The sequence below is a fragment of the Hydra viridissima genome, unplaced genomic scaffold (assembly GCF_058129835.1).
Source record: "Hydra viridissima isolate aposymbiotic clone 2 unplaced genomic scaffold, HvirCarnegie_v1 scaffold_16, whole genome shotgun sequence".
Lineage (NCBI taxonomy): Eukaryota > Metazoa > Cnidaria > Hydrozoa > Anthoathecata > Hydridae > Hydra > Hydra viridissima.
The window spans coordinates 1,358,550-1,430,638 of NW_028324315.1; the positions used below are offsets into that span (position 1 = coordinate 1,358,550).

The following is a 72,089-nucleotide window of genomic DNA, read 5'->3' on the forward strand; positions in this document are numbered from 1 at the left end:
TCCTGCTCGTAGACGCACGACTGAGGCGAGACCTTTGCCTGCTCCGCGTCCTGCGATTGCACCAAGACCTGTTGTTGTAAAGCCGCCAATTGCTCCAAAGCCGCCGATCATTCCACCTGTCGTGCAAAAGCCTGTCATTGCTCCTAAACCAGCTCATTTGCAAAAACCGGAGCCTGCTGCTGCAGCAAAAGATGGCTGGTTTTCAAGGTTTAAGGCAACTGCTATTAATGCGCTTACTGATGGCTTAAACAAAATAAATGCTCTCGTTGATCCTTTCATTCCAACCACGGTAAAAAATGCAGTGAACAGCGTAAAAAGCGGAGTGGAAAAAACGATCAAGTCAATCAAAGACGTTGCATTTGCTGCTCCAAGTCCTGTTGTAAAACCTCCTAAACCGCGTGAAAAATCATACACCATAAAGTTTGATATGACTAAGCATTCGGCAGAGCGCTCCACCAGAGTATTTTCTTACGAGCCGTCTTCTCAACATCAAGATATTGTTTCTTTCTTAAACTTGGTGAGAGAGTCTCCTATTCAAACCATGCAAGGAGAAATCAACACAAAGGTAAAAATGACTCTTGTCTGTGAAATGAAGCGTGTAAGCATCTTAACAGGCGAAGAGACTACTCAGCCGGCTAACTTTTCATCCTTCATGGAAAGATTACTCAAGGGTACAGATGTGAGAGCGCTCATGAGTCAAATGGAAGAAAAAATCTTGGGAAGCAGTGCCAATTACAACAAGATGGGATCTAATTGCGTCTTGTCTAAGATTTTAAGAATGGATATCAGCTTTACTGATTATGTGCCTTTTAATGGATCTTCTTACATGGAGCTACCTGTCAAGTTGAAAAACAAAAAAGCCATCATCAACATGGAAAACAACGACAATGAATACTTCAAGTGGTGTGTCACCAGAGCTCTTAACATGAAAAATAGAGATAACGAAAGAATTGACAATGAGTTGATTGAAAAATCGAAAGAGCTCAATTGGGAAGGAATGGAATTTCCTCTAAAGGTGACTGATGTTGAAAAGGTTGAGAAAAATAATCTTAACATTAGCGTGAACGTCTTTGAGTATGAAATGAATAAACCGCAACCTTTGGAAATATCGAAATTTCATGATCGAAATGTATTGGTTGATTTGCTTCTTATCTCAAACGAAAAAAACAGCCATTACTTCCTCATTAACAATTTCAGTCGGTTTGCCGGATCCTCAACAACAAAAGGAAAAAGAAAACTACACTTTTGCAGAAATTGTATGCATGGTTACGACCTTGAAGAAAAGCTTCAAATCCATCGAAAATACTGCTACGATAACCCTTCAATGAGAATCGATCTTCCAAAAGAAGGGTCAACTGTTCAGTTTAAAAACTTTAACAACACCATGAGAGTTCCGTACTGTGTCTATGCCGACTTTGAAAGTTTCATCAAGCCCGTTGATAACAACAAGCAATATGACAATAAAGAATCGTACACCAAAAAATATCAAAAGCATGTTCCAAACTCGTTCAGCTATTACATCGTAGGACCTGATGGTTTAAAAATTAAATCTTTTGAGTATACAGCCGAAAGCGAAGACGATGACGTAGGTAAAAAGTTTGTTACCAGTATTGAAGCTGACTTTTTAAAAATTCATGACGGCATCGATTCACTGAAACAGCAATGGAAGAATAAGCCAATAAAGACTGATGAGGATAAGAAGTTTGAAGATGCAACCAAATGTCACATTTGCAAAAAGGATCTTAACGACGATAAAGAATGGGAACACTGTCATTTGACTGGAAAGTACCGTGGTGCTGCTCACAAAGCTTGCAATAAAAAATATCGAATTCCAAAATTTATTCCCGTTGTCTTTCACAACTTGACTAGCTATGACAGCCATTTGTTCATCAAGAGATTAGGCGGGAAAAACGGAAAACTCAATTGCATACCTAACAGCGAAGAAAAATACATCAGCTTCTCAAAAAGCATCAAAGTAAGAGACACTATTGATAAGAAAGGTAAACCGAAAAAAGTGTATAGAGATTTAAGATTCGTTGACAGCTACAGGTTCATGCAAAGCTCGTTAGCAGATTTGACTGGAAACCTTGTTAAAGATTTGTGTGAGGAGTGCTCCAAATTAGACCCTAAGACATGCAAAAAGGACTGTCTTGATAAGAAAGGTAAAAAATGCAAGTGCAAAGACAATTGTAAAGACTGCGCTCATAGAAGATTTAAAAAAGGAGACATCATGTGCAAACATCTCAATTCATTCTACAGCGGAGAACAAAGAAATTTGCTGCTAAGAAAAGGAGTTTACCCCTATGAGTGGGTGGACTCGATTGAAAAGTTTTCTGAAACGCAATTGCCACCTAAAGAAGCCTTTTATTCTAGACTAGATGATAAACACATCAGCTATGAAGACTATGCACATGCTCTAAACGTTTGGAAAGTATTTGGATGCAAAACCTTTAGAGATTATCACGAGCTATACAACAAGTCCGACGTGATGAATCTTGCCGATGTCTTTGAAAATTTTAGAGACACTTGCATGGAATATTACGGTCTCGACCCTCTTTGGTATTACACCTCTCCTGGATTAGCTTGGGACGCTATGTTAAAGGAAACTAAAATTGAGCTGGACTTGATCACCGATATCGATATGCTACACATGATCCAAAAAGGTATACGCGGTGGAATATGCATGATCTCGAATCGACTTGGAAATGCTAACAACAAATACATGTCAAAATATGATCCTTCAAAACCATCTACATTTATTCAGTACTTAGACGCCAACAATCTTTATGGGTGGGCTATGAGCAAAGCTCTTCCCGTTAGAAAGTTCAGATGGATGACTGATCTTCAAAATTGGTGCAACATGCCTTGCTTTCTCGAAGTTGATTTGAGCTATCCTGAAGAGCTTCACGATTTACACAACGACTATCCTTTGGCTCCTGAAAGATTAACCATTGGAAAAGTAGAAAAGCTGGTTCCTAATTTAAACCATAAAACAAAATACGTCATTCATCACGAAAACTTAAAACTCTATGAACGACTTGGCCTTGTCATCACCAAAATTCATCGAGGAATCAGCTTTGACGAAGAACCTTTCATGAAAAAATACATTGATGGCAACACCGATAAAAGAACAAGAGCTAAAAACGAATTTGAGAAGGATTTTTTCAAACTCATGAACAACTCCGTCTTTGGTAAAACCATGGAAAACATTCTAAAACATGTCGATATTAAACTGGTTACCACAAAAAAAGAAGTCTTGAAACTATCCAAAAAGGAAAGGTTTAGTCGTGCGCACTTGTTTGATGAAAACCTCACTGCCATTCACATGAAGAAAACACAAGTCACTTACGATAAACCTGTTTACTTGGGAATGAGCATCCTCGACCTGAGCAAGACTCTCATGTTTGAACACCACTATGACTACATGAAACCTAAATACGGTGATAAAGCTAAGTTGCTCATGACTGACACCGACTCGCTCATTTACGAAATTGAAACTCCTGATTTCTATGAAGACATTGCTAATGACGTAGAAAGCAACTTTGACACGAGCGACTTTCCTAAAGACCATCCTGCCATTAAAAACGTTGGCTTCAAAGTAGGCAAAAATAAAAAGGTTATTGGAAAGTTCAAAGATGAGACCGGTGGAAAGCAAATCACGCAATTTGTTGGACTTAGACCTAAGCTCTACTCTTACTACATCCCTGAAGAAATTGAAAAAGAAGATCAAGAAAACAAAAAATGCAAAGGGGTTAAAAAGAACGCGGTCAAAAATCACCTCACTCATCAAGACTACTATGACTGTCTAATAAATAAGGAAGAACACCTTGCAACCATGAACGTTTTCCGATCCCATCAACATGACATATACACCGAAGAAATCAACAAGGTCGCACTCAGCGCTAACGATGAAAAGAGGATACTATTGAATGATAGCACTCACACCACCTTAGCCATCGGTCACTACAAGACACGAAACATCGCTGAGGTTTGAAAAAAGGCTTTAAATTTTTGAAGAAACCATTTTTAAAAGGATGCACGCTTTTTAAAACTGAAAATTCATCAAAATCACCTTCAAACACATCAAAATATGCATTTTAGACACTACTTTCATTAAAAAAATTGATGCGTCGTTCATGCTTTTTGTGCTCATGCGCCAGAACCCGCTTTTCCTTATATATGAAAGCAATGAAAAAATATCAAGAGTATGAAGATTGAAAATCCATTTGAGCATGAATTAAATCCGCTCGAATCAATTGATTTGCAGGAACTGGGTGATATTTCGTCCCATTTCTTGAACATGTACAATGAGGTTTACGATCGAAAAAAGAGAAGAAATTTCGAGATGAACAAAATTGGAGATAAAATTTATATTGGAAAAATGGGGATGGAAGTGGATGGAAATGATATTATTGTTGGAGGAGAAAGCTACAAAAGAACAAGTGGTCTTTGGGAGCTTGTGACAAAATCCACTCCTCCTGACAAATGAAGCGATGTTACTGATGAAGATTTGCAAAATTACTCAAAAATTCTGATCGACAGTGAAGCCATAAGATCTGATTCAAATCCAAACAAGCCAAAAACCTCAAGGAGTGAAAAATATCGACAAGTCATAAGACCTATTTGGGAAAAAATGGTGCTTTCTGAAAAGGTCATAAAAGGTCATGGAGTAATTATACTTCCAAGCGATCCGAATGCTCTTGTGCAAAAGCTCGACTTGAGCATCGCTGCTTGTCATGCTGGAAATGCAGGGTCGAGAAATGAAGCTGTGGCCGTTTGCAATGAGCTGCTGAGGCAAGGAGAGATAAATAAAGATCAATATAAATCGATTCAAAGATTCATTGATATGTAATAAAAAATGTTTTCTCATTTAAAAAAATTATTTGCTCATTTTAAAATGCTAATCATAAATAAACGAAGATATGTTAAAAAACACATCGTCGTCGGAGGTGGCATTGTGGACACGATTAAAAACTTTTTGAGAAGAGCGGCAACTTCAAGCATGTCAAAATCAACAGCGAATTTGCTTAAAAATGTAGCAAAAAGCGAACTTGGAAGAGAGGCGATCATGGCAGCTAAGTTCGCTAGTAAAGAGTTAGCCTCTTTTGCCATATTCACTGCAAAAGACGTAGCTATTGACAAAGAAAAGAAGGTGATTAAGAAAGTGTATACCAAGACTGGAACAGTGAAGCCGAACATTTTAGCCGAGACAGTGAAGCCAGATCATCTGATAAATAATGGTGCTGAGAGTCCGATTTACGATTTGCATAAAAAATTGTTTGGTTTATCCATAATCAGAAAATGACAAAAAAAGAATGCGTCCAGAATTCAAGATTTTGTGAGAATGGGGAGTGGGGTTTTAATCGCGTTAAAAAAACGAATTAAATTTTTTAATTTTTATATAAAAAATGATAAACACCGACAGATTAAGAGTTACCGAAAATCCAGAATTCGACAATGGGATTGAAAAAACTGATTTTTTAGAGTACCTTCAGACAAATCTCGATTTAAATTCTTTAGGCACGATCACTTTTGAAATTGACTATCATTCGATTCAAACAGTGCCATCAGAGGCTTACATCCTCATCGAAGGACTATTAAAAAAGAATGATGGCACTGTTTACGAAACCACAGACAAAATTGCATGTGTGAGCAATTCAAAGATGTATTTGTTCAGCAATGTCACTTATGACTTATACAGAGCTAATGGAGAGAGTCATTTATCCAGGTCAAGCAACAACCAAGCTTGGAGTGATGAAATATCCTTATGGATTTCAGCTTGCAGATGGATTAAAACAGATGTGGTACATGGATACGTCAAATCTTGTTACAAATGCAGGATTCAACGTCAGGCGAGATCACTTGTTTGCAGACACCACATCCATTGGAGTTTTCTCCTTTAGAATACCATTGAAACACATTTTTGGGTTTTGCGAAACATATGACAAAGTTGTTTATGGATTCAGACACACCATCAACTTTACAAAGAAAGAAAATGATGATGCTATTTACAGAGCTGAGAGCGTCAGTGCAGGAATGATTGACCTTAAAATATTCAGACTTAATATGCCGAGACTTAAAATGGATATTTTGAGAAGAACGATTTCATCAATTTAATGGCTAAAAAGATACCCATTCCAGTGGCTTATAAGTCAAACAGATTCGAAAGGCAGATTGTTTCATCTGGTCGCACAGAATTCACCTGGTCGCTCGGAAGAATCACAGACAAAAGCTTTTCAAGATTTGTCATACTTGGACTTCAGCAGAACAGATCTTCCAGTCAAACTGTTAATCCATCCATATTTGATCATTGCGATGTCAGCAATTTTTACGTGACCCTTAATGGAATAAAGTATCCAAATTACAATTACGACTTGAATTTTGGAGAAAAGATAGTTGTCATGGCCCATTCAGATGCATTCTCGTTTGATGAAAAATATTACGGCACAAACGAACTTGTTTGTCAATCGGGGTTGTCCTTGCTTGAATATATAAAATTGTATCCATAGTACTTTGTTGATATCAGCAAGCAAAATGAGAGAGTGGTATCTGAAACTGCTGAATTGGTTGTTAACGTTAAATTCCGATCAGCGACTCTTGCAAATATCGTAATATTCGCAGTGATTATTTCCGACAGAATAATGAAATTCGTGTCCGATTGCACAAACATGACTGCCATTTATTAAATCCTTTTTTAATCTGAATAAATCTTGATGAAAATTTGAAAAATTGAATTGACTTAAATAAGATTTTGTCAAATGAAAAATGAGATACACGACAACGTATTTAAAAAAATTACTGATAGAAAATGGAGTTTCCAAAACGGCAAACAATTTAATTACATTGATGATGATTGCGGTTGAAAATAATCTTATCCCTAAAGATTTAATTTTCGAAGACGCAAAAGAAAAGAGACCTGTGGTACGTCAATTAAAACCTGAAAAAGAAAAAAAACAGATTAACCCCAAATATAAAAGGCTCGGTCTGATTAGGAAAAAGCCCGTAACTGTGAGGCTGATTCATGTTGAAACTGGCGAGGTGATCGAGTACAAGTCTCTTTATAAGACTCTTTACAATGAGAGAGACTGGACATGGATGGAGATATTTGGAGCGTCGAGATGGACAGGTGGACAACGGAATCAAGATTGAATTTATTAATTCTGAAAAACTTGAAAACCTCAAAAACAGCAAAGTCGAAAATTGAAAGAATTTTTTAACATGACAAAAGTTAAAAAATTGAAATGACTTAAAGAAAACCTTGGCATATTAAAAATGGAAAACAAAACAGTGAAAGAATTGCGAGAAATCGCCAAAGTCAAAAAAATAAAATATTATTACAAGATGCCAAAGTCCGATCTCGTGAGAGCTCTGCAGACAATTGCTCAAAGACCGGTTCCTGCGCCTAGACCTGTTGTTGTGAGACCGGTGCCTGCTCCGAGACCTCTGAGACCTGTCATCGCTCCAGGACCTCCGATTGTTCAAAGACCTGTCATCGCTCCGAAACCGTCCATAATTCCACCAAGACCTCTCATGTGGAAACCAGCTCTCATGCCTAAATCAGATATCTTTCCGAAGGCTGTTAATGTCATCGCATCACATCCTTGACGAGATTGTTCCAGATTCGTAACTTGTGTTGGCTCCTGGTTTATTTTCAATGTTGACAACTGCTGTAAGGAATGTTGTCTTCAACAGTTTCAACAATGTGCTTAAATCGATTGGTCCATACGTTCCAGAGGAGGTGAAGAAAAAAGTGAGCGATGCAAGAGACGGAGTCGAAAAAAGAATAAAGTCTTTCAAATCTATTTTATTCAACAAACAACAAATTGAGTTTAAATTGACCAATCATGCGGTGGATCGGGTTGTTAAATATTTTTCTTATGATGCTGAAGGAAATCATCATGACACCTCCGCCTTTTTAAACTATGCGAAATATGGAGCTGTGAAAGTCATGAACGAAAACAAAAATAAAAAAGTGCGCATTGTTTTGACGTGCGAGATGAAATGTGTAAGCATTACCACTGGTGAGGAAATAACTGGAACTGTCCCTTTTTTCATCCCTCACTGAAATTGTGCTGGAGGCTTCGGATTTGGGAAAGTTGTATGACAGAGCGAAAGAAAAAATCCTGGAGAGTTTGACCAAGTACAACAAGGTGGGATCAAATTGCAGAGTGTCTGCCATTTTGAGGATGGACATTAACATGATTCATTACAATTCCCTCAGCGCTTCGTCACACATCCGTCTGGACCCGTTTCTAACGAGCAAAAAGGCAATTATCAACATGACCAACACAGAAGACAATGAATGCTTTAAATGGTGTGTCACCAGGGCGCTGAACATGAAAGGAAAAAACTGTGAAAGAACCGATAAAGAGCTCATTGAAAAATCGAAAGAGTTGAATTGGGAAGGTATAAATTTCCCAGTCACGCTCCATCAAATTGAAAAGTTTGAGAAAAACAATCAGGACATCAGCGTGAACGTTTTTGGATGCGAAAACAAATCCCCTTATCCTTTGAGGATATCGAAATGTTTGGATCGAAAGCATCACATCGACTTGCTTCTCATTTCAAACGATAAGACAAATCATTATTGCTTGATCAAAGATTTCAGCCGATTTGCTTCCTCGCAAACATCAGCACATCATGGAAAAAAATATTATTGCAGAAATTGCTTGCAAGGGATGAACAGCGAGGAAGCTCTTTCCAAGCATTGGACTTACTGTCAAGATCACAGCTCTGTCAGAATCTAACTTCCTGAAAAAAATTCAACCATCCAGTTCTCCCATAAAGAAAGATCAATGAGAGTTCCGTTTGTGGTGTATCCCAACTTTGAAAGTTTCATCACTCCGATCGACAAGGGCGATATTGATAAGTGCGATCCTGATCAATCTTACACCAAGCAGTACCAAAAACACACTCCGAGCTCTTTCTGTTACTTCATCAAATGCTTTGACTAAACCATTTATGAAGGAAAGCCGGTGACGTTCACAGCAACAAGCGAAACGGATGACGTCGCCAAAATATTTGTGGAGATGCTCGAAAAAGACATACGGAGATTTACGAAAGGATTAGATTTTAAAAAAATATGGTCATGACTCATGATGATGAAAAGGACTTTAATTATACAACCATGTGTCACATTTGCAAAGAAAGTTACGGAAATGACAATGTGCGAGACCACTGTCACATCACGGGGAAGTACAGAGGAACAGCTCACAGCAGTTGCAATACAAAATATCAAATTCCCAAATTCTTCCCTGTCGTGTCTCACAATTTGTCAGGTTATGACAGCCACTTGCTCATCAAGAAATTGTCAGGTGGAAAGTAAAACTGCATCCCCAACAACGAGGAAAAATATATCAGCTTTTCAAAAGAAATCAATGTGAGAGAGTTCGAAAAAGAGGAAAGGTCATTGAATTGAAACGAGAATTAAGATTTATTGACAGCTTCAGATTTATGGCTTCCAGTTTGGACAGCTTGTCCAAAAATCTGACCAAAGATCAATGCAAAAACGTCGCCAAATATTATTCCGGAAAGCAGTTTGATCTGCTGCTCAGAAAAGGCGTTTACCCTTACGATTGGATGGACTCAATCGATAAGCTTTTTGAAACGCAATTGCCTCCCAAAGAGTCGTTTTTCTCCAAAGTCAACCATGAAGGAATAAGCGACGAAAATTAATCGCACGCCAAAACGGTTTGGGACGAGTTTCATTGCAAAACGTTCAGTGATTACCACGACTTGTACAACGTCTCTGACTTGCTGATGCTACCGGATGTCCTTGAGAATTTTAGAGACGTTTGCATTAAAAATTGCAAGCTTGTCCCCGCCTGGTATTACACGTCTTCCGGATTGGCATGGGACGCTGCACTCAAAATGACAAAAATAAATTTGGAGCTTCTGAGCGATTACGACATGGCGCTGATGATCAAGAAAGGAATCCGAGGAGGAATCAGTATGATATCGAACCGACTTGGAACTTCAAACAATAAATATATGGGAGATTTGTTCGATCCAAGCAAAGACACGTCGTTCATCCAGTAAGACGAGCTCTCCCATTTGAAATCTTTGCCGTGTATTTTGGAAGTCGATTTGGATTACCATGAAAGTCTCCATGACGAGCACAACGATTACCCTTTGGCGCCTGAAAGAATGATCATTAACAAAGTGGACAAGCTCGTTTAAAACTTGAACGACAAAAAGAATTATGTCATCCATTATGAAAACCTGAAATTGTATGAACGATTGGGGTTAAAAATTTCAATGGTACATAGAGGCATCAAATTTGAGGAATAAGATTAGCTGAAAAAATACATCGATCTCAACACCCATTTAAGAACTCAAGCCACCAACGACTTTGAAAAGGACTTTTTCAAACTGATAAACAATTCAGTGTTTGGAAAAACCATGGAAAACATTGAAAAAAGAGTAGACCTGAGACTTGTGACAAAAAGGGAAGAAGCCAAGAAATTAGCTTCCAAACCCAATTACGAAAGTCACACCATATTCGATGAAAACTTGATCGCCGTTCATATGAAAAGAACAAAGCTGGTTTACAACAAACCCATTTATTTGAGAATGTGCATCTTGGATTTAGGCAAAACTTTAATGTATAAGTTTCATTACGATTACATCAAGAATAAGTACTCCAATTGTGCAAAGTTGCTGCTGACAGAAACGGACTCCCTCATTTACGAAATCAATACGGATGATTTTTACAAAGACATTGCTGATGACGTGATGAGCAGATTCGACGCAAGCGAATTTGACAAAAACCATCCCGCCATTCAAAGCGTTAGGTTTAAAACAGGTGTTAACAAGAGGTTATTTGCATGTTTAAAGACGAAGCTGCAGGAAAATAAATTGAAGAATTTGTTGGGCTCCGGTCCTAATTGTACTCTTACAAACTTCATGAAAAAGATTACAAAAAATGCAAAGGGGTGAAAAAAAATGTCGTCCAAAAATACATCACACACGAAGATTAAAAAAAGCTGCTTAATGACTAAAAACGAACAGCTCAGGAAAATGAAAGTCATCAGATCACATCTGTACAAAATTTACACTGCAGAAATTAACAAAGTTGTACTCAGCGCTGACGACGATAAAAGAGTCGTCTTTGAGGATGGAATTCACACACTCGCCCACGGACATTACAAATTAAAAACAACAAAATAATGTAAATAAAATGATCAATGTCGAAGGAATTGTCTTGCCTGACGAGGCTTTGACGAACTTTCAATTGATAAAGGCGGCAAATAAGCTTAAAATAAAAAACTTCAAAGGCGTTTTTGTCAGGGATGAGTTTCCAAAAAAGACAAGGAAAAAAGAATGTGGCATTGTCAACACGGGAGATTCAAGCACGAATGGGTTCCATTGGGTCTGTTGGCGTAAGGACGGGGACAAAAAATACAGCTTTGACTCTTACGCTCAACCCCCTCTCGTCGAGCTCGTTAAATATTTAAAAAATCCCGTCTTTTACAACAGCGAAAGGGTCCAGTTTGGTGACACGTCTTATTGTGGTCACTTGTGTCTTAACGTCTTGAAATTGGATGAAGAAAATGACTTTCAAGACATTGTCAATACCTTGTGGTAATTCTAAAAATGCGCGTATATAAAAAACGCTTTTATATGGACAGGCGGGACAAGCACCATGACGTCAGACATTACAAACTGAAAAATTTTCAAAAATAAAGTTTTTTAAAAATGATGCACGGTTCAAACGGAGAAAAAATCAAAATAAGCCAGAACCGCATCGTCTGCACACAAAAAAAATAATGAAAAAATATATGAGCCAGAACCCATGCCCACAAAAAGATTTGCAAAAAATGAAAATGAGCCAGAACCCTCTAGCCCTAGTAGTTGCATATAACTATAGTAAAGATGTATACAGTTCCATAAGATTACTGCATCTAATGTTCATTTATGAGGCTGCTAAATCATCTGATACAAATAATCTTCATTTTTAGCATTGGGATAATCAAAATATTATTTTTCTAGTGCTAAATATTTTGTAACCATCTTAACTCTTTTATATTAGGACTTTAATTACTTTAGCATTGACATATCATGTATTTCTTAATCAAATATAGTTTTTGCAGCTACATCACATATCTTTCTGTAAAAAACTGTTGATGGCTATTTTGTGTTATTTAATTTTAATAAAACTTTAAGTTTGTTAAAAACGGTTAAATAGCTGATAATTGAACTATGTTTAAAACTAAAACGAGACAAGTTAAAACAACTCCCAATCCAATTGAAATTAATGCATATCTCCTGGCGGCAACAGAAGCGGTTTGCGATTTGGCAAGATTTCCTTCTATAAATGCTGAATCGACCTAAAAAAAACATCACTGATATATTCAAAATTATCTAATGTCTTATTCAATGCCAAACTGATTATTTTGTTTCAAGAATGCAACTCTTAAATAAAAGACATACATTTTTGCATCAAAAGTGAGCTAAAAATCAAAAAACGTCTTTAAGAAACCTTAGCAAAAAGAAAATCAGCGTTTTCTTCCCTAAATGTTTTTCTAGTGAGAGAAAAATATTAAAAACTTATTGAAATGGCGGGGATAGAAAAGCTATATTTATGAAACTTCACATAGAAAAGTTTAGTTGTAAAAATTCAATATTAAGCTAGTATACAGCTAAATGACTCGAAATCAATATTTAAGTGTCAGAATGATCTCGTTAAGATTCAAAGTCAAACAACAAATCAAAACTTGCAGCTGACACTTTTAATCATAGTTAAGCATATTTTAAATTTTTTACTGGCTTTGAATCATACAACAGATTCAAAGTTCTACTTAAACATTTCAAATCTGCTGCAAGCAAACATTTACATTCGAGGTCAAATACAAACATTGATAAAACAACAAATAGTAACTACAATAAAAGGAGCAGAGGACATGTAATGAACGCAGAATCTGAGCTATTTTTAGTTTTCACAAGATTTTGACTTCACCTCTTAATTGAAGACTTCGCACTATTAAATTTCGACAAGGCATGTTAGGAGAATAATAGTGACTTGAAATAAATTTTTAACTGTATATGCAAACAATTTCGGCAACAAAACAAACTACAAAAAAAAAAAACAATGCAAAAATGTTTAGATGAAAAATATCGATGAACAAGGGTGATGTTTGGACTTCAGTGAACTATATATTGAAATGCTTACATCTTTTTGTACCTTTTTCAAATTACGAACATAATTCCGTTTGTCTGTCTGTACCTTTTTCAAATTGCGAACATAATTCCGCAAACGAATTGATTGAATTAAAAAGGGATTAATAAAATAAAAGGAATTAGTCCTTATTTGGCTTATGGGAAAATATATGTATTGCGCTTAAGTCTCAATCTTCTGATTCAAAAGCATGCTTTTGTGAGTTGCTTGAACTTTTTATCAAATTACTCTTCAAAAATCAACTTTGAAAACTTTTTTGGCTCAGACCTTTTTTTTTTTTCACCTGGAATATTTCTACAATACATCTGCACATGTTTCATTAACCAGAACAGAATTTATACTTAGTTATACTTAGTTGTACTTATTCATATATTAATGGAAATAATTCACCAGCAACATGCTTGCAACATCTTCGTGGTCAGGTTTAAATTTACCTTTAGTGTGTAATACCTTCCCATCTTTCTGACAAAAAGGTGTACATAAAAAATGTACTGATTTTTTTAAATTGATGCTGAAGCATTAGCTTTACCGAGAAACGAACTTTTTTCAACGTTGTGATTTGGTTTTACAACTAATTATTTAATGAAAATCTCGTTAGAAACCTCATAGGACTAAAGAATATATAAAAGCACCTCTAGATCAAAACATGCTCAGCTATCTTCTGCAATTAAATGTGATTTCTTTATTACTTGTATCAAGTAACAAGTAAAGATACTTCAACCATGATGATATTTGCTGCTATAGAACTTCTTCAGCATCTATCTAATCTCACCGACCAGTTATTTTTCTAAATACTGGTGGAAAAGCCGTAGAAATCTTTCAAAAAACTAGGAATAATTCATAAGCCTTTTGAATTCTTATCCTAATCACTTTCAGTGCTATAAATAGTGCGTTTTCCAGATATAATAATGTAATTGACTACAATACTAATATAATAATAAGTTGAAATTTAAATGCAGAATAAAAATACTAAAAAATGCGTTGCGGTTTTTCTCCTATAGAGAGAACGGCTAAATGTTGTATTTTGTAAGTTGAGTTTTGATTTTAATATTTAGCGAAAGAATTTCACTATTTTTCTCTTTATTTGACAGAAATCATTGTTTGTAGGGGAAATAGAAAAATGAAAATAGCGCAATAGAAAAAAAAAAAAAAAACGAAAAAGAAATCATTCAATTTAAAGGCCATGCTGCGTCAATTAAAATAAATTGTTGTCCGAAGGCGCAAAATCCAACTTTAAACGCTTGCTCACAATCGATTCTTGAACAATAATTGAGTCTGACAGCTCTTTAAGCTTTTAGCATAGATCTTAATTGAGTAATGATTTCAATTCTTCATTTTTGAACTTTTATTGGTACTTTAGCGTAATCCTTGCTTTGAAATCAAATTCAAATATTTTTTGATTTGTTGGAAACATTCTCTGTAACTTATATCGGATGGAGATTTTTTATCATAAACAAAATGGCGCTTTGAGTGGTACGAATTAGTGTAGATCATTATAGATATTTAGTAATATATTAGAAATATTATTTTTATTCTATTTATAAGTTGATTTTTACATTTTTTTAAATCAAAAGGGATGGGAATTAAATATTGTTCGACAAATCTCAAGCAGTAAAAAAGCAAACCACAAATGTCATTTTTGACTCAAAATTTCGTTAGGGTTTAATTAATATTATTTTTGGCTTGATTAATTTTTAGATTTTTTGAGTTTTGAATTCTTCGCACTTTTTTCTTGAAGCGAATGAAATGAAAGAAAAGATTGAATAGTGAGGAAACATTAAAAGTAACTTGGATATTTGCAAAATGATCAACTTGGATATTTGCAAAATGAGCATTAAAGAACTCGTCCAAAATCTGGCTTTTAACTTGAAAGAACTTTGTAGGAAACCAAGTTATGTTATGGCTATATAACATATATTGGCTTCCTACTGCACAGCAGTGACTGTAAATGTTAAGCTTAATTTTAGTTGATTTAATAAGACCTGAACTTATCTAGCCATAGATTGTGTTCATGATAGAAAAAAACATTTAAATGGCTTCAAATAAAAATTTTTCATTTTATTTTGTATTGAGCTGTTTGTTAGAATTATCAAAATAGACAAACAGCCTGTATTTCGCTCGTCCTTCTTAAAACATAACCCATGCACTAATAATGGTGCTATTTATTTAACTTACGTCATAGGATTTGCAAACAGCAAACAATCCAAGTGGCCAAAAGCAACATAAGCAGGAAAAAAAAGCGAGACACTTGTAATTTGGTGGACGTGGATTAAAAGGTTTTTCTTCTATGGAGACTGTAGAGCTGTTCACATTAGCATTAACTACCTGGTTTGTCTAAAGAAAACGCAGTGAACATTTTACAATAAATTAAATTAAATCTAGTAAAGAACATGAATGAGTAGGGTGAAAGTTGTTACCTGAGAATGGTATAACAGAATATTGTCTTCTTTCGTCATATCCGAGTTTTTCTGATAAATAACTCTCAATGGATATTGAGCTTGAGGTTGGTTAAATTGAGGATTGTCAATTCCCATAGGATCTTGATCTTGAAGTTGGTTAAACTGAGAATTGCTGATTCCCATCGGATATGGACTTGGAAGTTGATTAAACTTGGGATTATTAAATTCCGATGAATAATGATTTGCTTGAGTTACTTGGGATTGCATATCAGGAGGAGCCAGCTCTGAAAGAAAACTATTATGAAATCAAAAAGATGAAAAATCAAAAAAAAAGAAATAAAAGTGAAACTTTAATCGAGCATAAGAATCAACGTCTATAATAATGTCTAGAAATAAAAATAAACGCTAAAAGCAATTTTTATAACAGTTACAATAAAACCTACCAATTGAATTTATTTCTTCATTTGGATTTTCAGAAGATTTATTGTTTTCAGAAAAATCTGGGTCTAAATATTGATATGTGAATTGTTAATAATTGTATAAAATACCATTAGTTTTAAACAGCTTAGCAATTACCATTTTTGTGCTGCATTTGTAACAGTTCTAACGGTTGAAACCTCTTTTCGATGTTTAATGTTTAAGTTAAAGCTGCTAAACGAAAACAAGTAAACATTTTGATACAAATATAAAGATTTATCATAATAAAAACCTATAGTGAATACGGCTTATGTTTAAAAATAATAATAAGATCAATGTTTAATCATGATAGTAAGGTCTGTCTTTAATTATAATAATAGATAAATAATAATAAGATCTATCTTTATTAATAATAGTAAAAAGAGATGAATATGGATTATAGTAGCACACAACTATGTGGAAAAAAGTATCAAAGTTCGCTTAGGTTCTCTCCATAACCATAACTTTGTTCAGTGCCAGATTGAATTTTAAAGAACTGAGGTTATTGCATCACTAATTAACGTCATCATTTTGTTTGTATTTTTTTAAATTATGAGAGTAGGTCACACCACTAATACCTGAGAATGAACAAAATGTTTAAGAGTAACTTGCAATCTCACGGATACTAAAAAAAAAAATCTATTAAAGTATAAATATTGTTGTAGATATATTGTAAATAAATTATTTTCGTGCATTGCCATTATTGTTGTGGCCTACTAACACAGTTAGCGCTTGGTTACAAAATAATAAAATTGTTAAGTAATAGGTATCTTTGTTATGATGTAGTTGATTTTCGCTTTATAAAATCATTTTTAAATAAATTTTAATTTAAAATAGTAGTTTTGTAGATAAAATATATTGCCCTAAAATAAAATGATAAAACTCAAGTTTGGCTAACAGAATTTTTTCAGGATCCTGTTATAGAAGGACATTTTTGAAAAATGCTGTAGAAAATGAAGAAACAAGTAGTAGACAAACTGCAGCTGATTTAGAAGAGAAATTTTGTGTATGTCTTTCAAGGTGGTTGAAACGTGCGGGTGCACTCTGTAGTTAATAGCATCACTAGAACAAATATAAATCTGCATTGAAAACACAAGGGAATGAAAGTTTTCAGACAAATAGCGTTAGAGCAGATGGTGTGCATGTATTTCTTGAGAAACAATTTTGAACTATTCAGATTAAGCCAATTACTTTTTCAGTAAAGTTACAGAAAAACGTATTAGCTACCGTGGACCTAAAACAGATAACATTATTGAACAAGCAAATGATTTAACAGGAAAGGACAAATTAAGATTGACACTTTTTATGTCACAGTTGATGTTTTTATTGCTGATTTGAACCGAAGAATCATGGGTATTTAGAAGTTGATTAGCATTGTTTGCTTTTATATTGCAATAGCAACAGCACTGCAATAACAAAGCCACAAAACTCATTTGCTAAATTATTCAAATGATGTGAATAGCAAACTTCTTAACAAATGGGTACAACGGCCCTCCTTATTAAAACAACTTTCATCTACAGAAAATGAGAAGCCAATTACTCCACAAAAAATAATGAATATAATGTACCGCTATAATCTGCACGACGGCTTTTCAAATGTTTTTATTTCTCAGCGTATTTACTTAACGCTGCTTGTTAATAACTGCAGTGAAGGAAGATCATTTAGCCATTTAAAAGGGATAAAATCATCTTCATGGTCAACAGCGGGCCTGTACAGACTGGCATATTTACCTCTTTTTAAGATCGAGTATTGACAAGTCTTGACTTTCAAGATATCACTGATTCTTTCTCTGTTCTAAAAGCACGTTTTAAAACCGTAGCTTTATGTTAAGTTAGTAAATATAAGATATAAAAAATAGCATGTTCAAAGCAAACGGACAAAGTAATATTTTTAAAAAATTTTTGTCAGTATATATATATTTTTTAAAAATTATTTTTTACTATTATCTTTGCATCCGTTTGAGCAATATAGGACCAACTTTACTTTTACTCCGTTGTTTACGCCAAGCCTATGAAAAGTTAATCTGGCAGTGACTTTGTTCTTATAGATATATGGAAAAACAATGCTAAAAAGTGCTACTTGAAGGTTGTTTAGGTGTCGCTATGATTAATGAAAATTTTTTTGACAATGATTTTTATTGTCTTTTGTCATTATTGTGTGTGTAAAAGGCTAGAAAGACTACTTTTTTGTCATCGATGAGCAAATGCGGCTTTTTGTCAAATTAAATGAGGTTCCCATTTAAAGTTTATATCCACTTTTTTTAAACATCAAAATTTTTTTCACTAAATCTTGGTAAATGAAATTTGATTTTATATATTTAATATTATGCAATTATGATTATTACTACAGTACTATCTCTCTAATTTAAATTTTATGGGGAAAATTTTCGAATTGTAGTAAGTTGACTCTTATTAAGCGCGTTTCATGGTAACTTTAAATTTAATCGAATCATGGAGGTTTTTGAATTAAAGAGATTCAATTTAGAGATTTCACGGTATTACTATAGTTAACTATTTTTGTAATATATGAAAAACCAGAATGGTCACCCGTGCTATTTCTCTTTACTCAGCAAATTGACTCAGAAAGAAAGAAAGAAAGCTAATTGTATGACGGAAATCAAATCAGGACAAAGTAATTGGATAGCTGAAGGGTTAAAAAACAATCTTTGAATGGTGTTTTTGAGAGGTTCTTTGATATTTCACGTAAGGGTGTGATAGAGGTAATTACTAATGCAGAGGACAAGCAACTCCTTGTCAAGCAGAAAATAGATGTTGTCCGTTGCAATTTAGCAGGAGTGGATTGGAAACTGTGATATAGGTGTAGGAAAGGGTTATTCCAGTGGATCGGAAACAAATATAGGTGCGGAAAGGGTTTAATCATAATATGAAGCCAGGTATTGTTTGTGCTTCGGACTGGGTTTACTTTCCTGATCATTGACCTGTGTTTGGGGTAGTATCAGTAGTCAAGCCTTTTGGGAAATTCTATTCATGATTCAGCATAGTCTTTTTGTGCAATAAGTAGATCAAGAATGGTCATTTTCAATCAAATGACTAATGTTGATAAAGAGTGACTTAGGTTATCAAAGAAGTTTCATCTCATTTTACTACAGGAAGACTTCTTCTTCAAATTGTTTTAAGTGAGGAGAGGCTCAGAAGAGTTCTTGACTTTGCAGAATACAGACAGTATAGTTTAATTGGGCTGTGATCTTACTTATAATCTGAAGAAGTTGACATAGCTATTGTTTTAAAGTACAAACTAGTTTTTGGAAACGTTAAATAAAAACCGTGGAAACAGTATTAATAGAATATCTGTTGACAATCTAGGCATGCTGATCACTCTGATCCAAATAATTCCGTTTTGAAATAATGGAAAAATTTTTCCCAGGCAATTAATTATTGTCGTTGTTTACAAGGTTTAAAGAATGTACTATTTTACAGCGGTTCATATGTACTTTGCAGTTTGCAACAATTTATTTGCTTATAGTTTATTTAATCAGATGGAGCAAAGTTAGGCTTGTGGAGAAACGGATTTTAACAACTTTTATTTCTAGACCGCACTTAATGGATAGAAGAATAAGAACCTTAATTCGTAAAATTCATTTTCTTATGAAGAAAAAAAAAAATATATATAATCAAGTTTAAATTATTGAGTTTTGATGAAAAAAATAAAAAACAGAATAAATTTAAGAAAACCAGTAATCATGTTGATTTTTAATAACAACAACCAAAAGAAAGAAAAACAACCAATAAAAGTGTAGCGGAACTTGATACTAAAAGTCTTCTATCTGTAAAAGTATGCTATCTGTGGTGGTATATTTCAAAAATGCATAAATAAAAAGAAACAAAATAATAACAACAATCTGTAGTGAATTTTGTATTAAGAAAAAAAAAAGAGAAAGTTCCTTTTAATTTTTAGTTACTTAAAAATAAGCAGAAAGTAAAATATAAATTGCTTTACTACTCCAATAGCATTACCTTTATTTATTTCTGTTGTAAGACGTAGAAAAGGTTGAGCGTGTACAGCTGTCACTTTAACCAAGCCTAAAAAACTGTTAACTGGCCATGAACTACTGCCTTGTTGGTATTTGAGAAAGTACCATCACATGACCGACTAAGGAGCGTTCAAACACATTTGTTATTTTAAAATATCTAATTTCACTAGAATCGAACTTATTGCTCGTCTCATGTTTTAATACTAACAGCAAGCAAAACATCATAAATCATTTAATTTTTTGATTTAAGTGCAAATAACTTTTTTACATTAAAACTAAAAGAAGACAAACAAACTTAAGCATTTTTCACATTTGCTTCCAAAGTTATTTGCTTTAAAAAGTATTTTTTCTCATGCTACCTTTTATTTGTCGATTGCTTATAGGCCGCAATACCACTATAACAAAAAAGAAATATTTCCTATTTCATCTATCGTTTTGGTGTTTGACACCGTGTATAGTTTAAAAAGCATTCAAGAAAGATTTTCACTAATCAGTTTTGATAAATTTTTCTCTTAAACGCCCAATTTTATCGCAATAATTTTCTCTTCTTACTTTGACGCCACATAATATAAGTATAAATTAGGGTGGAGCAAAAAGTACAAAAAGATAGAGTTCAAATACAGGACAAGTATAAATCAGTGTTTCGTATTTAACTTAAAGCTGTACCAAAAAAAGAATTCTCAAATACGTCACCAATTTCTAGCCACTTAGTATTTATTAAAAATTCGAAAATGCAATATTGATCAAAATAGAGCTAGTTTAGTTGTTATAAGATCGAAATTGTTAGCCAAAAAAATTCAGCGAAAATATTGATCAAAATATCTTTATCTATTTATCTTCAGATAAATAGGATTCAGGAGCTACTTTAATTGTTGTGTGAAAAATGCAAACCTCTGCCATTCCAGAGAGTATTTTGAGCTTATAAAACTTTCTCACATGAAAATTTCCTTATACTTTTATATTCATCATTTAAGTCTGCCTCCAAGATATTTTCCGGATGGAAAAAGTAGCTTATGTTTTTGAGTATTGGAGGAACAACAATTTAATCAGTTTTATCAAGCTTCTGGTACAACGATATCACGAAGCTCTTGGCTACATCCTAATTTGTAGGATGTGGTTTAATATGAGACAATGCTGTTGCATAAAAGTTGAACAAAAATTTCGGAATACATTTATTAGCCTTTTCCTAGGGAAACTGTTGGCATCCACTACACATATAGATTGTTGAAGAGGTCTTCTGAGATGCTGTTAAATTTTTCTAATTATTCCTTTGATTTTACCTGGACAATTAAACTAAAAAATTGAAGTTTACTTTTGTAGGACTTAAAAATCCAAAATCTTTCAAGACGATATTAGTTTTCAAACAGGTATCAAGATAGCTGACTCTTCCTCAACCAACAGATTTGAAAAGCTCTAGATACTTCGATTTTGTAAACCACTTGTAAAACAGAATTCACAATTACTTTTTGCTCTTCTGAACCATCAAGGTACCTTCCATCAAAGTCTTCCTCATTTGAAATATACGTCATTTTCAAGTCTTTTTGGATTTTCAATCTTCACAATCATCATTTTTGGATTTTCAATCTTCACAATTATCAAAATTTGGATTTTCAATCTTCACAATCATCACAATTGGCTCAATCTTCACAATCATCATTTTTTTAGAACTCCTCTAACATATCCAGAAATTTCACTCGATTATCTATTATCGATACTCGATTACTTGATTATATTGAATCTTACAATCAGTAAGGGATAAATAATCTGTTTTTGAGAAAACTCTAGCATTGATGCACTTTAAAAGCCAAAGTCAAACAGACTGCAGAAACTTGAAAAGTCTTTTTGATATCTGTTAGATGAACTGTTTCCGGATATTTTTGTAGATACTACTCTTTCTCAAGAAACTTTTTAACTTTTAGCAACACTTTGTTAAAGGCAATAGTATGTATGCTGGTAGTTGAATATATTTTAATCAAGTCGGTAACTGAAATTTTGAAAATGTCATTAAAAGTCTGAAAGTGGCACATTTTTTGTAATGTCCATTAGAAAAAAAAAGCACTGGATGTCGAGTTTACTTCTTGTGCAAGAGCTTGTTACAGTTTAGCCATCTTTTGTAAAGGGAATGACATCAACTTAATGATCATTTGTGATGGAAATTCTATCGGGGGAAATCATTAGAAATGGATACTTTCATGTATTTGACAGAAGAACTAGAGGTACGCCATAGTTAAGTTATGTTGTTAAGAAAGAAGTAAAATCGTCTCGTATACCGGTTATCTCGTTAATTGACGAAAGTTTGCTCGATCCCTTATAATATATAGTGTTAATGAAATTCGAATTCAGTATTATTCATTTCTACTGGAACATAATATGTAAAAACAATTTTGGAAGTTGCAACTTCTAGACATGTACAGAATACTAAAATCAATAATTTTCTTTATCAAAAAAGGAATATATTTTGTTCCCTCTCCTAATCCACTCGTCATTCTGATGGTCTTTTGACCAAAAAGTTAAATGAACGTTTTGTTTTTATTTTACTTAATAAATTTTTAAATTAATTTCACAATTGATACAAAAGTCAGATATATTAAAAAAAAAATTATCAATTATATTAAAAAGTAAACGTCGACTATATCAGAAACGATATGTTAATTATATATATTTAATAACAAATATACTTTAAATAAAATGTCAAGTCTCTAATATTTGAGATGTCTTAATCAAATCCTAATTTTTTTTATGTATGGAGGATATTCAAAAATGTCTTTTTTTAGGTTTAATTTTAGCAGGCTCTTCTATTAAACTAATACTTTTTGAATATTTAAACTGGTGTTTTAAAAAAGCAAAATTTATTTGGTTATAATATTTTTAATGGACAGAAGCAGCAATGACGATGTCAAAATTACGACCTAGTTTAAATGAACTATGGATGCTCCTAAGCTAAATGTTTTGTTGAGTTTTTATTAAAACCTTCCTAGTCTACGTGAAAAAATGATTCTTTGAGGACTAACTTTCCAATTCATATTCTTTTTAAAATCTATAAGAATGCTTATGAGTAAATTACTATAACTAAAAATTCTAGCTTGTAATTTTACGTGATTGCTGTCATACTTTTTGAATATTTTTTCTTAAGTGTTTCTTACCCAGGAAAAACCGTACTCATTTTTGTAACTTAAACCCGGGTTATATTTTGCAAATAAACGAGGTAATTTCGGAGAATTTCAGTTTTGATAATTTTGCCAAAACTTTTTTTTGTAAATCAAACTCTTTCACCGTGATAAACTTCAATTAGCCGTTCCCTCCATAGAATAGATCCTCAGTACATTTTTTGGCTCTTCGTATTCAAAAAGTAAAAAAAGAGCATCACGCTTTTTTAGAAGATTCAATTAATTTAAGTTTAAGAAACATTTCAAAAAGATTTTTATTGTGGTTAACTATTAACTCATTCCATCCAAGTAAATGTAACCGTTGAAACAATAATAACTACAAAATATTGCAGATACGGCATAATTTGATGTATTCAATTATGCTACAGTAATTTTATCAAAATCACTAACCTATCAGTTTATGTTAATTCCATTCCTTAATTCCATCAATTAGTTCCATCCAATAATTCCGAAGAAAAGTTGTTTGAGAAAAAAAATAGGTGTCATTAATTTGAACAAAAAACAGATATTTGTTTAACTACTATTTGTAATTAAATATCTGTGAATTTTTTCTTCACTTCTTATAGGTAGCAAGTAAAGATATTTTGGCCATGATTTGCTACTATAAAAGTTCTCGAGCATCTATCTCATTTATCTGATTTAGCTGACTAATTATTTCTCTAAATGCTAGTTAAAAAATCCGTGGAAATCTTTTAAAAAGACAAGAAGCAATATCTAAACCATTTAAGTGCTAATAAGAGTATTTTATCCAGGCAATAACTTGGCAAAAACCATTTTCACGGTCATGAAATCCGTGATACATTCCGTGAAATCAGCCGTTTTTGTAAACTTCCGTAAAATTTGACTTTGACCGTGAAAATACCATGATTTTAAATACATTTTAGCATATTTTTTCATGGCTACCAAAAATTCATTTTTTGTGTAGATAACTTATATGCTATAAATAAAGCAGCGTAAATACTGTTTAAACAAAGGATAGTAATTGCACTAGCCTATGTAGATATACATAACTAAATCTTAATGTGAAACATACAAAACGCATAGTTGGCTACGAGTTAATAATCTGTGACTGCTGTACACAAGCAACCACACGCTAAGGGTGCACCGCCCCACATAAACTGATAGCCTAGGCTATGTTATAACAGGATACAAGTGGTGATTGCGCGCATGGAGTTTGGTGATAGCTAAAGTCCTGGGATGAGTAGTGGAGATCATTTGTCAACATATCTGACTACTATGAAATGCTTCTTGACAGTAGACCGTTTGTCATGTCGAGTCGTGGAGCGTTGTAGAATTATGAAAGTTATAAACTACATACTATAAATATAAATCCTCACTCGCGGCGCCGAGCGTTACCAAACGCTAAAGCCGATACTTGGCAGCCATCTGTATTGTTGCGATGGAGATCTTAGACCGGTTTACCACTACACGAATAACTGAAACTACAAAAAGGAATGCTGAAACAAAGCTATAACTTGAGCCGGCCATTGAATTGCCGGCGCCATCATAATTTATCGCTTAAATCTTGCACTGCTATAGAGTGATACAATATTATAGACCACCAAATTGCTATGGAATTAATTTAGCCTACTGATATTATATTTATTGACTAAATGTGACCCACCACAGCGAAAAAAGGCGTTAGTCGTAATTCTAGAAAAAAAAAGATATTTGCACCCTTTTGTAGCTCTTTCTTTCTCAGTTTTAGAAAATTTCTTTTATTTTGTTTTTATCTGGTTCTAATCTATAGTTACATGAACTCAAAGTTAATATCTAGGAATAAAATAGTTTCAAAAAAAATTGCAAAAGAAACTGTTCCTTAGTGTTACAACTTATTTACAGATTGGTCACAACTGGGTGATCCTTGAAAAGCGTCTATTGTACAGTGAGTGAAGCAACTTTAACAATGGACACAAAGATTTTATACCAATAAATAACAGGCCTACTTAATGGAATATTAATTAAGGGTATTCCCATCGACTAATCAATTAAGTGTGCTTGAGAAATTCACTTAATTTAACAAAACTTTTGAAACTGTTTTAACCAGTTAATTAAAGTGGTTCACACCCTTTTAAAATACACCCTTTTAAAAATCGAAAAAAAAAATTTTTACTTTTTTGAAATATTAAGGTACAAAACTCCACATTATATTTTTACAATCATGAGCTTTATAAGTAAAAAAAAAAAAAAAAAAAAAATGAAAATATATTGTGGTTAGTGCAATATCTTTGTATTTGGAACCTCTATAGAAACATTATTGCAACTTTTTATAAAAAAAACATTATCTTTTTAAATTCTTTATAACTAAACGTGATTTTTAAGACTCATAAATTTTAATGTGTTTTACTCACAAAAACGAAAATATCTTCAGTTCTATTAAAGCTTTTGTCTTCAACTTTCAAATTATGTTTATTAATATCTCTATGAGGACTGTAAGCAGATTTATAAAACTTAAAGAATAAAGAAAGTAGTTTGAATGTAGTTTGTCAGAACAACACAGGCAGTAAATCATTATCTGTACGTTTAATGCTACTATTTTGGATTTACCCATTATTTGAAAAATAATTTCGTTTGTACCCTGGAGCAACTCTTTTGTTACCATATGGCAAAATATGGTGTTTAAAGCATAAACTTTACTCCAGATATCCTTATTTTAGTAAAGGTAAAATTTTTGACAAATTATGCTGAGTCATTTCATTTTTCTTTTAAGAAGGTAATGTGTTAATAAAAAATTCCATATATAATAAGTTGATAACAAGCTTTGAACCAATATAGATTAAATATTTTATTCTAATGGGGGTATTTCACTTTAAACAAAAAATATAATTGGAGTAAAAAATCGTTGCGAATCGTCTTTTTAACCATACAAAAGAACGGAATTAAACAGAAGTCAGAAGATATATCGATTAAAAGGAATAACTAGACGATTAGGCTGTTTCAAATAAAGAAGAAGAGATATTCGTATATAAAAAAAAAACAGGAAGAAAAAGAGGTGCAATTAACGAAAACATTATTAAACCCTACAAGTGGAGTGAGAGTATTATTTGCATTTTATAAACGTAATGAATAAGAGTGCCAACCATTACAAATTAACAGAACGTTTATTGAAGTATATTGTATAATAGAATATACTGAGGGCGATAAACCAACACTAATAGAACATTTATATTAAAAACGCCGCCCTCGCATTAGCATAACTGAAAATAATCAGTGCCGTCTTTTGCGGGAGAGGGGCAAGTAAATTTGGGTGGTAAGATTTGAGTCCTGTCTAAGCATTGAGGTTACTGCACCGGTGATAAAAAAAACTGCGGTAAAATCAGTAAAATGCGTTTTAACGGTAAATCTTTCGAATTCTGTCAATTTGAGATAATTTCGTTATAATTTACGCAATTTTACATAATTAGAGCTTTTGATAAAAGTTCTATAAACAATGAAATAAACAATGAAGAGAATTACATCTCTGACTCTGATAGGAAATTAGATTTTGCGCACAAAAGTGATTGGGGGCAACTACCATCAGAAGTTTTCAAAAATTTGATTTCTTTGTTTTTTTTAATAATAATAAATATTATTATTAATAATAATAAATATTATTATAATAATAAACCAAAATTTTATGCAGATTTCTAATCTGCAAAGAAACCTACATTTTTCTTAATTTATTCTTAATTTTTGTTATTTAAAAAATATGTTCATAGCAACGCGCGCGCGCAAAAAAGGCAAATGACAAAAAAAAAACAAACAAACAAAAAAAAACAAACAAAAAAAACATTAAAAACTTTCCATGTTTGAAAAAAAAATTTTCTACAACTAAAAAAAAAAAAAAATTTACCTGAAAATTCATAACTCATATTACAAGTAATTTATGCATCATTAAGCTTTAGATATTTATTTAACGTTACTGACGTTTGAACAGTTGAAAGGATTTTCGTGTTTCTCACTTCAACTTTTTCAATTCTTCGATGTCACAAAAAGATTTTCCGCGGTACTCGATCCAACACATATTGAAGTTCGAACCACAAAGCCATTCACAAATATCGTCGATGAAGTTCGTGTCATCATGAAACCTCAGATGTATATTTTTAGCGAGACGAATCCACGGGAGAAAACCTTCGAACTCGTTCTTCGATACAAAAGTTTCATTAATATTTATCACGACCCATTCGATCTTATCCTTAGGTCTTCGGCCATCCAACTTCAATGGATGAGTAAAGTGGACCCAATGCACGTTGGTCGAACATTTGATAAGAATACTTTTCTCATCTTCAGACAAATTCTTTTTAGAAACTTCTAAACGATTCAACTTGAATCCTGTGTCGAGAAATTTTTCTAGGAAATACTTTTCATGTGAAAATTCATGAGCAGTTTTTCCATCGCTTATCGAAATTGACCACTCTCGTTCACCTATCGATCTTTTCAAGTCCTCAGTTACTGATGCTTGTGCTTCAAAGAAGCATTCCATGAATATCTTTCGATTATCTGAAAAAGAATAGAAATGGGATCATTGTCATTAAAATTACTTATTTATTTGCAACAAAACTTATTACCATAACTGATATCTTTTAACCCTCAAATGCTCTTGATTTGATTATGAATGATTTGAATATAAATGATTTTTTAAAAAACGTCAGAAAAAATCATACATTTGTATTTTGATGTCTATTCGCTTAGGAAAATTTAGAAAACGATATTTTAAAGTTATAACAAATATTTTTAAAGAAAAACATGTGTTGTGCATCTGCAACATTATGCATCAAAATTTAATTTTATTGAGAAGTATAGTAATTTTTAAAACACTTGTTTTCCTTATTGTAGCACAGTGCACCCCACATTTCTCACATAAAGTTTGTGCATATCCTTTGCATTTAGGAAATTTACATCTGACTCGTCCGTCAGTCCAAGTTAGCCAATGCCCTACTTGATCAAAGCAAATTTCCTTTGGTGGCGCATAGTGAGATGATCCGCTTTTTTTTTGGCTTCCATCATTTCCTCTAATGCATCATTTCTAGGGCAACCTCGTTTTATGGCATTTCTTTGCCCAATTTTCATTAGACAAAAAAAACGCAGGTATTACAGGATTCAACTAGTTTTTTGTAGTAACTTTGTATTAATTATTTCATTTTTTTCGGAACTAAAAAAAAGTCATTTTTTCTTGGTGATTTTCATAACATTTTAAAGCTACATTAAAAAGAATCCATGAATTTGCTAATGTCATGTCAATTGAATGATAAAAAGACGCATATATCACTTCTTGGTTTTAAATATAATATATTGCCTAGCAATAGATCTAAATCAGCAATCATCAACGATATCAATAGATCAGCTCAATAGAGTTTTTGGCATCCATCAAATCAACACCTCCCATGTGAAGGTTTTCACGATCTTCCAAACAGAAAGCAATATTATTGTTGATTACCCTTAGATCTTATTTATTATTAATGGTATTAACTTACAAATACCAAAATAGTTAACAAATCAAAGGACCGTTACTATTCTACCATCGGGGGGGGGGGGGGGGGGATACAGTCACTTAAATATTACTAACTTATCTGGTCATGAATCAGTGAAGTGTTAGGTATGCCATCACAGGCTTTAAAAATCACAGAAGAAAAGTTGCTAACTGATGAACTGTTTTAAAATTTTGACAAGTGAACAAATAGTGCAAACATTCATAAAAACAGCAGGAATACAAAAATTTTAACCAAAAAATGTAGCAAAAATGCTTACTACATTTATAATAATCTCCTTCAAAAACAATTTCATTCAAGGTCTTTAAATTATTCAATGTATTAAGTTTAATGAAGAATTGTACTTAAGCAATATGAAATGCAACAATTGTAAAAAATGTAATAATGTACTTACCAAAATAATACCAGTCTTTTAGTATATTTTTGGCATCTTTAAGAAAAAGAAAAAATACAATTTTAGATTTCAGAAAGAAAAATTTCCTCGATAAAAAATGTAAACAAAAAGTATATAGAAAAAAGTCAAAAAAAATGGACTGAGAGGAACAAAAATTTAAATTTAACCAGTTGAAATATAGTTCTAACTTTAATGTTAATTACAAAGTAAACACAAATGCAAAAAGTATGTGATGAAATGCAAAAAAAAAGGATAACTTTTATTAGAACTATATTTCATCAATAAAAAGTCTTCAATTTGTAAACAGGAAAATTAAATAAAAATGAAATAATAAAAAGGTGCTACAAAATACCAGTTGAATCCTGCAAAACCTGCGCAAAATCTAAAGAAAAAAAAAACTCAAAACAATTTAAGATGTCAGAAAAAAAAAGTTTTTCCTATATTATTAAGTATTTTTGTTAAGTATTATTATTATTTTTTCTATAACGGGTGAAAACAAAAAGTTGATAGAGAAAAGTCTAATTAAATGGAGTGAAAGAAGTAACGACTTAAATCTAATAGCAAAGTTAAATCAACCAGGTTGGGGACGTTAAAACTTATAGTGAAAATTAGTGTCAATTGACATTAGCTTGATATTTTACTGTTCTTTTTTTTTGTTGTTGGAAAGTTACATATCTTGGCTGTTTAAATAAAAATTGTAAACTCTAAGAATTTTGAAAACATTTAAGTAAATCTTTTTGAAAATGAAGCAATATAAAATTTACACTATTATGAAGAATGAGTTCTTAAGTGGAACTACTGTATTTGGTTCTAGTGTTTCTACACAGCTGACAGTATCAAACTGGTTAAATGAAATTTGAACAGGTAATTTTGACCTCACAAATGAGCCAAACAGTTGCCCAGAACCAAAGAACTATAAAGATGAACTAAAGTTCATTCTTAATACAGACTCATCTCAAAGTGCAAACAAATAATAGTTGAAGTTTGGCAAACAAACATCATTTTTTTATCATTTAGGTAAAGTTAAAATGTTGGCTAAGTGAGTTCTACATGAACTAAATGAAAAACAAGAGCAAAAGTTACTTCCTTGATATTGGTTTTTTGTCACAAATCGGATTCACTTTTAAATTGAATTACCACTTATGATGAGAAATGGATCCAATATGACAAATGAAGATGTTCAGCACAGTGGTTGGACAAAGATGACTTTCTAAAACACACTCCAAATTACAATATTCATCAAAAGAAGCTCCTGGCAAGTGTTTGGTGATCTAGTGAAGGTGTGATCTATTATGATTTTATGAAACCTGGCTCATCATCAACAGCAAAAACATACTGCAACCAACTGGACAAAATGATGTAAAAACTTGAAGAGAAACAACTCAGATTGGTCAACAGATCAACTCTCATTTTATTATATGATAACACCAGACCACACTGCACAAAGACTGTGGCAAAACCACAATAATTGGAGTTGGAACTTCTTCATCATCTTTCATACTCACTAAACCTTCCACTGACTATCACTTTTTCTGCCATTTGAATAACTTTCTAATAGGAAAACAATAACTCCAACAATGTTGTAAAAATTGACCTTTAACGAATCATTGACTCTTGTCTGCTAGGGTTTTATATCACTGGAATAATCTGCAGCTTAGATAGCAAAAGTGTATAGACAACATGAGGACATACTTTGATGGATAAAAAAGTTCCTTATATTTATAAATTATCATCCAAAAACACAACCTTTTATTTCAAAATAAACTTGATGACTTGATATAGCTCACATTTTTGAAGAGGCAAAAAATATATACTTTTTAATGTAGTTCATTATAATAAGATTATTGCAGAAATGGAAACATTCACCATTTTTATTTTTCATCAATAAAAACATTTAAAACATTTTAAAAACAACAAAAAATTGCAGACCATGAAGTAATCACTAAAGTAAGTACTAACTAAGGTACTGTTGGGTTAATTAAAAAAAAAAATACAATTCAATATTTCAGAAAAATACATTTTCTCAATGAAGTCAGAAAATAAAAAGCGGATAAGGAAAGTGAAAAGAATAATAATTAAAGAAATAAATTTATAACTGGTATTTAACAACTAGCCAAAAGTATACATTTTTTTAAACTCCTAATATAATACGTTCAATAAATGACTTTGAACAGTTTTATCATTCACCAATAAAAAAATTTCAACAATTTAAAAATAACAAAATAAAACCTTTCAAACATTTTAACAACAACAAAAAAAAGCAACAATATGAATCTTTAAAGAAATACCAACCATTGAAAGTTTGTCCAAAGTTTTGGGCGTCTTCTTAAAAAAAAAAAATTAATTTAAGATTTCACAAAAAGCTTTCTCTATCAGAAGAATGAAAGCAAAAAAATGGATAGACTAAAGTCAGCACAAATGGTCAGAAAGGAACAGAGAAATTCATTTGGCAGTAACATGATTAAAACTAACATTTCATTACAAGAGAAAAAAATTTTTTTTTGAAGTTGTTCATTATGATAAATGTATTTAATGTGATGGAAACTTTTTACCAAATTAATCTTTCATTGATAAAAGTTAAAAAAACAATATGAAGTTTGAATCATTGAAAAAAGTAAAAAAAAACTAACCTTTCAGTTTTTGTCCTAATTTTTGTGCATCTTCTAAAAAACAAGTACAATTTCTGATTTTACAAAATGAAATTTTACATATGCCACAAATCTTAATTTAAATTTCAGGTTTTACCAACTTAATTATTTACATTTATTAGTTTTTATTATTTAGGATAAAAAAAAATATAGCTTGTAAATATAAATCAGCAAAAGTTTTGGAAATATTTCTTTTTTATTAAAATTAATTCTACCATCATGATGGTAGAATTATAATGATCTTTTGAATTTTTGACTGTTTTGATTTTTATAAATCATTAACATTAGGGAAAAACAAGACCTAATTGTAGCCAAGAATAATATTTAGTAATATTTGGCTTCATTTCATATCTATAAAAAAATTAATATTAATAAAAAAGAAATATTTCCAAAACTCTGAATATTTCCAAAACTCTGAATTCCCTCTGATGCATCAGAGGGAATTCAACCATGTCAAAAACTACTAGACTTTCTGGTTATGAATCAGTGAGGCGTTAAATATGCCAACACAGGCTCTTTTCCCCTATCACGCATTTTAAAATTCACAGAAGAAAAGTTGTTGATTCAAGAATTATTTTAAAATTTTGACAAGTGAACAAGTAGTGCAAACTTTTATAAAAGTAGCAAGACATCACATATTTAATACAATATTTAAACTATTTGTTGTATTTATTTGCTTTAAACTAATAATTGTAATGAAGAATTGTGCTTTAGTAATATGAAAAGCAATAATGAAATGTACTTACCAAAACCATGCCATTCTTCTACCATATTTTGGCCATCTTTAAAAAAAAAGAAAAAAGTACAGTTTCAGATTTCAGAAAAAACATTTCCTCTATAAAGAATGAAAACAAAATTTAAAGAAAAGTTGATACAAATGAATTGAAGGGAAGAAGAATTTAAACAGAAGTATAGTTCTAACTATAATATTAATAACAAGCAAAGAAGCCATATTTTTTGAAGTTGTTTATTACAACAGATGCAAATAAGAAAGAATAACTTTCAATATTTTATTATTTCATCAATAAATTTTTCAATATTTAAATAAGAAAATAAATTTAAAAAAATGAAATAATGGATAAAAAAGTACTAACCAACTCCAATTAATTCCTGTGTCATCTGCAAAAAATCTAAAAAACAAACCCAAACAATTTAAAGTATCAAGAATAAACTCTGTAAAGAAAGAAAACCAAAAAATGGATAGAAAAAAGTCTAAACAAATGGAGTAAATAGAATAATGACTTTAACTTTATTTAGCAACAATATAAATTTATCATTAAATATGAATAATGACTTTAGTTTTATTTAGCAGCAATATGAATTAATCATTAAATACCGTATTGGACAAAATATTTGCAACCAAATAATGCTAATTTAGTTTCTTTATATAAAAGTTCTGCATTTTATCAATTTAGAGAAATAACTATGTAACTGTTTAGAGACAAAGTTCTTCAAGTTTTATTTATCACAAAGTTCATTATTTAAACACAAAAATTAATAAATTAATCAAAAGTATTAAAAAAAGTTGATTTCCTTCTGGACAAAACAAGTGCAACTTGACAAAATGTTGACCAAGCTGTATTTTGCTATCAATATTTTGTGGCGAATCCTTTGTTGTCGATCACAGCCTTGTATCTTCGAGGCATAGATTCGATCAGGTAATCAATGAAGCTTTGTTGAATCGCTGCCCAGGCCTTTTGGATTTGTTCTAACAGTTGATCCTTATTATGAACACCTTCACGATTAATTCTGCGGTTGACGATCTCCCACAGGTTCTCGATAGGGTTGAGATCCGGAGATTGAAGCGGCCAATCCATCACCGATAGGTGGTTGTCTCGAAACCACTGCTTGACTACTCTTGCAGTGTGTTTTGGATCGTTGTCTTGCTGAAAAACCCATTTTATTGGCATATTCCATTCAGCATGAGGTAACATAACATCTTTCAGGATATTTTTATACATGAAACGGTCCATTATTCTATCGTTTTGATGTATTGGACCTAGACCGTTAGCAGAAAAACACCCCCAGACTATTACATTGCCTCCACCATGCTTCACGGTCTTATGGCAGTAACGTAAATTGAGGCATTTTCCGGCCGGTCGACGTACACAGCAAATGCCATTGCTCCCAATGATGTTGAACTTCGATTCATCACTGAACAGGACAGTTCGCCATTTCTGCACATTCCAGTCAATATGAGATGTAGCAAACAGGAGTCTTTTCTTCTGGTTTTTTAGTGAATTCAGCGGTTTCTTTGCAGGGCGTCGAGAAAACAATCCGGCTTCAACAGCATGTCGTCTGATTGTTCGGTCCGATACAGGCAGCTCTAATTGCTTTTGTATCTTGACTGATGATATCCAGGGATCCTTCTTGACGGATCTGACAATCATAGAATTCTCTCTAGAAGTGGTGGAACGCGGTCTTCCACCTTTGTTATCTGCTGCCAACTTCCCCATAGAACGTTATTTGGAACATAGTCTTGATACAGTCCATTTTTTCACGCCATATTTATCACAAATATTTTTTGTGACATTCCACTTACGTAATCGCCAATAATTTTCTTTCTTAGTTCCAATCCAAGACTGTCGGGAACCATTTTTGCACTTGAAGTCATAAAAATGATAAAAATAAATAATCACGCTTCTCAAGTCTTACTGTGTTACAATTACCTTGTGATGATACAATTATGCTCTGTAGAACACAACGTCTTGGTTGGATGTGGACTGTATTGATGTAATGAAACACTTGTTGTATTTCACTTCTTGTATTGATGTTCTTTGATAAAACACTTTGATAAAACTCACTTCGATAAACTGTCTTGATAATACTGACTGATTGACTTCCATATACTGACTGAACTACATGTCAATTTACATGTCTCTTATATAGTAAAATGAACCTGTGTGAACCTGTTCTGGAAGATTCTAGATGCTTCTTTTCGATGCTTCTGGAAGCCTCTGGATGCGTCTGGATGCTTCTGAATGTTTCTGGATATTTCTGGATGCTACTGGATGTCTCCAGATGCTTCTTCTGGAAACTTCTGGAAGCTTCTGCATGCTTCTGGAAACTTCTGGATACTTCCTTTAATTATTAAAAAACTTCCGTGACGTTGACACGGACCAGACTTAAGAAAATGAAACAAACCAAAAAAGTTGCACATGTTTTGTCCGCTGCAAAATGGCACTTGTCAACAAAATTCTGCCTGTATGCTGTCACCTGTCAGCTGATTGCACATGTCATGGCATGCTATGACTCCAGACTCCTTAACTGTTTGCTGTGGTAGTATAGTTCGTTTCGTTTTTAAGACATGTAAAATTAGAAACACTTTTTAGCATTGTTCGATGTTGGCTGCAAATGTTTTGTCCAATACTGTAAGTACTAACCATTCACTATTTGCTGAAATTTTTGTGCATCTTCTAAAAAAAAAATTAAAAAAAAATTGAAGATCTTACAAAAAGCTTTCTCTCTATGAAGAATGAAAACAAAATATGGACAAAGTGTTTTTAAGTAAATAATTACAAATGCTTTTAAATAATAAAAATTTTTACCAGGTTAACCTTTAATTGATGAAAGTTAAAAAAAAAGTCATTATAAAAGAATTAACCATTCAGTTTTTGTCCTAATTTTTCTGCATCTTCTAAAAAAAAATACAATTTAAGAATTAAAAAAGTAATTTCTTTACAAAGAATGGAAACAGAAAGTAGATAGAGAAAATGTATGGTGTGAGAGGAACAAAGATTTAAATATAATCAGCAGAAATGCATTTACAACTGTAATATTAATAACAAACAAAACAACCATGAATTTTTTTGAACTGTTTATTACGATTACTAATTGTTTGTTACGATTACAATTTAAAATTGTTTGTTATGAATGCAAAAAAAAAGAAAACTTTTAGGATTTATCCTTCATCAATTTTATGCTTTGCATCTCTTATATGTATATAAGAAAAAAAAAAAAAGAAATGAAACGATCATTAAAAAGATACAAATAAATACCAATTTTTGATTCTGGAAGAACTTTTTGTATTTCTTGTATAAAATCTGAAAAAAACAAAACAAACATTGTTCATTAAAAATCAATGAATAAGATAGGAACTTTTTAAACATTCGGCAGTTTTCATCTTTCATCAATAAAACAGTTTTTAATTTTTTAACAAAACAAAAACACGAAGTAAATATTAAAATATTTACCACAATCAATTAGCTTTAGTTGTTGTTTTTGTGCATGATCTAAAAATAGAACAACTTAGATTTCAAAAAAAGATTTTTTTCTGTAAAGAAGAAAAAAAAAAAAAAAATGTGGATAGAGAAAAGTCTAAACAAATGAAGGATGAGAAACAATTTAAATATAATTAGCAGAAATATATTTGCAATGACCATACTAACAACCAAAAAAATATACAGACAGTTTTTTAAAGTTGATTGTTGAGTGCAATAGAGAAAAAGAAACTTTCACCAACTTTATTTCTCATCAATAAGTTTTAAACTATTTAACAAAAAAACACAATCAATATGAAGTTATAATCATTCAAAAGTTACATACCAAAACCTCCTTTTGGAATTAGATCTAAAAAAAAAAAAAAATCTGTAAACTGGCTAGAGAGCTTATTTTCCTTATTTTAAGGAAAAAATATGCACTTAAAAATACATAAATTAGGTCAACTAAAACATGTTAAAAAATGTTAAAAGATAAAACCTTGATTACGGACATTTTGAATGTTTCTAACAACATAAAATCATAAAAAACTTTGTTTCAGTATGCTTTTCTTTTCAATTAAAATTTGAACAGCAGTAAAAGAGAAGTTAAAATTTTTTAACAAAATTTAAAATTCAATTTCTTTGCTGAATTTTTTCTCTTTTGGATTCCTTACTCAAAGTTGTATAAAACAATACCATAAGTAAATATAGTTAGTTATATAAGCAATAATATAAGTTATATAAACAATATGTTTGAGGACGCAACCTTCAATTTTTGGATCATTTTTATTAAAAAATTTTACACACATAAGAATCACATTCTTAAAAACCTCTCTTGGTTTTGAGCTCCTCCCTGACCACATTTTTGATGGCTCACTCACAGAGAGCTCCTTAGCTATTCTCATAACTGACCTTACTGGACTCTGAGAAATTCAGTACTTGAAAGCCTTGATCAGCTGAGGTGTATGTATAACTATCAAAATGCCATGTAGTTATTTGATGTCAAATTAAGACTGTTATTGATGTTGAAAGAGATCATATTGAATAAAAAGGTGGAAAATGTATTTCTAAATGGTTTTTACTTATTAAATTTTCCCCTCTTGATTCAAGTCTCTAAATATATTTTTAAAAAAACAATTTTTTATGAAATTTACAATCACATACAGCGTCACATACTTTAACAACATGCAGAATAAATTATTTTCCAGTAAAGTAAAGATGCTTTGATTTGAAACAATCTGGAGATTAAAACTTTGCACAACAAAAAAAAAACTTGAATCACATTAAATATAAATTCTAAAATGTAAGAACAAACTTTAAATCTAGATGGAATTTTTAGCTTAGATTCATAGAAGTTACAAATACTGGAACAATACCCATAGACCATATAATCACTGTGAATTCACATATTAAATGAATTTAAATAGATATCTTTTATGTATCAAATATATGATTTTATATATAACAAATAAATTCATATAAATTTAAAAAGTAGAGTAAAGAACAGTGAACTTAACTTACCACATATAGAAATAAGCAATGAATCCCTTCTTTCATTTGAATTCATCAAGTTAGGAAGAAATTTTATAAAAGATCTTTCATTTTCATTTGTTAGCCCACATATCATAGGCAAACAACTATACAACCTTTTGTTCTCTATAATCTCTTTAGAACTCAAATAAACATGTGCATATACAGAAGCACAAAACTCCATCAAAGTGAGGTGCACAAACTGATATTGATAACCAAGTTGAGATTCAACTTTTTCAATAAAACCCAAATAATCATGTTCTTTAAAACCTTCAACATATTCATCAATTTCCCTTTGGGAAAAAACCACTTTACCTTGATTAAACATATGCCAAGCAACTTTACAAACTCTTAATATAAATTGTTTGTTGCAATCACTTTGCATCATCTTATAAACTGGTTCATTGTTTTTGTTAATGTGTTTTTGCAAAAAGTATAAAAAAGTACAACAATACAACTCTGTCAAACTCAAGAATGAAAAAGAATCACTTAGTATGGGTGTACCAATAATTGTGCACATTGCAGATAGATTAAACGGGACAGATGCCATGGCTTTAGCAAAGCTAGATGATTCAAGAACACTTTTTACAGCTTTTTTATCATGACTGAACTTTTCAATGTAATTGTTTATTCCGTCATCATTAAAACCCATTATCTGAATGGTTAACTGATCTGCACATTCTGTCACTTTGTCTCTGTACTGAAGTACAGCTCCAACTCTTCCAGCAACAATACGCTTGTGTTTTTTAACATCCAAAGCATCTGCTAATGCATTAACAATGGGATGTTGGTTTGGATTTAGAGGATCGTGTTTTATCAATTCATCTAAATAAGCAAATTCATCCAGTCCATCTATCACAAACAATATAGAAAAACACTCAAGAATATTGTAATCCTTAAAAATGTCTTTGTAGAAAACATTCAGCAACTCATTGAGGTTACTTATACTTTGGTATTGATTTAACTTTCTGCATTCAAGGTGAATTACAAGATCCACATTTTGCCATAAAATATTATTGGCCCAGTCAAGTAAACATTTTTTGAGTAGCCAGGTTTTTCCTACTCCAGCAATACCAGAAATCAAGAGTAAAGATCTTTCTACTGAAAACACTTCCTCGAAATCAATAGGTTTATAGCTTATTTTATTCTGTAGAAATGACTCTGGCTTGACAGTAGTAACATAATCTTTTTCCACTTCATCAGCATTAACTAGAATCAATTCAACAAACTTATTTAAAAGCTCAACTTTAGTGGGGTTTTTTACAATATGCACAAGTTGATCAATTTTTCCATAATTTGCAAGATAAAGCATTTTGAGTGCATCACGCATTTCTAAAAGTATATAATTTGAAAATAAAGAATAAAATGTTATACAAGTTGTACAATAATTTCAGTATATAAATGAACTCAGTATACATGTAGTATTTACAGTATACTTGTAGATTCAGTATATAAACGAACTCATACATTTCTAACAAAGTAACTTAACATAATTTTACTAATATTTATTGCAGAAACCAGGAGAAATCAATATTAAGTATATTAAAATAAATCAATAGCCATAATAATTAAAAGCAGTAAGATTATTACTGATCTAAGTCGATAAAAAAAACTTAAGCATTTTGAAATTATATGGCACTTTCTAACAATGCTGCAAACACATTAATATCTACCGAATACACCTAAACTTTTGCTCATTGAATATGATCTTTTCTGAAGTTGTAAAATTACTTAAAAAAAGCTAGCTAGGAAAAATTAGTAATTTAGTATTCAAGTGCCATTCTTTTTAGTTGCTCTAGTTAAACTTTTGGGGCTGCCACACTCCTAAGCAAGCTTACCTGTATAGACTTAAAATAGATTCTCAAAAAAGGTTTAGCATATTTCAGATCAAAAGCTTGTTTCATTTTCATTCTCTTTAAAAAAGACAAAAAAAAACCTTTAAGCTTCTAAGAATACAATCTTATATTCATAATTATCTGGAGATAAAACAATCTTTTTTTAATGATTAAAAGTAATTCAGAAATTAATTTAATTAACAAAAAGTTTCACAGATCAAATCACTTACCCAACTTATATTCCTCTTTATCTGAAAATTAAAAAAAAAAGGTCATTTTAACTTTTCAAAGGCGTAAAAAAAAAATATGCAAAAATGAAAGGAAAACAACGTAACAAAAAGAATTATATTAATTAGAAAATTTAGCTTTCTTTAAATTTTTGTTCAATTTGTAATTCTTATCTGAAAGACAAACAAAAACTATGAGAAACCCACCCAAGTAGGCTATTTCTTTTAAGACATCATTTCTTTCCATAACATTTAGAGAATTCTGAATACAAGCTCTGTAATCATGTGGGTGTTGTTGATAAAGTTTCTTTAAGAAGGTTTGAATTTTAGACTTTTCTCCTGTCAAATCATGATCTATTTGATCAATAACAGCATCCACACCATTAAAACCAGTGCCACGTGCAAATATTTTCCAATCTAATGCCACTTTATCTGTTATAACATTCACTACTTTTTCATCAATACCTAAATAAAAGTTATTTATTTCTAGGAAAATAAATATTTTAAATGATAAAAGAAGTCCGCAAAGCTTGTAAAACTAAGAAGATTTTATGCCAAAGTATAGACCTAGATGGGAAGATTGCATGCATATAAACCAAACATTCCTTGGGAAATTTTCTGAATGGTTAAGTGAGTGCCTAAAATTCTTACAATAACAAGACAAAATTCTTTCAAGAGTCAAATTTACTGAACTATTTGCCTTTAATGAAATTTTGAAAAAAAAAAAAAAAAATATCCTAAAGAAAGAATTTTGTTTTGTATTAGTAGTTTTTACACATAAGTTTTTACACAAATTTTTACACATAAGTTTTTACACGTAAGTTTTTACACATAAGTTTTTACACATAAGCGTGCTGTACAAAGTTTGTTTTCCATGAATATATTGAGAGAGATCTTGTTGACCAGGAATTATCAAATGTTAAGAAATATGAAAGAAATCTATAACAAATCCACTATTTGTAACATAAGTATATCAAGCAATTAAATGAACTTGTTTTCATTTAACAGACTCAATTGGAAGCATGTGTTGTATAATAATCATTAACATAATTAACATATTAAAAAAGGGAAAGTGTTAAGTAATATAAGGGAAGTATTACAAACACTCAATTTTTAAAAATGACTCCATATATGAGTGTTAGCTTTTTTCAGTATGACTAATAAGGTTTTGCTGAATGATTAATCATTTTTTTCTCTTCTTAGTTGACTTATAAGTTATGTAGTTTTTCTTTTAAATTCATATTTTCTGCAGTGGAAAAGGTTGTGTAAACCATTTTTACTTAAGCAACCATTTTTTCTTCTAAAATTTCTTCTGAAACTTCTTCAATTTCTAAAGGGTGCAATCTAGATAAAATCTGCCAGAATCATGATAACTTTAACTTATTCTTTTGCTAAACACCTGTGTTAAATGTTTACCATATGGGAATAATGTAAACCTGTACCTTATAAACAGTGTGTTCATCTCTACTAATTTAGAGCAGTTTTTGTTATGAAGTGGAATCTACCAATAACATTTGTTTAGATTTAGCTTTATAAAAATGCTTGCATCTCATAGCTGAAATTTTTATAAAAGTTGATAATTGGTAGTGCTCTCTTTTCATCAATTTGTCTCTTGGATCCAGACAATTATAATTGTCAACTTGTTTTTTCCACTACCACTAAAGAATTTACCCATTCTGTTGGTTATCTGACTGGTAATCACTACAATTTTTTTCATCTTATCCAAGGATTATTTTTATTTTATCTCTCAGGATAATTCAAATTTTTTTTTAAGGATGAATAGCAAATTTCAAGTCAGCCTTTAATTCCTTGTGATGTTCAGTTAAAATCACCACTAATCAATTAAAAACTTTTGGATATATTTGTAGTTCTACTTAACATGCTTCAAAAGTTAAGTAAAATTGTACAATTTGTATAATTCCAATGTTTTCCATTAAAATTTAAACTTCTTTAAGTTCTCATCCATGTTGTCCTTCAACATGTAATACTTTGTTCTTAATAGATTTTGTTTCTTCTTTTATCATTTTCACTATATTTAACAGTTTGATATCTTGCAATTCTTGATTTCAACACATTGAACTTCATATTTTATAGTTTTTTTAGCAACACGTTTGTCGCTTCCAGAACTGAAGCAGTGTTTCCACCATAAACACGCAGTGTGATGCTGGTATAAGTGAGTTCATTGACATACCAGTTGATCGTAGCCCTTTTTTGACATAGTATCAATTTCTGCTTCTATGTCAGTTTTTCTTTTCAGAATTGTTGTTATTTTGAAATGTTATCCAAATTTTTTCTTTTTTTAAATTTGTGTCAACCAAAATCACAGCTTAAATTAGATATTCAGCAGTGTAAACTTCATATATATATTTTGTTTTGCAGTAGTTCACCCAGTGATTTCTCTTGTTACATTTGTGGCATGTTTGACTAAAAAAAGTATAGTTTTATTTGGTTCATGTGTTCTGTTGCATTTCTTGTACATCTTTGCCTATCTATAAATTTTTCCTCTCATTTTTCTTTTCCAGTTTAACTGACTTGACTCAATCTGATCAGCAATATTTTGCCAGCCAATTTGATTATTTGTCAACATAATGAAGATTCTCTTGACTTGATTCCATCCATTATTTTGTATTATAAGAAATCATCTCAGATGTTTTTTAAGTCCACATGATTGAGCCAAATTCTTACTTCAGTTACATAGAAGGTCTACAATTAAATTATATCTTGTTTTTTGTAAGAAGCACCTTTTGTAAAGAGCTTTTTTTTGGAGAGCAATATTCTTCGAATTGTTTGAGCAGTTCTTGTAAACTGTAACCTCACCAAACTCCCCTTTACTATTATTTTTTTTTTGTTTCAAGTTCAGGTGTCATATCCTTTATCAATGATAAACAAATAATGTTGAGCTTTTTTCCTCTGAACAAATTTTCAGATATATCTTTTAGATGCAACTGTATCCAAATACTTTTACTGAAATGTCTTCAGTTTCTGTACCACGCTATGATTTAATGTTTTATTACAGATTAAAGACTTCTCTAAGCTAATGTTTTTTTGTATTTTATAACTCAGCATTCTAGCATAAATATAATTTGCAAAATTACTTCATATGTAAGTAAACCAGACTACAAAGAGTTTATACACCAGCCAAACTCACACCTAAATGTGAACTAACTTGAATTGCACGAGGAAATATTACACAATATATATATATATATATATATATACATATATATATATATATATATATATATATATATATATACATATATATATATATATATATACATATATATATATATATATATATATATATATATATATATATATATATATATATATATATATATATATATATATATATATATATATATATACACACATATATATATATATATATATATATATATATATATATATATATATATATATATATATATATATATATATATATATATATATATATATTTACGTACATTATATACATACCATCATAATTCAAAGAACTTGTTGGTGATGTATTAGGGTCAGTACCAGTATAATGACCATCTTGAGAGTCAATTATAATTTGTTTGTTAACTGTTTTACCTGAAGTGTTCCCCATTGAACCTGGTGTGTCAAAAGAAAGTTATATAAAACATCATTTTACTTTTAACATAAATAAGAAAACAGGAATTACAGCAATGGAAGCATTTTAAAAATTTAGTAAAAATGAATCAATCATGTAAAAAGGAATCAATTATGTAAAAAGTAATTATGGGAACTTTCACATTTTCAAGTTCAAATTTTATTTTAAATGAGTATTTGCGTAAGAGGTAAAGATTTTTATTCCTTAATGTTTAAATAAGCAACAGCTAAAAACATTAAACTATCAGAAAAAAAAAATCATAACAGAGGTCTTCTAGTCAGCAAAAAGTAACTTGCGTAGATTGATAATATGGACTAAGTTCCACAAGAAATAATGAGCACATTCCACAAAAGCTTTAAATGAACACACAATAAAAAGATTTATCATATTGATTGCTTTGCATTTCAAACACAAATAAAATGCCAGCAGTGCCCATAGCAACAGGGATTCTAACTGATGACAGTCATTCTTGATAAAATTATAATATAAAGAATTAAGATTTTATTTATAACAAGAAACAATTCCTTACAGTAACAAAGCAAATAAGAACAAAACCATCGGTCAAGATAGAAATGGTAGTTCACAATCCAAAGTTGATGTTTTTGTTGTAATCAGAGTTTTCTCTAAAAAGAGAGTTATTACCAAAATTAATATTAATATTAATATAATTAATAGACTTATGAAAGTTATTTTAAAAAGATATTGCTTCTCATAAAATTCCCAATAAAAATTAATTTGCTTACTAACTAATATGAAAAGAAAATTTCACAATAAGTATAAAATGTTTTGGTCTGTAAAGCTGTGCATTTTAAAGAAACTCTAAGCCTTGGTCTTAGAACAAAGAACATTATCCCATAGAGCAAGATATAAGTCCTGCGACCAATAAAAAGATAAAAAAATAGAGTTTGTTGTAAAGGTTGAGTGTAGTCAACATCAAAAACTGCCAAATCAACACTTACATCAGACATTGATAAAATACAAAAGCAAATATTCACAAATTTTCTGTAATAACATAAAATCATTTTATACAAACCAGCAAAAATAAGTTGTTTTTTTTTTAAAATAATTATGATTTTCTTCAGCTAAAAGTTGAAAACAAGTTATTATGGCTTACATTTTTTTTGTAGTTATTTTAATGTTTTTCAAATAATTTTCAAATAATGAACTTTTCTGCTCTTTCTTTGTTCTTTAATTCAAAAAAATTTCTTGATGATATAGTTAATAAAAAAACTTTGTGATTTATTGGTTTCTTATCTTTTCTTAATGTTAACTTAACAAAAAAATGGCAGTTTTTTTCAAAAAAATCAAATTTTCTCTGTGTATAACATAAATCTGAGCTTACTGAAATGGCATGTTATTTTCAAAATTTTAAAATGATAGTTTTAGATTTTTTAAGACTTTTTAAGGGTGATTTGAATAGTTTGAATAAAATGACATTTTTGAAAGGGACTTTGTATTCTTAAATTTATATTTTGCTTCAAAAACGTTTAAAAAATATTTTCTTTCTTTTAATGGTTTTATTTTTAATAATGATTTAAAAATATTCCCAAATTAAAAAATGAGCCATCTTAATGTAATGTAAAACATTAAATGTATCTCGAAATACACTTAAAAGAACTCATAGTTCATTCAAATTAATTTACACATTTGTGGAATACTAAAAATCAAAGTATCAAAAAAATTAAATTAACAAAACAACAAAGAACAAAACTTCTGTAAAATCAAGAAGATTTTTTTATTTCATAATAAGTTTTGACCTTTTAACAAAGATTTTACTATGCAATGCTTGTGCAATTCTAATTATGCAATCCTAATGCAATGCTTATGCAAGTATAAAATATGGATAATAACAGAATGTTTTAAAAGAAGTTACTCTTTATTGCAAAATTAAAAAAATCTTTCAAAAAAAAGACAGGTCAGAAAAAAAACTAACACTGTAATATATTATTAATATCTTGCTATCATTAAGAAAAAGATAAATAAAACTTTTATAATTTATGCTTTAATAAAATGTCATATATTATTATTTTTAATTTAAAAAACAGAACTTTGAAATTGAGATGAAAGTAAGATAATTTGTATCTTTTTCTATAAATTATAAAAATAATTTGTAAATCAGACTGTGTAGTTTAAAGGTATATAATGTAACACTTTAAATTTATCCATTATTAAAAATATATAGATTGCAAAAATATCTCATTAAAGATAAGTATAATATAAAAAACCTTTTAAACTTATAATACAACAAAAATATTCAAATTTAATTCAAATAGAAGCAACAAATTATTGAGTTAACCAAAATGAAATGAAACTGAAAGTTAAAATAAGGCAAGTACAGTTTGGTGCACTTATTCAATTTTCTATGAAATTTCTGGACAAGATTTCAAAAAGCTACTTTTTTGAAGGTTTTTTGCCTATAAGAAGCAAACTTTTTATTGATACTGACGTAAACATAAAAGACAACTATAAAAGTATGAAGACTTAATAAATTTAAAAAACAATAAATAAAACTTAAGTTATAAGAATAAAAGATTTTCTTTTTCATCACATTTTTTTATGTGGAATTTTTAAAACTCATTTAATAGATTTAATCTACATAAATCCCTTGAGTATGTATAAATATGAAGCCACAAATATAAGGGGAATATAACAGATAGTGTGTAAAGTTTATATAGTGTTTGAAATTTATTTACTACACACATTTTAAAACATTCTTGAAAAAACTCATTTACAAATGCATGTTGGAACATTGTAACTGGTAGAAACAACAATCTTAAAATACAAAATCCTAAAAATTTTATAACAGGCTGAATCAACATACGCAATATCAATCAATCAATCAATCAATCAATATATTTCGTGTTAAGGATGTTACAAAAAACACAGGTCATTGCAAATAGTAATTCACTAATAAAACGCAATGACCTAAACAATATAAAGAAAAGACAAGAGAAAAACATAAGAAATAAACTAGTCACATAGTAAAAGTAGAACTTTACAAAAATTTATAAGTAACACTTATAAAACAGACTTTTAAAAGAGTTAAAATATAGGTCAAATAGTTATTATAATGTATTCACATATACATACATATATACACATATGCACAAATAAGAACTTACAAAATGTACATAAACATAAAGAAAAATGTTATAGAGGTAAAGAATAAATTTAAGCATAACTTTTTAGGTAAAAAGGACGGAGTGAATTTAAGAACAGATTCTTGTATTTAAGGATAAAATCTGTTTTTAGTAATAACAACAACAAATAGAAACTTATTTAGCAATAACAAATAGAAACTTTCAAAACTCTTTGTAATTTCTGAAATGAACTTGTAAAGTAAATGAATAACAGATTATCGAAATTGTGGGATAAATAAGTTCTAGCATGTTCCATAAGTATGTTTAAACTAAAGAAAAAGACTTTTAAGGAATAAAACGAAGAGATTCAGTTGAAAATAGGAAAAGCTTATAGAAACAAACATGCGATAATTTAAAGCAAATTACTAATGATTATTTTTTCCATCTTTTCACAATTTCACAAACTGGAAGTTTTGTGATATTTGCTGAAATATTTATCAATTACTTTATTGATTTACTATTATGTTTATATAAATTTAGTTAAGAAATCACATATGAAGCTAATTACTTCCTAAAGTCAAAAATGAGAAACGCTATTTCAAAACAACTTACGACAGAAATACTTGAAAAAATTTTTGATTGTTTATTTTACTCAAAGAAAATAGTTAAGCCGAATCTGAAACCGAAAGTAAAACTTTTTTCAGGGTGTTATAATAGTAGCCTAAATAACCTATAGGATGCAGGAATGGTTAATAACCTAAATAACCTATAGAATAGTAAATATTTCGAAATGATTACTTGTAGTCGGTATAGTTGATAATTGCCATTTTAATTTTTGATAAATCGATATGCAACGCCGTTTGTTTTTTTAAAGAATAATTAAAGAAAAAATTAAAGCATTTAATTCAATAATTATGATATATTTTGAAACTAAATCATTACATAGAAGTCGCTGTCATATACAAATATCAAATGTCTTTATCAATAGGTTTTAAGCAAGGTCATGGTAAAAAAAATGGGCTCCTGTACTTTTTTAACCAAAGCTTTGGAGCAAGCAGGGCTGTGGAGTAGGAGTCGTGGAGTCGGAGTCGTGGAGTCGGAGTCGTGGAGTCGGAGTCGTGGAGTCGGAGTCGTGGAGTCGGAGTCGTGGAGTCGGAGTCGTGGAGTCGGAGTCGTGGAGTCGGAGTCGTGGAGTCGGAGTTGAGGCTCATTTTGGCTGGAGTCGGAATCGGATACCCAGACACAATGGCAATTGTAGTTTGCAACAACTGGAGGACAAGGAGTTTGACATGTTATCTTAAGGTCTTTAAAACAGTGATAAGCAATAGGGTATTTTGCTGCTTATCACTGAGAATCATAAATCATCTCCCTTGCGCTCTCCTCTACCATCCCTTTAAATAGATAACTTTATGATGCCGCAACTCCCGACTTAAATTGTCTGACACTGTACTGCATATTCTTATTAGAAAGCTAGGCGTGTCCTACCAAGCATCAAAGAGCTAAAGAATATTAACTTAAAGAAGAACAAGTTCTTTCTGTCCTACTGACAATATTTCAAACGTGATTTTGACAAATTCACAATGTTATTAGCGACTGCATAAGAGTTTATTGAATAACAAGATTTCAGAAAAGTTGTTTGTTCTGAAATTGTTTTCTAATAAATATTGTTTAAAGCACTAAGTGGTTGGATTATTTGTATCATAGTGATGAAATAGCGAATGTTAACATTTTACTACAATAAATTTGTTGTTACAAGTTGGTTACTTATGAAGGAATAGGAGTCGGAGTCGGAGTCGGTCCATAATAAAATCAAGGAGTCGTAGTCGGAGTCGGAACAGCAGCTTACCGACTCCACAGCCCTGGGAGCAAGTGTTGGTTAACTATATAATCAGCGCATAAAGGAGACCTCATCCTGTCAACAAATACACTATCATGTCATATAAGCCCAGTCTATTGTCAGATGAACATTTGATGGGGGAAATATACAGCGATAGACCCAAACAATTTAGTAGATCTGGGTCGTCAAAACACGGAGATAAATGTTTTGTGAAAAGTTTTAGTTTTTTTATTTTACTACTAAATTTTTTATTTACAAATTATTGATAATAACATTAGCAACTTCTTAATTTAATAATACAATTTCTAATAGGCCTATAATTACATATTAATTAATTTATTACATTTTAAAAGTACGCTACTATATTATTTTTACCAATCTTTTCTTAGGTACAAAATATTTATGGCGAGGCTTTGTAACATAACTACACGTATAATAAAGTAACTGAGTGGCAACCAACGCACGGTGAGGCAAAGTCAAAAAAAAGCTGGCAAAAAAAAAAAAAAAAAAAAAAAAAAAAAAAAAAATAAAGCTAGCAATTAATAAATTGAGTTATAATGTAACTAATACCACCAGAAAACTGGAATTAATTGCTTTTTGATTAACTTTTAACGATTCACCAATTTTTGCACCTTTTCTTGAGACAGATTATCTTATTTTTTATTGCAAAACCCGCGTACAAGATGTTCGCTTTAGTGTCACTCTTTTAAGGTTGATGCGTAAAAACAGTTCAAAATTTAATTTAAAGACATGTTTAAGATATTTGGTAACTATAAACAATACTTTTGAAACTGCATTCTGATTTTAGACTTTCATTCCTAAGATCTTGAAAAGAGTACCCCATATTTATTTTTTAAAATTTGTTTAATCATGAGTTTGGTTAAAAAAATAACAGGTTCCACTAGGTTCCATGGTAATTTTAACATTTTCCCATTAAAAGGTATATATGAAAGCAAAAAAAAAAAAAAAAAAAATAGTTGCCCGAACTTTCCCCAGTTCAATAAACAACCTTTTGAAATAAGTCAAGTTTAAAATTTCATGTTAATTATTTTTCATACATTTTTCACACTACATTAGCACTACAGAAGTATTTTGTCGCAACTCAAAAACTAACCTTCAAAAACTCTCAAACAAATCATGCTAAATTTCAAACATCAAAAAACAAAAGTTTCATGACTTGACTGCCTACTGCCTAAATTAAACGTTTAAAAATAAAACTTTTATACAAAATAACGAATAATAGTTCGTTGCTTACTTTCATCATGAAAAGAACACATTTAGTTGCTATCATTCAAGATTTAGGAATTAATCATGATAATGCACTTGGGGCTGTTCTTCTTGAATTTCATAGATTGGAAGGTGTGACCATGGAAATATTGATGAACCTAAAATAAATCTCAAGAAAACTTTATCAATATTTAATTATAAGTTCAAATCAAAATTGCTAAAACAATCAAGAACCTTCTCAAGACTTCTGGAACACTATCAAATCTGTTTGGATAAAGAAACAACAGTTCACAGAAAAGACGTTGGTACAGCTCCAGGTAGAAAGAATAAGAACTGGGTAGATCTAAGTGAGGGAAGCACAACATCTGAGATAGTAATAAATCAATTAAATTCATACCAATTCAAAAAGTAGTTTAGTCACATAAATGTTAAATATTATCTTTTATAAGGTTACCGAATCGGCTGAACATCCTGTGAAGCATTGGCATTAGTTTCAATAAGAAAAATCTGGAGATCTTACTAAGAAAGATTTTGCTTTTGTAATGAAAAATGCTACAAATCCTGGCAAAGTTAAAAGCTTCGAGGTTGGTTTTCGAATAAAAATGAACCTTGAGCTTTAACTTTATTGTGATCTTTCTGAGGAACAGCATCAAATTATCAGATATTCATCCATAATACAGATGAAAGAATGAAAGAAAGAAACGTTATCCTAAGGGTGTAGTTCTGACAGAAACATCTGCTTTAACTCCTTTACTGAGTATGTTTAATCATACTCCGATAAGGATACTGTCTTTTATTGAATATCAAGACTCTGTAAGAATATTCGGTAAGAGTGGTGGTGGAGGTGTTGGGGGGGGGGGGGAAGGTTTGAAGGTTTACTTTACTTTAAAAGGGGTTTTGATAGTGTCTTCAAAGTGCGCTTAAACAAAAAAATACTGATACAAATATTGACGAGACTAAAGCCCAAGTTAACGAGCAAAGTCTTTTTCAGACAGCTATTGTTCCACTTAAGTTTACAATGATGAAGGAGATTGTATGGTGGAATAAGAAGCCCTTTAGTACACATTATTGTAGACCCCTACAGTATCAAAAAGAAACGAAAAAGTTGATAAGAAATGAAGCTGAAAATGAAAAGTTAAATGAATTGACTGGTCGAGTTTGAGGTAAAGTTAGAAGTAGCTGAAGGCAGTCCTGAAAATATTAGTTTCATTAACCGCCTTAGTTTCATAAACCACAAATCTGAAAATGGAAAATCACGTCACGTACAATTTATTTAAAAAATACGAGGTATAGATTTTTATACGTGGTATTAAATGATATTTGAGATCGAAGAATCCAAATTTTTTATTTAAATCATTATTTGCGCGCGTAAATGACATTGAGACACGTACTCACGCTTAATGCGCGTCTTGGGTACGCGTAAATTTTTTATCTAACGACAAATTTAATTTTTCTGACACAAAAATATTAGAATTGATGTATCACATGTTTATATTTGGTTATATCATTTTTGCCGTTTTTCACATTTCTGACTCACTGTGCAACGTAATGTGCCACAACGTTGTTAAACAGTGGTTCGCGGACATTAAAATCAACTTGGCGCAGACTAGTTAGGTATCCTATATAAACCCAAACGCAATTTTAAATTCAATGAGTATAGGTTTCAATTTTCACCTAAAACTGAAAAAATGCTCCTTATGCCACGGCAGCTAAAGACAAAGAAAAAATTAAACTTTTAGGTATGTAAATTTATATCAAAGTTATTGCTTTTCTTTCTATTATTTCTTTAATGGTTTTTTTATTTATAATATAGAACTGTAAATTGCTTAAATATTAAATATCTTTCAGCATGATAGCTTGGCATGAGAGTTTAGCATGATAGCATGATAGCTTAGCCTACTAATTTTTCTTTACAATTTTCTTCGCCCTTTTTTACAGCCAATATTAGTGCTAACGGATCTCTTCCTCCCCCGCTTATTATATATATATACTAAACAGAGAATCCCCATGAGTGTATACTAGTCATTTCCAACAAATTTAGTGGCTGCTTGTTAATCTGCTACAGGTTATATATAAACCATGAAGTTCTCTATGAATAATTATGCAACGGTTTTGACCAGTGTGTGACAGATAATAATACTCAGAGACCAGTTATTGTTTGGACCGACAAACATAATAGTCGGATACAATTTTATTTAGTGAAGAAGCTAGCAGATTTATAAATAGTTTTAATCCTTATTCCACCGAACACTACTCATATCAAACTTGGCATGGGACTATTTGGCCCCATGAAGAGTGGCTGGAAGAAGGTTAAGGACGCTTTCCACCTCGCCAACCCTAATGAATAAGTTTCAAGTGAAAATTTCTCAATACTTTTCATACCATTCTATACCTAATGCATGACTGTTCCAAAAAAAAACAGCTTTTGAAAGATGCGGTGTGCACTTATTCAACGCATACAAGCCAGACTATTCCAAATTCAATTTATATAAAGTTCATTCTGCTGATGCGAGAATTTTCGAAGGAGCACTGCAAAATGGATATGAGGAGACAGCAACCTAGGTTGATCGTACAATGCAAGTAGATGGTTGGACTCAAACTGGCACTAGTAACTTTTTAGATGATGTAGGCATTGGTCTTAATTTTAATGACTGCTCAGGTGCTGGACTCAGCATATACTTGTAAGTAATAAACTTGTTAGTATACATAAATTTACTAAGCTAGTATTATATAAATCAAAAATATTTAAATGTAAGAATAGGTTAGTAAGCTAGGTTTGATACTTTATTTGTAATAATAAAAGTAATTAGTGAATTAATTTTCATTATTATTTTATTCCAACTTTCATTATTATTAAATTTCATCAAGTAAAAAATAATTAGCCACTATGTGATGTAGCAGTTGTTAGAACACCTAAACCAAAGAGAACTGGTATAAATCCTACTATGCTTCACCATAAGTATTTCCCTTCGCCAAAAAAACTAACAGGTTAGAATTGAGAACAACCTTCGCCAACAAAACCAACTGGTTAGAATTGTCGCGGAAGGGTTGCACTCAGTGGTCACTAATGATATGGTTGCTTGCATGCTGGAGCAAATGCATGGTGAAAAGAAACGGCTAAAAGAAGCCAAAGAAGAAAGAAAAAATAAACGCTTGCCTACAGCAGCAGCTAAGAAAAGCAAAACAGTACTGGCAAAGAAGAAGCTAATGTCATCCAGCTAAACCTAAGAACAAGCCTTAAAATAAAAAGCCATTTATGCAATACACTTCTGATTCTGGTAAAAACATCATAAAAGCTAACAAAAGTCTAACTACCTAACTGTTCTTTTATGGTAACATAAAAATATCTGGAGCTTTAGGCTAGCCAAAACCTGTCAATTCAATAGCGCTATTAATAAAAACTGTGCTTATTAAAGCTATCTTTATTTTTCAAATTATAAAACCTTATTAAGCAGGTGCAGCGAACTTTGAGCTTGTAAAACTACATGAGCAAGAATTTTGAGCTGGTAAAACTACATGTCCATCCCACTCCTCATGGAAGTCTCTTCCGTCCCCCCTCTTTCCCAACCACATGGGGTAATGTGTTTTTCCGAGCAAAAAAAAGACCTTTAAAATATGTGTACTTGCCTCCCCCCACTTTTAAGATAGTGATTACGCCCTTGACGTGGATTTCAAATCCGAAAGGCATCTGAAATGGAAAACTCAATAAAAGATAAAATTGATATTCTGATAATGAGACGAGTTGTTTCTTTGATAGAAAAGAATTATTTAGCTTCTATAAAAACATGTTTTGAACAAACAAATTTAAGCTCAGCGTCTAAAGTTAGCATTGGACAATTGTACGTCAATCTTCTTTTAAAGATTTTTTTCGATACGAAACAGATTTTTTAAAAAATTTTTCGTAATTTCAAAGATTTTGCGAACTTCAAAAATTTTTTTATTTTCCTTGAATATCTACAGAAACAATCGTAAAAGGTGTTGTTTTTTAACTTTTACTTTATTTCAAATTACTAAACATTTGATGAATGTAAAAAAAAAAGATAAAAATAGATGGATAATTGAAATGAGAATCATGAGGTGGCTTTATTCTATTTTCACATTTTAATATGGACTAATGAATCAGAATTTCACTTCTTGGCTGGAATTTTAGCTAAGTCTTGAAAGGTATTGTATTCTGGTTCTGATTTTCAGATGGCTCCGGCTCGAAATATAAATCGTTCTTTGCTTTTCGGTCCGAAATGTTGAACTTGCAGCTAAATATGGCAAGCTTCATCTCCTTCTTATTCATTTACCATCCATAGTCTCACAGTAATAAGTGGTGCCATAGTGTCAGTTTTTTTGTAAACATTACATTTTGGCATCTTCAGGGTTCAAGGTACATATTCTAACAGTGATTACGCTACCAAAAGCACTAAACAGTCTTTCTGAAATTGCAAAAGTCACTGGGTTTCCATGTGTTCTACTTGCTGCATTAGCTTGAAGTGGGAACTGATCTTGATGGCCTTTTTGTCTCTGAGTAATGTCCACAGTTTGCAATAATGGTCGACTCAGACGAGCGAAAAACAACATAAGATTTTTTCCTATTAGTGGATTTGACAACTTCGCCACTGTCTAGTACTGCTTCACTGATTTTAATGTTTTTTGACATCTTCTTCAACGATTTATCTTCAAATGAATCCTCTTTATCTGTGAATCAATTTTTTCACTTTGTTTGGAATGAACGCTTGCCTAAGACGAGAAAATGGTTTTAGTTAAATGATCGATATATAAGAAAATTTAGGGAGTTGACAGAGAGTTTTCTTAACAGTATTTAAACAGTCGAGCGATTGCACGTCAAAAAATTTCTTTCAAAGCATTAACACTTGATGACTAAAAAATGAGACAACTTTAAAATTGCTATTATAGCCATATTTACATAGCTATCAAATTTAATTTAAAATAAATTTATAAACAATTATATAATATTTAAAAAAATATATATTTATCGGTTTTCAATAACATCATTAAAAGCAATTCAACCTAGACGAACTGAAGTCATTGAGGCTAACGTTTGGCACTTCCGGATCCATTTTGTTAAGACAATTCACGATACGCCATTTGAGTTGAGGAATGCTTGTTGCTTGCCAATTATCCTCGTAGACTAAGCGTTTCAACTGACCCCAAAAGTCCTCAATTGGTCGAGCTTCTGGTAAATTGGGTGGATTTTTTACCTTTGCCAGGTATTTGATGTAATTGGCATCGAGAAAAGAAACCACTTCCTTTGCATAATGCGAGCTATCTAAATCTGGCCAGAACAAGTACTCTTCATTTTTATAATGTTCATCAATGAAGGGTATTAACCACTTACGGAGACATCCGATGTATGGTTGTTTGTTGGTTGCCTGGCCACTTTCAAAAAACATTGGTTTTGAAGTCCATTTGGGCGATATAATCAAAGAGACTAGCACCTTTTCCTCGTACTTCTTCTTTCTTTTGAATTTGACGTTACTAGTTGTAGATGACACTTCGCTAGAATAGAAGCCATCGTTGCCAGACAATGTTGTATTCGCATATGTGAAATATGATTCGTCATCCAAGACAAAATCAAAATTCCTAAAATTGCGATATATATGCCGACACAAAGGTTTGATTCGAGCTAGTTGGCTTTCGCTTCGATGTGGAATCTTTTTCTTCTTGTAATATCTTATATTCGTCTTGTTTTTAAAAATTTTAGATATATACGATTGGTCACAATCGAATCTTCGAGCTATTTCACATTGTGAAACACCATGATCATGATCAAATGCCTTTTTCAATTGATCTATATGCTTTTTGTCCAACTTTTTTGCCTTTGGACCGCTTCCTTTTTTTCTTTGATAGCCTAAATTGTTGTCTACACGTTCTAGAGCACGATATACGGTCGCTTTTGATGCTCCTTCCTTTAGAAAGTGTTTTACTGTGAAGATTTTTGGCTTTTAAATAAACTAATTTATTTCAATAGCATGATTATGAATAGCATGCATAAATTGATTTAAATTTTGTCTCATTTTTTAGTCATCAGGTGTTATTTCTGCTGTAAAAAAACTGCATTACTCTAATCAAAGCCTGTGCTTCAAAAATCCACTTAACATCTTTTAATCATCCCGATACAAAATTATTTACTAATATCTTGTCAAATATATTTATTTTTATCAAATGCAGTTAAATCCTGGGAACTTAAACATGGGTTAACTGGAACTTTAATTATCTCGAACTTCATCATTTGGTACCGTGAAATTGTTTAACCAATATCACGGTGCCATATTTTCAAAATCGAACATAGGAAAACCCGTACATTTTTAAGTCGCAGCAGTTTTTCCCAATTTTGTTTTTAAAACTTTATTTTTATGGGATGAAAATGTCAAAGCACAATACCATTGTATTTAGTATTATCTAACTATTACTATTAGTATTATTCTATCGTTGAATCACTATCATGACTATCTAAAATTGGTTGTCCTTTGAACATGTGACATAAATACTATAAGTACAGTTTTCTGCTGTCATCCTGATGGGCGGATGACATTCTGATATATGAACAAAACTGAAACTTCTTGGTGAGCGTTTTTCATCATCAACCTTTAAACAAAAAAACTGGTGGTAAGAAATTGCTAAATGTGTTCACTGTAGAGCATGAACTAGCTAGTGTTCTGCGTTCTACTGATGCTGTTTGACAAATCTGTTTTCTACCCTTTTTTGCAATGATTTTTTTAGGTAAATATTCAGTTGGTACACCAGAATTGATGAGGCTTGAAATTATATTGCTTAAGAATGTCAAACATATTGCTAACAAACTCGTTAATACTTATTCTATTAAAGCCTCTGGACAATCTTGTTGATTAAGATAACAACAAATATAAAAACTTATGAAGATGCATAAGTCCTGCTATAAAAAATTCCCTCTGCTATAACACTGGTTACTGGAGTTCGGAGAATTTTTCTAACAACCTTACTTAAAGTAGAAATGTTCACTCTTTATTTGCCCATCAGGTAAATAGAGATTTATCGCTTTAAGTTCTTATAAGTTTTGTTCTATGCATAATCCATAGGTGGATAGTAATTTGATATTTTATTAAGTACTTCATTTTATTTATGAAACCGGTTTACATGTTGCACCTGGTCGGAAATTTTTTAAAAAATGTAATCATAAAAAAAACTGTTTCTTAGTTAATTCTAATCATTAAAGCATTTAAAAATAACTTAACTAAATAATAAATATCTTACTAAATAAATACAGTTCACTAAATAAAAAGTACCTTACTTATCAATAAGCGGTATCTTCAGTGGAAAATGAAAACCTGGTTTAAAAAAGAAACTTTTTGTTCTATTTCTCTTTAGTATGGTACCTTAAACAAAAATCAGAAAGCAAAAAACTATAAATCTCATAAAAGTTGGGCTCAATTTTCATTTAAACAAAGTATTCATGTTATAATGCCCAGCCATTTTAACTTAATATAACATAATTCTTTATTTAGGTTATTGTATGTTAAAAGCAAATAGCATATTTTAGTTACATGGAAAGCATTGGTTATATATTTATGTTTTAAAGAAAATCAAATATTTCTTTTTGAGAAGTTCATTAACATATGATATATCATCAGCGTCAACAGTTTCTTTTTTAAAGGGGTGGTTTAGGAAGATTATCAGTTAATCTCTTAACTAAAACGTTCGTTAAGTGGTTAACTAAATATGCGTTGTTGTTATACATGTTTTATTGTAATTGCCGATGACAGAGCAGTGATATATGTTTAATACAGAATGTTTGTGTTATTTACTTCCTTTATTTGGACCATAACAGTCTCCTAAAAAGTTTTAGAAAATTTCTATAAGAATTTCACAATTAATTAGAATATAAAAGTAATTAATTGGAGATGGACAAATATAAAAATATAAACAAAGAAAGTCATTATACAACATAGACTTGTGTTTCATGATATAAAATAAAAAATTAGGGTCATTACGGCGGGACATCACTCAGCTCCCGTCGTGATTATCACGGCGAGAGCAACGTTCTACTGTTAATAACTTTGACATCCTTTATCAAAATCTAAAGCGGTTTATAATTAATTTCTTATAATGTAAAACAGAGCTTTATCAAATATTTTATGCAAAATTAACTTTAAATTATAGTGCAAACAGACAGCATTGAATTTATAAATCACGACGGGAATTAAAATGTACTCGAACATCATGCCACGATTTCTCAATTAGCTTAGAATAAACTATTACTAAACTACAGTGAGCAAAAAAATTAATCATGCACCATAGTAAAAACTTTTTAATACTGAATTTAAACTAAATTAAGTTAAAATTTATGATTTTCATATTAAATAATTAAAATTTATATATAAATTTATCGAAAAAGGAACTAAAAAATTAAAAAATAATAATATAAGTTACGAAAAATTACAAAAGAAATAAAAAATCAAAAAACCAAGGCAAAAAAATTAAACATGCATAATATAAAAAATTTAATTAAATTAAAAATAAAGAAAATTAATATAAAATTAATAAAGCGTAGGTCCACCATTTGATTGAATGACGGCTAAAAAACGTCTACGCATTGAATTTACCAAGTTTCTGGTAATATCTGACCCGATTTCCGACCAAAAACTCGAAATTAAGTTTTTCAGATCGACTTTCTTCGAAATTCGTCGATCTTTTAATTTTTTCTCGACGTGAGCCCAAAGATGCTCGATTGGGTTTAAGTCTGGTGATTGAGCAATCCATTCGAGCATTTTGAACCCTGAAACTTTTAAATATTCGACGACTGAACGAGCCGTATACTTAGGATCATTGTCGTGTTGAAAGATAAAATTATCTTTCAACCCGACAATTTCTGCAGATGAACTTAAATTATCTTGCAGAATTGATTTATATAAATATTGATGCATTCTCTGATCAATAAACGCCAATTTCCCGACTCCGCTCGCTGCCATACATCCCCAGACCATAATATTACCGCCACCGTGTTTAACTCTGGCATTCAAACACATCAATTGAAGCTCTTCTCCTGGCTTCCTCCATATCTTTACAACTCCATCAGAGCCAAATAAATTGAATTTCGACTCGTCAGACCAAATGACTGAGTCCCAGAACTCTTGTGGCTTATCCACGTACTTTTTTGCCCATTCGAGCCGCTTCTTTCTATTGATTGGGCTTATATACGGCTTGTTGCGTGGTGTTCGTCCATGTAAATTCGCTTCATGCAAGCAATTTCTAATTGTTTGCAGTGTGAGAAACAATCCAAAACTCTCCTCCAACTCTTTTGCTGCTGCTGTTGTTGAAGATCTTGGATTAATTTCGAATCTTTTGATCAAAGATTGATCTTGACGCGCCGTAGTCTTTCGTTTGCGTCCTCTTCCAGGTTGATTTTTGAGGTTTCCAACTTTTTTAAACTTTTCCTCGATGGATTGAACGGTTGCAGGCAATATAAATAGCGTTTTAGCTATTGATCTTTGGCTTTGGCCATCTTGCCATAACGCAATTACTCGTGCACGATGTCCGATCGAATGAGATGTGTAGCTTCTTTTAAATTTTACATTTTCAATGCTGGTCATTGCTGGAAAGTTTATTTATATAAATATATAGTTTAAATTAATATAAATAAATAATATAATTAGATATAATATAATTTTTGATACTTACCATTCGAATTTTCTTGTTGCATGATTAATTTTTTTGTCAGGAATTTTCAATAAAGTTAGTTCTTTATTTTTTTAAATATAACAAATTCAAATTTTTTATTTTCAAGCATATGATTTTTAATGTATTTTTTAAGCGCTATCTTTTGGTGAAATTAGTTTTTCAAAAAATTTATACTTTTTGAGAAAAATGCATTTTTATTAACTTCTATTGGCTGCATGATTAATTTTTTTGCTCACTGTATATACTATTTGAGAGGCTGTTTTTTGGTCTATTTGAATCAGTGGAGTTGTTTTGACAAATCTATCATAAAAGCAAAATTATTACCTTACCAACTGAATGTATAAAAATAGGAGGAAAAAACCAAATATTTATAGTCTTATAAATCCATACATTTAATGGCTTTAATGTATTCTAAAGTAATTAAGTAATTAAGGTTTTAAAAATTCATTTGTTTGATAATTATGATAGTTTGTTACAACATTCACTTTTAAGCTAATTTTCACTTTACTTGTTTCTTTCTCCCATAATGCTGTTTTAACCTTTGTGCTTACAGTGAACTTTTGTATTCATAGTATACAAATAAAAAGTTTACCTAAAGATGCTTAACGCACACCAAGTTACCTAAAAGAAATATCGTGAAGGGAATGCTGAATATCGTGCTCGGAATAATGAACGGCGGCGAATCGCTTGAAAGACCATGACTGAGAAAGAAAAAGAGAAAGAAAAACAGCGTGATTGTAAGAGAAAGCGGAGGAAGGTGGTAATGAATTAGGCAGAAGCTTCGATTATTTTGACTTCCCAATTAGGGAGCTTAAACAAGCTATGGAAAAAGCAATCGCCCGTGTAGAGCGTGCATTGCTAGCTTCTGATACGACTAAGAAAGTTGTAATTTCAAAGTTGTAAGAGAAGTACGGTTGTTTGCCCCAACCTGACGTCACTAGCTCATCAACTTCCCAAAAACATGTATGCATTAGCTGTCAAATTTTATCAACTCGATAACATTTCTCGACAAGCCCCTTGGAAGGAAGGACTACACCTTGAATAAAGAGACCAAAGTGAAGGTAATTTTTTTTTATTGATAACATACAAATCAATAAATATTATAAAGACAAAATATAATCATCTGTGTTTGTTTTCTTACATTTCTATTAGACTCAATCACGTTACATGCTGTTTGTTCTTTGTGAGGCGCGTGCGGTTTAGAAGAAGTTGAATCAAATATTTTCAATCTCCCTTAATAAATTCTGTTCCCTTAGTAAAATCTGTTCCATATTTTGTCAAAAAGTTAGCTGAGATAATGCACAATGTGTGTGTTTGTATTTATCATACCAAAATGGACTTGTTGTTGTCAAGTGTGCAGAGCGTGTGATCTGAATTCTCTTCTGACCTTCCAGCTGGAGAGATTATTGTTGTGCATGGAAGAAGAAGTGCTGGAGAAGGAGGTGACCTATTTGCTGTGAGAAAGAGCGAAGAAAGTTGCATGCGCTCCCAAGAACCTTCCAGGCTTCCTGTCTGTGATGAAAGAGGAACTCATTCCTTGCGTCACTCTAGTAAATCGTCGAAAGAGCAATCACTTTCATCTGATGCTGGACCAATATGCATCCCATCCAAAGCGTGGCATTATCAGGTCTGTAACTGTAGTCATTATTTTAATTACAAAACAAAAACCCATCCCGATTTTCTCTAATATTTTAAGTTTCTAAAATTCAAGTCCATCCATCAGGTAGTAACTTTGACTTTTTTGGAACACATAAAATTTTTTGTAATAATCTATTTAAAATAGCAAATTTTGTCCCTGTTTATTGCATTTTTCTTCATGTTTTCTATGACCCAAATGGTAATGTTGAGACCACTGTGTTCACTTTAGAGGATCGTACTCTGGTGGGGACAGGTATGGAGGATCGAGTTCACATCCCAGTAGCTATAGAGAATCATGTGGGGGAGGTAGCTTATAATGATTGCGATGCAGAAAAGGAAGCTATCGAGATTGGTACTCATCTAGTGGAGATACCTATTGAGAATCGCATTCCAATGGAGGCCAATCCAGGGGACTCCAGCATGGTTCCCATCAGTCTCAATGTGGCAGTAAAAGTAAGCAGTATGTTGGCCAGGTTTTGGCTGTCGATGTTGAAGAGCTAAAAATCAATTTTTTTCAAAATCGTGGAAGAAAGTCTTATACTTCCGAGATGAAGATGGTATTTCTTGGCATGCATGGGATGCCTGCTCACTGTGTGCGAAACAGCCATTGTGCAATAATATGAGACAGCTGGTTTTTAATACTGATTTAACTCCATTACTGTTTTTTCAATGTTATTTGTTATTCTCATGTTGCTCCATGAATATGACTTAAGGAATCTTTGGCAATGACTAATTCTTCGAACGAATATTACCACCCCACCACCTCAGTCTCACATTTCAAACATCATTTTATTAAACACGTATGCCTAAATTTATAAACACGTATGCCCACGTGTAAATTTAAACACGTGCAAATTTATAAACACGTATGCCCAGATTTATAAACACGTATGCCCAAAAATGAATCAGTAGGAACAATAATTCTCCATTACCAACTTAATAATATTTGTCGATGACAAAAGTGCTTGAAGATACAAGTCAGACTATGATTTCTATGTTGCTTATTTACCAACTTTCTTAAAGCTTCCGCCATAGAAAAGAAAAAAAGGAAAATAGTATGATAAAAATGATAAATGGACCAGCATAATATGCATGCTATAAGTAAATGCTATAAGCAAATTAAGGACTTAAGCTTTGTTAGCAAGGATAAAAAATAATCCCACGTCAGAAATTCCCAGATTTTTACCAAAACAAATTTCCAGGTGTGATTTCAATGTGTTCATGCATTTTCTATGATTTTAATGCCTCCAATAATCGCTAAATCAGATGGAGTTAGTTAAATGGTTATGAATCAAATCTTCTTATTTTTTCTATACCCACCGTGATTTGTTATTTTCCAAGTCATTACAATTTTTTCAGAATTCGTAAGTATAACCATTGAAATGAACTGCTTGAGTTTCAATTTAATATGCCATCAATTTTGTTTATAAAAGTCAATTAACTTTCTAAATTTTCAACTAACTTTATTCCCGTTTCGATTTTTAGATTTCAAGTGAATTAAGTTCCATTCTCTTTTTCATGGAATGAGTGGGATTTTAATGTCTTTTATTTTCACGAAAACCTCCACTGGTTCAAACGTTTTGATTTTGCCAACGTGCAAATTTTTGTGAACCACGTTTTTTTTTTTAATAATGCAAGTTTGAAGTAAGATAATTTGTTTTAGTGTACTCTCACCTTAAAACAATCTGGTAAAAAATATCATATCGTTCATAAAAGAAACTAAAACAAATTACACATAAAGCATTAAACAATATTTTTCGAAAAAATGTCTGGGTCCAAGTCCATAACTTGGTTCAAACTGGGTCCAAATCAATAAACTGGGTCCAAGTCCATAACTGGGCTCAAATCCACACCCGTGAATGATGAAAAACTAAAATTTGAAACACGTTTTTTGTATTGAAGTCGAAGTTTTTTCCAAAACTCATCATTTTAGAAAAGGATGGGACAAACATTTCAAGTTAAGTTTGTCTTTGTTTTTGTAAAGAATTCGTATTTTTCTACAACCCGCAAAATATGATACAATAAAATTTTTTTAAAATTTTTGAAATAGGACTTCAGTTTATGCTTACATTTACTGCAAACTGTTTTATTGAAAACAAAATTTCAAAAATCTGAGGAAATGCGCTCCACATTCAGTTTGTCCGAGTTGGCATTGCTCTCCGAGTTAGCCATGCTGCAAGTTATAGAACTGGTGCAAGTATATTTCAAGACTTAACTTGCACCACTTCACAGCGAACCTAAAAGTATAAAGAGAGTCTCAAACTTCACTTTCTATGTCAACGGAAGCGAAGTTTTAAAACATCAAGATTGCGTTACAACTAGTACTGGTGTTGCAAATAATAATTTTTTTTTTATCATCTTACAAAAAACATGTTTTGTGTCTGCAATTTTGAGTATTGTAACTAATTTTAAATTTGCATTCAGTGATGCAGAAGAATATTATATAAAACTTTTCGATGTAGTTTCACAAATTTTTCGACTTTCAACCGCTGAGCGACGGCAACAACATTGAAATAGAAAAATCATAAAGTTTAAAATAAAAATAAAAAGTGAAGCTTTTAATTTTGGCAACTTCCGTTATGCCTTCACCTATCTAAAATGTTAAAGCTGTAGACAAAGTTATAGACAAAGTGATGAAACTGGATAAAGCAATAAAATAGTAAGTGTAGAAAACGATTTGCAGAGGATCAAACAATTTCATCAACCTTTTCAAACCTTTACTAATGAGTTGAATTTATTTTGCATTCAGAAAACCTTGTAAGTGCATTAAATGTAATATATATGGTAAGAATAAGCGAATAAAAGGAGAGAACGCTTTTTGCAGATTTTGTTTCTTTAGCATTTAATGCTAAAAACAGTTTTTGAAAAAAGAATGTGGCATCATATTCTAGAAAATATTCTACTCCATTTAAAATGTTTAAAAACTATTGTTAAAAAATTTGTTTGAGCCAAAGCAAATTTTAAAATTCTCATTCTAGTAAAAAACAGTTTTTTTTTTCAAAAAATCAGTTTCAAACACTCAAAACTGAAATAAATTTTTGTTAAACTAAAAAATGAGTTATTTTGGAAATTTATTTCAGTCGAGATTCACTTTTCAAAATTAACTTTACTAGTTCTAGAAAAAAGTGATGCACGAAAATCTGAGGTAATATTTATCTTGGGAATAGTAATAAGCATGAAAATTGCTCACTCATGCAATAGGATAAGCGCGGTTAGCTAATTGAGAACTTACAAATAATTAAAACATAAACAAATATGGAAGTCTTTGCTATGCATGGGTAACCTCGATTATTCAAAGCTGAAAAAGTCAAAATTTAAAAAGTATTTTTCTTATTTTTTGAATTTTCAACCTTCCTTTAAACATTTCTTAAATTCTTACAAGAATCTTTTGATTGGCTTAATACAGTACAATCTCTCTAATTCGAACTTTTTGGGGAAAAATAAAAGTTCGTATTAGAGAGATTTTCGAATTATAGAAAAATGACTTTTCTTTTGCGCATTTCACGGTGACTTTACATTTAATCGTATTAAGGAGATTTTCGAACTAAAGAAATTCGAATTAGAGAGATTACACTGTATATTTTTTTAAGTTTTACACAGCTGGAAAATAGTTAGATGAATGTGCAGAGTCAAAAGCGTTTTTAATATGGCATCCCATAAAAATTAAAATTTGGTTAACTTGAGTTGTTTTGTAAAGTTTTTTGGGTATTATACTAAAAAAAACTCGAATCTTGATTTTTTAAAAGGTAACCAAAATACATAATTAATAATCCAGTAAAAGAAAAAAAAAATTAATTTGAAAATTTCTTTCTTTCAATTGATATATATTCTTTAAATAAATATATTTTCGTTTTTCATTTTTTCATCTAAACTCAAATGCAATTTTTTTTCTTAACATGTTAAGAAAAAAGATTCTGTTTTAAAAAAAATGAGCTTCGAATAATCATCTTATCTAGTGAAGAACTTATTATCTTCATTTGCAATTATTTGCCATGTGTTTGCTTTCCAGCCGTTCTTCTATAATTTTCAATCGTCTGAACGAAATTCTTTAACAGCTTATTTGTACTACTTTTTCTTTTTTAATTAAGAATTATATCAGGACTACGTCATATTTTTACTTAAGTCATTTTTGTTTAAGAAAAAAAAATAATTTAAAAAATTGTTTTTGTTTTTAACGTGTTTTTAGGTTCTGGAAATAAAAAGAAAACATCGAAACTTATTTCATAAAAATTTAACAAAAGTTTGGTGAAAGTTTGTTTGAAGCAAAACTCTTTTTAAAAATCAAGAGTTGAGTTTTATTTGCAAACTCAACGCTTGATTTTTTAAAAGATAATGGTGATACAACTTATTTCTCAAACAAATTTTCTGCATGGCATACTAAAAATGGACGGGAGAAGGCGGAAGGGGTTGTTACTGCTGGTTTTTACCATGAAAAATGAGGAAGCCAGTTTTTTATATTATGAAATAACCAAAGAATATTTTCATAGCAATAAAACAAGGAACTGAGAACTATAATGCATTGAAACAGCATCTTTAGTCGTGAGGTTGTAATCTTACAATTGATTTTTTGTTATAAATGATTTTTTTTGCTTATTTATATTTTAATGTTTCAAGAAGAGTATGAGTTTGTTAATAGCAAGTCAATAAACTCTTACTGAAGATTTAATTTAACAGTTCACTTGTTGCGCCTTTAAAAAACAAAATACAGATTTTTCATTGCGAGATTTCTTATTATTAATATTTCCAAATAAGTTTGCAGTGATATAAATTTTGAACATGAACAATTGTGCAGTGATCTATTTTTTAACTTAAGTGATCCTAACTAATACCCAGATTAAGAACCAATACCTGGGGAAACAAATATATTTTAAATAAAAAAATTGAAATGCATATTGTAAAGAACTATTAAATATGCGAGCCATTTTTAGCAAAAACTTCAATTCTAGGTCTGAACTAAGCGCACGTCTAACTGTTATATTCCATCGATATTTTTTTCAACTCTCTAGTGATGGATGCTGAAAAGAAAAGTTTCAAGTTTTTCTTGAGTTACCTTTCTAAGATAGCTCATGAAAAACTTGTGGTACTTTAGAAGGACTTCACACCTAGCTCAGCCCTTGAAAAAGCTTCAGGTTCTTTTTATGACATTCAGACCGTGCGCCATAACACCATTCAACTGCATAATCATCTTTCTCATGCTTAAGAGTGGATTTATGTTGACATATCTTTTTCCAACTTAATAGCGATGTCTTTTGGTATGAGGTAGAGCTTAACAACTGCCTCGTTATTTTTTTCATGACAGTTATGTCAAAAAAAATTTTCGAGGTTTTTATATTGTATTATTACCAGAGCTTTTTCCAAGGAAAAAAAAAAGGAATTATTTTCAAAAAGTAGCGGCAAAGAGATTACGAAATTTACGTTCGCATAAGGTATTAGTGCAATAAATATTAAAGTAACCCGGGACAAAAAGTTCTATACATTTTTAATAAAAGATATATATATATATATATATATATATATATATATATATATATATATATATATATATATATATATATATATATATATATATATATATATATATATATATATATATATATATATGTATATATATATATATATAAACTAAATCGATTTGTGTATTTTTCAAAGTCGACCAAAATTGACTAATACATTTTTAAAACCGAATAAGTCGACTAAAATTATGTGTTTATAACTTTTTCAAATTCAGTTTCTTTACATCCTAAGGTTCATAAGGAGTTTTTTAGCAATGTACTTGTTTCGAATTTAGAAATTTTGAACAAAAAAAAAAGGCTTGCGGAAAGTAAAATTATTAACAATGTTGAATAATGTAACTAATGTCAAATTAGGATTCAGCGATTTAGAAAAATATTTACCCAAATTTTATGTAACTTTACTGACTTTTCAACTAACAACTGCTGAGCGAGGATAACAACATCAAAATAGAATCATAACGTTTAAAATAAAAATAAAAAGCGAAGCTTTTATATTTAGTGACTTCAATTATGTAAAATGGGGAATTTTCCAATGACTTCATATATCTAAAATGTGAAAGCTATAGACAAAGTGATGGAACAGCATAAACCAATAAAGATTGTAACTGTTACTAACAATTTTCAAAGAATCAAACAAATGACTTTACTAGCTAATAAGCTGAATTTATTTTATATTTAGTAAACTCCGTAAATGGATTAAATGTATTAGATTTGGTAAAAATAAACGAATAAAAAGAGAACGCTTTTTGCAGATTTTGTTTCTTTAGCATTTATTTAATGCTAAAAACAGTTTTTGAAAAAAGGTGTGGCATCATATTCTAGAGAATTTTCTACTCTATTTAAAATGTTTAAAAACTTTTTTTCAAAACTTGTTTGTGACAAAGCAAATTTTAAAATTCTTACCGTAGTAAAAAAAAAAAAAGTTTTTTTTTTTTTAAAAAAAAGTTTTTTTTTTTTTAAAAAAAATCTGTCTTCAAACTCTCCAAATTGAAATAATATTTTATTCAAATAAAAAGACAGTTTTGAAGAAAACTCTATGACAATCAAAAATTTCTTTTTGAAATGAAATTTGCTAGCTCCGGAAAATAGTTATGCGTAAAAATATGAGGAAACTTATTCTGGGGTATAATAAACATGCTATTTGCTAAACCCTTACGCATTAAAATGTGTGCGGCTAAATTAATTGATGACTAATTAATATTTAAAACGTAAATAGATATGGTAGTCTTTGCTTTGCATGTGAAAAGATTTAAAAACAAAAATTAATTACTTACATTGGTAAAACACAAACAACTTACACTGAAAAGCAGTTGCAATTTGAAGTAAAAGAAATCAAAAAAGCCGACATCACTAAAGCTTCAGAAAGCTTAAGAAGCATACAAAACTTACATTGCGCTTTTTAAAATTTACATAGGGGAAGTGGGGGCATAACTGCATATTGAGGCATAACCGTTTTTTAACATTTCCCTTTGAAAAATATTACCTAAAATGGCAAAAAGCATAGCATTCGTCGGTAAATCAGTTTCCTTCATTTTGATTATGTCAAAAAGAACGCCAGTTGCGTTTCTGGGAGGTTTTACATAATAATGTTTATTTTGATAAAAATATTATATTTACATCATATTTATCCAGATCTTTTTTTTGAGGATTAAGCAATATTTGATTTTAGTGTGAAACATATTTATTATCAGCATTATTTCCTTAAGTAAAAACCGTTTTTGACATCGGCATAACTTAATGAGCAACTTATGAAACTGCATTCTTTCTAAAAATTGCCCTCTTGGGCAGAACCGCATAGACGCACAGGAGGTACAACCACGTACTATTGATATTTATCATCGTTAGATAATTATGAATGACAATAATCACAATCGTCACACTTGAATGCTTCACGTAAAAACTTAAATGGAAACAGTATTATTTTGAAATGTCGGAAATAAGATTTTGTATTTTTTTATTTAATTTTTATAAATGAGTTTTTGATTAAAATTTAAAGCTAAGAGTATAAACCAATATCTTTTTATATTAAATATAACAAGATATCGGTTTATACTCTTAGCAATTTATGATAACATATTACATTACACAATATATAATAATCACCAGATATACATTAATATAATATTTATGTATATCTGTAGATTATCATATATTGTAGGTATATAATTATGCTTTTCCTTATTTGAATATATATACCTATAGTATATTATATATATATATATATATATATATATATATATATATATATATATATATATATATATATATATATATATATATATACAATATGTGTATATATATATATTATATATATATATATATATATATATATATATATATATACAATATGTATATATATATATATATATATATATATATGTATATATATATATATATATATAATATATATATATATATAATATATATATATATATATATAATAAATATATACATATAATATATATATATATATATAATATATATATATATATATATATATATATATATAATAAATATATACATATAATATATATATATATATAATATATATATATATATATATATATATATATATATATATATATATATAATATATATATAAATATCTAATATATATATGTATATATATATATATATATAATATATATATACATATTGTATATATATATATATACTATATTATATATATATATATATGTATATATATGTATTTATAATATGTATATACATATTGTATATATATAATATACTATATATATATATTTTAGGGTGCGGTTGTGCCTCACTATAGGGGCACAGCCGTTTTTTTTCACTAAGTCTAATTTTTGTGTTATAACATTTTCAAAAACCTGTTTTATTTTTTTCTTAACTGCAGCAATTTAAAGCTTAATGATGTGCTTATCGAAATACACTGTTAAAAAAACCCATGCCGCTCTTATTTTCATACTCCATTAATCTAAACGTTACGGGGGCTGTTATGCCCCCACTTCCCCAATATATATATATATATATATATATATATATATATATATATATATATATATATATATATATATATATATATATATATATATATATATATAAACTAAATCAATTAATGTATTTTTCAAAGTCGACTACATTTGACTAATACATTTTTAAAACCGAATAAGTTGACTAAAAGTCGATTTAGTCGTAATATTTGAATAAAGTCTTTCATTCAGATATTTCGACTAAAAATTATCTAGCAACAAAGTACAAGATTGTAATATTTGAATATTATAATCATATAGTTTAATGTTTCTTGACAATTTATTTTTTAGATGATATGAAACAAATAGAACTTTAAGAGAGTAAATAAAAAAGCTAGGTGGTATGCAATACTGTTATGATAACACATGCTGTTGTTTTATCAAGAGCATTTTCTTTGTTCAATTTCAATTCATCTAATCTATTTGAAGAATTAAAATCGAATAAAGAAACAAAATAAAACGGAAATTCCAATTACAAAGTAAAGAAAAAAAAACACGAATGGGCATTTTACATAATTTTTTACAACAACCAAAGCAAAAATTCAACAAAAAATTAAAAAAAAGCGGTCGCTTGGATAGGTGGGGACTTATGGGTTGGAAAAAGTTTTTCGGGGTAGCAGATTTGTAAAACTTTTTCGCATCCTCAACTGAGTGCCATAACATATTAGTTAATATTTTGTTTAAAAAGCATCAGCTGGTTACTATTGTGAGGAAGCTAAACCTAACTAACCAAGATGCTATTCACAACAATCAAAACACCCGAAATCAACCATTAATATTTTACACGCTACCTAACGAAAATGAAAAGACGCCAACGCCCAAAAACAAAACAACAAATATAAAAACGAGAAACTCGAAGAGAAAAGAGGGAGTTAAACGGGGGAGTTAAAGAAGGAGTTAAAAAGAGGGGAGTTGGAGGAGCAGCGAAAGGGAAGAAGTGGAGAGAAGAGGAGAAAGAACCTAAGAGATAGGTTACGAGAAGGCTTTGAGAAAGTTACGAAAATTGTTTAAATAAAGGAAGACAAATTATAGACATAAGGGATATATGGGTGGGCATTTAGGGTAGGGAAATTTATAGTTGGTTACATGATAAACGATAAAAGAAGGAACAGAAGAATTAGTAAGAAACAGTTTTTTTTATATAGTTTAAAGTGGAGAATATATTATTTGTTAATAACGGAAAAGATTTGTTAATCATAAAGAAATATATCACGCGCCAAGAAAAGTAAGTACGCATTATAGCACAAGTCAGAGTGCTACCATTACACAGAACCAAAAGAGGCATCCCAACATCCATACTCCTATCCTCCGTATATACAAACCATTAAACCCCATTCCTCGTAAAGAAACCCCGACTCACAATATATAAACGATAAATTTATAACTATACACAAAAAAGACCCGCCTCACATTGGAGCTCCTACCGAGATTAAATTCGTCTCTCTTCTTCTGCATAATTAGAGAGAACTTTGCTGCATTCAGGTGTGCACAAAAAAAAAAAAAATATTTTTAAGAAGAAGTTTATAGAAGAAATTTATAAGAAGAAATTTAAACGAGGAAGTTTATAAGAAGAAATTTAAACAAGGAAATTTTTATGAATAAAATTTAAATGAGAAATTTTACAAGAAATAATTAAGGTGAAATTGAAACAAGAAAATTTATAAGAAGGAAATTACAAAAAAATAAGAGGAAATATTTATTAGAAATTTAAAAGAAAAAAATTTAAAAGAAGAAATTTATAAGAAGAGATTTAAATACAATTAAAATGAATCCCCACAATCCCAGCTCCGTGCCAATATTTTTCTCTACCACACCGGCGGCTATAAATATTAATACCCCCGAAGTACAATTACCCCCACAAGACAACTACGATAGAGACTCTATAGGAAGTGACGATTTAAACAACAGACGGTTAGAAAGAATTTTAGAAAGGCTTACGGAAACAATTGACAGACAAGTAATAAATAATACTCCAGAGAAACGCAATGATGATACTCTTTTGACAGCTCTGCTTGAAAAGTTGACACTCTCCGTGAGACCCTCAATAGATAGATCCAACCTCCCGAAATTTAATGGAAGCCCCGAAGAAGACGTCAAAGAATTCCTTCTTCAGTTTAAAAGAGTAGCCACCTTTAATAACTGGAATAGCCACGATCAACTTTGCGCGTTTCCCCTGTGCCTGAACCAGTCCGCTTCCACATACTACGAGTCCCTACCAGAAAAAAACAAACAGCACATTGACTCACTCACGCAGGCTTTTCAAAGTGAGTATGAACCCCCAGAGCGTGTGTGGATAAAGAAGACGCAGCTTTACAGCCTTAAAGAAGGACATAGCGGTCTAGAGAAGTTTATAGCCAATCTCGAGAAATTATGCCAAGAATTAAACGTTAGTGAAGAGACTAAATTAGACCTATTTATACAAGGCGTGAACCCTAACCTTAAACAGAGACTCCTCTTAAGTCAACCAGCAACCTACACGAAAGCAGTTAGGATAGCACGAGTCAACAATTCCGTTATCAACGACGATGATGAGAGAATAGTTGAAACTATAGTGAAAGCGATGAACAAACTACAAAATAAACCCTCGAAAACAAACACGGTAACTTTTGCGGAAAATGATACACCCCCACTAAACGCATACAATACGACACCCGCCAACTTAGCCACCCCTGAAGGTGCAACCAGAGAAGTCGCTAGATTAAGACAAGAACTAAAACAATTAAAGTTACGGCTCTCAAAACAACAAACTGAAAACCAGGCAATGCCACAAAACCACTACTCACAAACACAAAACCAACCCACCTGCTACAAATGTCACAATGTAGGTCATATAGCCAGATACTGCGACCAAGTTCTCCGTGATCCCCGGATTCCTCTATCCAATAACCCACCGCGTGAATTTTCAAACCATGGGCCTTCTTGGAGAAACAGCGAAAATAACTATAATTCCAAATGGTCCACACCGCAACAAAACTACGGTAGAAACCCACGGAACCACCAAGCGGA

General features: G+C 30.8%; 2 protein-coding genes across 4 annotated transcripts; both read right to left on the reverse strand.

The window, feature by feature from the left end:
• Positions 1-12,042: 12,042 nt before the first annotated feature.
• Positions 12,043-20,174, reverse strand: LOC149877243 (uncharacterized). Of its 2 annotated transcripts, none has more exons than XM_090074348.1 (6): positions 20,008-20,174; positions 16,153-16,227; positions 16,020-16,082; positions 15,595-15,860; positions 15,353-15,511; positions 12,043-12,329 (listed from the first exon to the last, which is right to left on the reverse strand). In XM_090074348.1, exons 2-6 carry the CDS (start codon positions 16,166-16,168, stop codon positions 12,180-12,182), a joined length of 654 nt encoding a protein of 217 aa, XP_089930474.1. In that variant the 5' UTR covers positions 16,169-16,227; positions 20,008-20,174; the 3' UTR covers positions 12,043-12,179. The 2 variants fall into 2 exon arrangements, with proteins under 2 accessions (XP_089930474.1, XP_089930475.1); XM_090074349.1 differs by having other exon boundaries at positions 19,991-20,015.
• Positions 20,175-26,958: 6,784 nt separating this feature from the next.
• On the reverse strand, positions 26,959-46,881 carry LOC149877244 (uncharacterized). Of its 2 annotated transcripts, XM_090073970.1 has the most exons (18): positions 43,855-43,963; positions 43,641-43,734; positions 42,973-43,092; positions 39,700-39,957; positions 39,496-39,516; positions 37,422-38,762; positions 36,247-36,270; positions 35,895-35,933; positions 35,700-35,744; positions 35,306-35,338; positions 35,085-35,117; positions 32,796-32,831; positions 32,448-32,483; positions 31,684-31,716; positions 31,346-31,378; positions 29,406-29,435; positions 29,054-29,089; positions 26,959-27,670 (listed from the first exon to the last, which is right to left on the reverse strand). In XM_090073970.1, the coding sequence occupies exons 3-18, from the start codon at positions 43,085-43,087 to the stop codon at positions 27,129-27,131; spliced, it is 2,655 nt and encodes an 884-aa protein (XP_089930096.1). In that variant the 5' UTR covers positions 43,088-43,092; positions 43,641-43,734; positions 43,855-43,963; the 3' UTR covers positions 26,959-27,128. The 2 variants fall into 2 exon arrangements, with proteins under 2 accessions (XP_089930096.1, XP_089930097.1); XM_090073971.1 differs by lacking the exons at positions 31,346-31,378; positions 43,855-43,963 and adding an exon at positions 46,804-46,881.
• Between the last annotated feature and the right edge of the window lie 25,208 nt (positions 46,882-72,089).

Excerpts from the sequence above, each read along its gene's own strand:
- LOC149877243 (XM_090074348.1), bottom strand. Across the intron at positions 15,512-15,594 it reads TTCTGTTATACCATTCTCAG|ACAAACCAGGTAGTTAATGC; the intron begins GTAACAACTTTC and ends CGTTTTCTTTAG. Across the intron at positions 12,330-15,352 it reads CTGTTTGCAAATCCTATGAC|GTCGATTCAGCATTTATAGA; the intron begins GTAAGTTAAATA and ends TGTTTTTTTTAG.
- LOC149877244 (XM_090073970.1), bottom strand. The coding sequence starts at position 43,087 with ATGGGGAACACTTCAGGTAAAACAGTTAACAAACAAATTATAATTGAC. Across the intron at positions 35,118-35,305 it reads ATTAGGACAAAAACTGAATG|AAGATGCACAAAAATTTCAG; the intron begins GTTAATTCTTTT and ends TTTTTTTTTTAG. Across the intron at positions 32,484-32,795 it reads ACAGGAATTAATTGGAGTTG|ATGGCCAAAATATGGTAGAA; the intron begins GTTAGTACTTTT and ends TTTTTTTTAAAG.